At 35.2% G+C, this 72,089-nt stretch overlaps 4 protein-coding genes and 1 pseudogene across 5 annotated transcripts in view; all 5 read right to left on the bottom strand.

Annotated features, from left to right (window-relative positions):
* LOC145785723 (uncharacterized) overlaps positions 1-10,096 on the bottom strand; it is a 13,609-nt gene extending 3,513 nt beyond the window's left edge. Inside the window, exons 1-4 of one of the 2 annotated variants that reach the window (XM_082597416.1) lie at positions 9,698-10,096; positions 5,790-5,912; positions 1,135-1,283; positions 392-457 (exon numbers count right to left, since the gene is read on the bottom strand). In XM_082597416.1, the coding sequence (XP_082453542.1) occupies positions 392-457; positions 1,135-1,283; positions 5,790-5,912; positions 9,698-9,893 (534 nt within the window). In that variant the 5' untranslated portion in view covers positions 9,894-10,096. The remainder of the gene's footprint in view (positions 1-391; positions 458-1,134; positions 1,284-5,789; positions 5,913-9,697) is intronic. The other variant, XM_082597417.1, reaches the window with a different exon arrangement.
* Positions 10,097-24,380: 14,284 nt separating this feature from the next.
* LOC145785232 (protein HEG homolog 1-like) lies at positions 24,381-38,828 on the bottom strand. Its single transcript, XM_082596917.1, has 12 exons — positions 38,805-38,828; positions 38,649-38,751; positions 38,147-38,263; positions 36,385-36,525; positions 32,655-32,740; positions 31,988-32,155; positions 28,515-28,608; positions 27,949-28,089; positions 27,548-27,670; positions 27,058-27,206; positions 26,556-26,588; positions 24,381-26,026 (listed from the first exon to the last, which is right to left on the bottom strand). The coding sequence occupies exons 1-12, from the start codon at positions 38,826-38,828 to the stop codon at positions 25,973-25,975; spliced, it is 1,233 nt and encodes a 410-aa protein (XP_082453043.1). The 3' UTR covers positions 24,381-25,972.
* Positions 30,874-31,800, bottom strand: LOC145785870 (uncharacterized; annotated as a pseudogene).
* Positions 38,829-44,389: 5,561 nt separating the features above from the next.
* Positions 44,390-61,126, bottom strand: LOC145785231 (uncharacterized). Its single transcript, XM_082596916.1, has 19 exons — positions 61,107-61,126; positions 56,136-56,252; positions 54,888-54,980; positions 53,888-54,010; positions 53,013-53,141; positions 52,153-52,269; positions 51,678-51,761; positions 50,565-50,684; positions 49,788-49,904; positions 49,410-49,526; positions 48,762-48,899; positions 48,368-48,447; positions 47,698-47,862; positions 47,357-47,447; positions 46,931-47,071; positions 46,434-46,556; positions 45,641-45,786; positions 44,836-44,895; positions 44,390-44,699 (listed from the first exon to the last, which is right to left on the bottom strand). The coding sequence occupies exons 3-19, from the start codon at positions 54,907-54,909 to the stop codon at positions 44,643-44,645; spliced, it is 1,830 nt and encodes a 609-aa protein (XP_082453042.1). The 5' UTR covers positions 54,910-54,980; positions 56,136-56,252; positions 61,107-61,126; the 3' UTR covers positions 44,390-44,642.
* A 7,429-nt stretch (positions 61,127-68,555) lies between these two features.
* The window catches only part of LOC145785755 (uncharacterized), a 10,169-nt gene continuing 6,635 nt past the window's right edge, over positions 68,556-72,089 (bottom strand). The window contains exons 6-10 of the mRNA XM_082597462.1: positions 71,730-71,852; positions 71,250-71,386; positions 70,053-70,076; positions 69,668-69,724; positions 68,556-69,466 (exon numbers count right to left, since the gene is read on the bottom strand). Of these exons, the coding sequence (XP_082453588.1) occupies positions 69,428-69,466; positions 69,668-69,724; positions 70,053-70,076; positions 71,250-71,386; positions 71,730-71,852 (380 nt within the window). The 3' untranslated portion in view covers positions 68,556-69,427. The remainder of the gene's footprint in view (positions 69,467-69,667; positions 69,725-70,052; positions 70,077-71,249; positions 71,387-71,729; positions 71,853-72,089) is intronic.

Genomic DNA, 72,089 nt, shown 5'->3' with positions numbered 1-72,089 from the left:
TGGCGCCGCTACTGGTTGCTGATGATGGTTACTGCTGAAACGTGCTTGCATATTGTTGCTGAAACTTACCACTGTATAAAACTAAAAGTTAAAGACTTAGCTGCCTGATGACATTCGTAAAGTCCAATACTACAGTATGTAATGTGTTTTACTTTCGGCCGCAAAGCAAACATGCTATTTTGTTCCATCATCAGTGATCATTGGTAACTACACAAACTCAAATGATAATGGTTTGTAATTTAATTTCGAAGTATTCTAATAGTTTGGTATATTTTTTTACTACTCCGTATTTTGGTGTATTTTCTTACCAAAAAGTTTGTATTCTTATGATAGTTTTTAATAAAAGATAAAACAAAAATACTGTATACTGTATAAATATAAACTGCATTACACTCACTGGAGATCCACCTTCTGGAATTGATGCCCGGAGACCCTTCAACTTGTGCCATTCATTTTTCTGCAAAAAGTTGAAAGTTCAACAAACAATAGAAATTGGATTAAGACTAACTGTTTTCTCTAAACTACATTTTTGTAACAAAGCTTTTTGTAGTTTGAACCATCAGGTCTAACCGTCCAACTATTGGGAATCGTAATATAACAACCTGAGCAAATAAGAGGTTATACGTTAATGTTTTAAAACATTATCGTGCTTTTTGTTTTTACCAACCTGTGCCACTGTAAAGAGGTTAATATGTGTGCCAATCAACTAAAGTCAATATCAATTAGGAAATTATTCCAATCATATTCCTTTATTCATCTAAAATGCAGATAAGCAACACCTTCCAGTTGTTAACTAACAAGTAAATAAGAGAGGAGGTCACTATGCTTATGTGATGCATCAATCTTAGAATTTCTGGCAGGGAAATAAACAAGCGAATCTAGCAAGTAGGTAGCCTATAGAAGGGTAGGCAATGAAAAAAAAACACTGACATGTCTAATAGGTCTACGTTAACCAATCTGACCTTACAAATACACCGTGACAAAAGTTACTTTTTATGTTTCAGTGGAGGCAATTGCCCCCTCCCCCGGTGAATTCTCCACTGCCTGACAGGGAGACAACGAAACGACTAGATGGTTTACATATCAGTTGGCATTTTAGCATCATGTCAATGTTTTGCTATCATAAACGCTTACATTTGCTGAGTAAAGATTTTCAGGTCTTTGTCTTGCACTTGGGCGCGTTTTTGATGCTTTTGGACGTGAACGGCGCGCGATGACGAAAATAAGAATGATTATTGTCAGCACCAGAACTCCACACACGATGACAATGACTAGCAGCCACGCTGGAACAATACTGTCGTGTTATTGGAGACTGCGTTTAAAACAATGTGATATGAAAATGTTGCAAAATATATTTTTGTTTTTACCAACCAATTTTACACATGGTTTCAAATGGTTCTACAACTGACTTTTTGTAAGCTGTGCCATGGCCCACTGCAGATAAGGCCAGATTTGTCACATTTTGAAGGATTTTATTAACAGGCTGACTCAAATTGTCTTAAACATTGCAGTTTCTACAACTAAAGTTCTTTCAGAAAATATTGTAAGAGGGTAACAAACATTTCCTTTATTAGTAATAAGTATTTAAAGCTTTGTACGATATCGTGAGCTTTCTTTGAGTTGATTGATAGTTATTAATCTTCATAAATGTCAACTGTAATACGAAATGAAACCTTTATCAGAAGTAGTTTTCTCCAAACCATCAACATTAACGTAAACGGAGAAAATAAACATTTTCTACAATTCAGTAGATTGTTTCTGATCTTTACTCAATGCACATTATAAAAAAATACGTCTTGACAGGGCCATTGAGTGCATAATTGGGCCCGGTACCAAGCCAAACTCCGGGTCCCCTCAAAGTTTCAATTGGCAATGCACAAATAAATATACGTACGATCTGAATTTCTCTTTCACAAGTTTACTTTTTCTGCATAATTAGTGCAAACTATTATTTATCACATAGGTCCTCACAACAAGTACGGTGTGTGGAAAAAATAACATACATAAAATAATAACCGTTTTAAATACGTTTGCCTGCAGAAATGACAAACTTTAGAAAAGACCCTGAATACTTGGTGCAAAATAACATACGTCTTTCTTTAGCATACACACAACACGACTACAAAAATAATTGCCAATGCAGCAGCCAAAAGAAAGACCATGAAATTGTAATGATAAATGTTTATCAGGGGTGTAGTCAGGGGGCGAGCAAAGGGAGCAATTGCCTCCCCTTGAAATATTTTAAAGTAACATTTCACACTCTATTACAGGATCATTTGACAAAGTTTTACTATCGATTTTGGCTGAAAGAATGGCAATTTTAAGATATATTTTAAAAAAATTTCTGGGGGAGGACCCCAGTGAGTGCTCCACCTTCGATAAAACTCGTTGCCACTCCAGGCTCACTCACATATGAAAAAATACTTATTTGCCACCCCTGAAATTTTGTGCTGGCTGCACCCCTGATATTATATTTCATAGCCTACGTAAAATTTCAAGATTAATACTCGGTCTTGCTTCACACCATCACATACACCAAAGGGATGAGAATTATGGTATCCCTACTTTACAATCATACATTGTTTTGCATAAAAATACAAGAATTGTACAAATATCATCGGATCATTGAACAAGCTTTGAAAACTTTACTTGGTCAAATTTATTTGAACAGTCTAAACATATAGTACAGTAAATAAGTGTAGGCAATGGGTTTAGCAAAATGCAAGATAGTTAACCTATTGATTTTAAAAAATACACTTACAGAAGTTGAAGCCAAACTGATTGTCAGTCATACATAAAAAGACTCTATTTATGAAAAACAAAATCCTTAAAAATTGTTGAATGTCATGTTGGCAAATGTGTTTGGGCTATCACAATAACTACTGTTGTCTTTGTTGCTTTTCACAGCGCGTACAATTTCAGAATACATGCAATAATTAGGTGCAAGTCCATTGTCCAAGATACATTGAAGAAATGACTAGAAAAAGGTAACATACAAAAATCATAAGATGGATTAATACTCTCAGTTGTGGTACCCAGCTGATTAATTAATACCAATTTTTTAACACATTGTTTTGAACATATCTACAACGCAAAGGTAAAAAAACCAACAAAGGTATATAATCATCACGTTCCTATCTTGTAGGAGGGTTTGGATACAATGCATCATTGTTCATCACGAAGAGCACTTCTTAGTCTTACAGCATTTTTATAACAAAAGTAGAACACTCCTAATGCAGTAAGCTACATACTCACCATGGCACTGAGGTTTAACACCAAGGTCTACTGAAATCTGTACATGCCAACAATACCAGCTCCACCAGTCACTCTAACTCCATCAACGGATAACGAGAGAGGTGAACAGGTGGTAGACAAAAACTTTCTAATTACTTTTATGTTCATACTTGTCACTTAAATACTTTTGTAGTGAGTATAAATTCTTTCAACTTTGTCTTGTTTTGAAGTTGTTCTTGAACTCCTTGTGTGTTTGCTTCTTGTTTTTATATGTGGCAAAGCTTCTTTTATTAATGAAGTAAAACCTGGTCAAATGCTGAGTCATTTTCAAACCACTGATATTTTATTAAAAAATTGGAATGTCTTTCTACCACCAGAAAGTGGTCCATCAACAATCACCATGAATATGCTTAAAAGCAACTTCATTCCTTTGTTCAACATCACACAACTGAACTTTCCCTTATATTTTTCTGTTCTTTTTTTGATGAATGAACTTTCCACGAAAGGACACAATCATTTAAATACAAAATTATAACTTTCAAAAATGTTTGTAATAGCCCTGATTAACTGTAACAGCAAAAATTTTGCATCTAAATGGTGATTGCTATGAACTACGAATAAAACTAGATAAAAGTTTTCGCTAAGCACCATGTTATAACGAGGATTTTTAAAAGTACCCCACTTTTGAGACGATGTTTCAGCCTAACACTTACCAGCAAAAAATAAACTTGTTGCTTCAGGATGTTCACAAACAAGTTTAATTAAAAAAGCAATGGCATTTAAAAAAGTTTTTTCTAGTAGACTCACTTTTTAACATATCGATCATGTATTTTTGTTTTTAAAAACACAGCTCCTAAATGTCAAAAAGCTGTTTATGGTAAATATAACACAGTAGTACTTTGTTGGCTATTGTTGCCGCAAAAGTGTTTTAACTTGTAAAAACATTAATGATTTTGTTAGATTTGTTTCAATGTTAATATTATGTTAAGATTAACTTGATTGAGTAGTCTTTGACCCATTGTAGATTTAAAAGCATTTCTAACTCCTTCAATCCTATTTATTTCCAGTAGATTTAGTCTAAGTCTAAATTACCATAGTCCAAGTCTAAATTACCATGTTGCACCGGTATATCGCGATTTCGGGTATTGAACCATTTTCAGTGTCACACAACTCCATAACCAGCACATTAAAATTTACAGCAGTTCAGTTTACAAAAAGGTTAAATAAAAATGACTGTGGCTATCATTCCCATACAAGGGTTGCCAGACATGGAATTCTGCCCAATTTTGAGAAAATACCGTTAGCCTACGTTAAATTGCCCACTCCATTTTTTTTTATAAAGTGTAGCACACTGCAAAAACTTAATCCAAATACAGTCAAGTTACTACAATTTTTCATGCATATTACAAAGTATTTGACTTGCGATAACTTGAAAAGATCCAGTGTCTAAATATACCGTACTTGGAGCAAAACTAAAGTTCTTGATTTTTTGTTATTACAGTGCAGTGTTAAACACTTGTCATGCAGCCACTTTAAAAATGTGGGCATAAAAAGATCTGGGGGCTTGATTTAATTCTTTCAATTCTGATCACTTTCACAAAAGCATGGCTAATAAAACCTATTGAGAGACAAATGTCATTTTGAATAAACCATGCCATAATAGCAACCACAAAAATGACTGCAATGATGAATGATGAGTTTTTTCATGATGAAATCAGCACCTGTCAGTAAGGCAATTAGGCATACTTTAAAGCTTGGAAAAACTTAAAAGGTATAGTTTTTGCATAGTCAAAATAAAACATTCATACTTGTTTGACATATCATTGGGCTATGTTAGCTAAACCAGTAGACACTAGACAAGGCACTCTAACAGCTGCAAGGTATTACGGTATCTGTTAAACATACCCAAAGATTAAATTGGTGAATGCCTAACCTATTCTGGTATACCTATGCCTGTTGAACTGCCCAGGTACTTTTCAGTTTTAACTATCAACTAAGCAGCTTCAAAAAGAAAACAGACCCATCCCAGTGGTTTGAACTGCTGGACTTGGCTGGGTTGCATTGATCAAAAGTCTCACCAAATAGCCAGTTGAGTATGTGGGAGTGGCAAATAAATCATGTTTAGTTAACTCTAGTTAAAATAACAATAACACATAAACTTTTTATCAATCAACTGCTTTTAACTTTTCTTTAGCAATCGCTATCTTTTCGAGTATCCTGCCACATTTTGCCAGCAACTCAGACTGTTAATATTTCAAAGAAAAATGTGACAAATCAGGCCAGACACTAGAGGGGGCCATGGCTGTGCTTAGTATTACCAAGAAAGAATCGGGTAGTTAGCTTACTCGCTGAAACTACATTGAAATAACGGTGGAATAAATAATTGTCAATGAGTTACTTGATGGTTTCATTGAATCATAATGACAAATGATCAAAAGAAACCTCAGAGTTATTGTACAAATTAAACTGCAGTATATGTATGGCCTAAAACAGTTAGTTATTCATTTAGTTTACAGATCGTTGAAAATTTGCGATAAGAAATTTTAGGCACTTACGATTATAGCAATTGTGTCCTTGAAATCCAAACATGCATTTACACGTGCCTACATTTTCATTGCCATCTGGATGACACCAACCAAATGGGGCATTGCAATCCGAATTCGAAGTACATATTTTTTCTATAAAATATTAGTGATTCAATAAACTGTTCGGACATGACGACATGACATTCTCTGCATGACACGCTGTATTATCGTTTGTCTAGCAGTAGTTGCAGCATTCATCTGATGAATATGAAAGTATGCACAGTATGTAAAAACAGAAACATGCTACTGTAGTTGTTTTGTTGTGTCACTGTAACATACAAAGTTGCTATTTGCTCTGAGGATGCGCATTGCGCATTCTCATGGTGCGCGAAACGTCAGTGAAACAATAAAACAACTTTTGTGTTTCTGCTTTTACATTCGCATCCATCGGATGAATGTTGCAACTACAGCTACAGTAGAAAGGTGATGTTTTTGACGAACACCCAAACATTTTAGTACACTGTATATTACTATTAACCCTTTCAGTGCGTGTACCCGGTGTTACCAGGTATAGCAACATGTCGGTGAAATGCGTGTACCTGGTAATACCGGGTAGTCAGCTAAAACCTTGTTAAAGCTAGTTATTGACTTGCACGCGCCAGCTTGGCTTGTTTCTATGCACTAGAAGTTATTTGTAGCTGTTTAAAAACGTCAAACTTTAAAATGTCGGGGAGCAATGTGCGAGGTAGTCGATTCAGTACGGAGGAAGCGGTAGGTCAGATTTTTGCTGACACAGACAGCGAGGACAATTTTGATATTGCTGATAGTGAAGTTTCGTTTCCGCATGTTGACTATGACAGCCCGGGGAGTGATTGGGAATGTGATTTGAATGATTTTTATGATTTACATCTTGACGATAGATCCATGGATGTGTCTCCCGATTATGATGAAGAGGGTGGTCGTCGTCGTCGTGTGAGCTTCTGGGGCCGAGAGTCTATCCTTTTACCACCCCAGATTTACGATGTTCCCAGACTACACTGGAAGGCTACTAGAGAGCAGCCAGTCTATGGTTTCATCATCCATGACACGCAGACCTTCCACTCCATTAGATGGCTTGAAGACGGAACAGTCATTGATGATGTGGTCTGCGGTCTGTTCCTCGGCACCACAGTCACAGGAGGAGGAAGAGTTCATTCCCCGTTGGTGCATGGTTGAGCGGAAAAGCCCGACGCCCGTACGAAGACGGTTGAGGCGCACCCATGCCTGTCTTGGTAGCCTTAGGCCGATGGGGCGTGTGTCGGCGTCGGAGCTAAACGAATAGAGTCTGGTGGCGCTTGACTTCCATTCAGAACTCCATTTATGGTCCGCCCAAGTAGCCGCATTTATGGTCCGCCCAAGTTTGCCCTGACTGTCCAAGCCAGCCAGGCTTGCATGCAGATAAAGTTCAGTTCAGTTCAGTTCAGTTCAGTTGTTTTTTTATTTCTGACCATCATATCAAAACAATACACGTCAACATAGCAAAGGTCAAGAAAAAGGTAGAAGCGACAAAACGCGAACGTTAAAACGTGCTTGTGATAAGATTGTTTTAGGGTTTACTACATAAAATTGGATTATTCTGTAGCTGCACCCAGGGCCGGATTTAGCTGATGGGGTCCGGGGGCTTTTTTAGATCGGGGGCCCCCGTGCAAAATTTTTTTAGCTCCGTCGGCGAGAAAAAACACCTCTACGTGTACAGTAGCAGTAATCCAGCACTGGACAACATTTTGCAGAAACTTAAAAGGCCGAAAAAAAAATAATAACACAAAATTACATTTTTTCTACATCGGGGATCCCTTCAAAAGGGGGGCCCGGGGCACCTGCACCCTCTTCCCCCTCCCTAAATGCGAGCCTGGCTGCACCTTATGAAAAAAAACAGAGATTCATTAGACGTAGGCCTATAGCCTACGAGTAAATGTCCAAATTATGCTCTCACCAAACTCAACAGCCTGAAGTTTGTACTGTGAAGGAAAGCAAAGACATTTATTGAAAAGGGTAGGCACTTTAACATTACCCACTCGTCGAAAAGCGTACTCGCGATTCAGCTGATTTCAGTCATGTGTCTCGACACGTGATATTCTGATCGAAAAATTTTAATACAAAGAAATTTAACTGAATGCTTCGCTACAACCAGCGTTGCCTAATTGTTAGGGCAGAGGAGTAGTAATTTCGATTTCGTGGGTTCGATTCCCACCCTCTGCTGATACTATTTTTTCTTCTGCAACTGAACTGAGTGCAAGAAGGATCTTAATGGCTGCAATCAATGGAGTTTATAAGGAAAATTGTGACTAAAACACAAAGTAATTTCACATTGAAAAGCAGGCACTCTTCGACGAATGGGTGATGTTAAAGTGCCTACCATTGAAAAGCATTAGCCTGTGTGATAGAAGACTACAATCACTATGTAGCCTACAAACTATAACTATTTTTCAATGTATCTTTCATTTTTTACATGGTATTCTATGGTTCTTTTTGTCCGTTTTGTGTATTTTTATCCATTTTCAGTAAACAACAAGACATTCCAACAACATTTTACTAGAAAAAAACTTTTTTTACAGATTTTCTAAAAATTGAAGCATCTAAAATGGCTGCCACGAAGTCACGTGACAATCTATCTGTGTAAAATTTTAAAATTTTCCTTTTTTTTATTAGTTCAACCATTTTTTAAATCCAAAACACAAAAGAAATTTTTAAAAAGCTTTAATAGGAGCTTATTTTTTTCACATTTATTATGAAATGCATATTTTTTTCTAATTTTTTTTTTTTATTTTATTACTTTTTTTACCAGTTTCATTTTTTAAATGTTATTCAGTAATTGATTTTGTTCGTTTTGTGTATCTTTATACATATTTAGTAAGCAAAAAGACTTTCTAACTACATTTCATTACAAAAAAAATGTTTTCTTCACAAATTTCACAAAAATGAAAAAATCCAAAATGGCTGCCATAACGTCACGTGACAATCTAACTGCCCAAAACTCTAAAATTTTGCCTCTTTTTATTAGTCCAACCTTTTTTAAAATCTAATACACAAAATAAATTTTCAAAAAAGCTCTTGTAGTACTTTTTGCACATTCATTTAAAAATGCATATTTTTTCCTAAAAAAAAGCTTATCACAGGGACTAGACATACCTATAGAAGCGAAAGGGTACTGAACTGTCATGAAATATTGTATGCTGCAATCTCACTACAGAAATAAATCAATAACTGCAAAATAATCTGCATGCTAAAAAAGGGTGTCCGACGTTTTTTCGTAAACAGTTGTTCGTAAAACAATTGTTCGTAAGCAATTGTTCGTATACCAATTGTTCGTAAAATTAATTCTTCGTGAAACAATTCTTCCTAAAGAATTTTTTCGTGCATGCAGTTGAAATTTGATGCATACGAAGAGATGCTTTACGAAGAATAATTGTTTTACGGATTTCATTTTACGAACAACAGTTTACGAACAATTATTTTACGAACAACTGTTTACCAGCAATTGTTTTACGAACAATTGTTTACGAACAATTTGCCTATAACTCTTAAAAAGATGATGCTACTTTTTCAACATTTAAACCTGCATTTATTTAATTGGATGTATACTGAAAGTGATGGGCACTTGGTCACATACCCACAAAAACACTGACAATTTTTGTTTTCATAACTAAAAACGAATTTCATCTGCACTTAAATTGCATTATAGTAACATATTCCAGCAGCATTTACAATAGATCATATCAGTATCACTTTTCCGGGCCACCACAAAAAATTCAGATGTTGCAAGCAAACGAAACTTCGTCTTATTTAAACTAACCTTTTTTATTATCATTTCAATCAAGTTTGAAAGTCACCTCGCATCTTTGTACGTGTGTAATATAACAAATATGCGATGTAATTATAAGGCATCTCACAGAACTTACCTGTACAATATCTTACTTCGTCTTGTGCTGTGACATATTCTTCTAAACATTGGCAAGCAGCACGTCCATCAACACTGACACACACAGTGGTCTGATTATCGCAGTATTGATCCAATGAAGAGCACACTACATCGTCAGCAGCTGTGTGATCAAATTCTTTGGTTATCATCCGGTATCTATCAGATATTTTATACATTTTTGGAAAGCAAGAGATGTCTGAATAGTAAACACAATGTAAATTTTGAGGAAGTGATTTTTAATAAACACTTATTTTGAAAATATCTTGAACAACTTTAAAGAAAAGTATTTTGAACTACTGGGCGCAATCTTGCAGAAAGGTCTTCATTTAATGTTCAATTTAGTCACATAGTCTTTTTGATTATTTGCGTTATCCGTTGCTCCTTCAAAACTGGTGTAGAATCGTTAAAAAACTGTTTCTTTTCAATAGTCAAACAATCTATGGTTACAAGTGCGCAATTAAGTTTCATTTGTGTCAGTTTCAGAATAAATGTCTTCATTCAGCAAATAATCAATAGCCAAATATGCAGTTGTTACATCCAGCATTTTGAATTGATTGTAGAGGATTTATTGTAAATAAAGTTGTTCCATTGTCTAGTTCAATTTCACAACTTTCCTCAGCAATATTGCACTGCAAAACAAATAAAACAATCGTAAGTAAAACTTCTATTTCTACCATAATATGAAGGTTTTCAATAAAAAAGTGAGAGGTTTATCAGCCCATATGACATTGTCCTGTTAAACAATTATTTACGGTACGAATTTAGGCTATTAGCATCGTAGAAGAAAAGCTAGGCTAATTAAGCTAATATAATCATGTTTACTATACAGGAAGGTTTTGACTTGTATATGTATTCCGCATTATTTTAAATTAATCAATAAAAAAATATTACCTCCAAAGTACAGCACACTTGCACAGGCAATTTTGTAAAGAAATACAATGCACCACTTTCCAGTGACGAGATAATACAGAATTATAATTCATATAGTTGAGTGTGCGTATATTATTTTTTTAGACCTTTTTGTTTATCATGCAAGCAGAGGTTACCTTATACTGATCTTGGAGGGACTCCGCAAACCAGATAGGGATTATGTATTCAACTGTTCCAGATTTGGTGGAGTAAATTAACTCATAAGTCCAAATATTGTTTTCATGTTCGTCGCTAACATCCACTCGCACATAACCAGTTGAATCAGAATATACAGTTTCAAGCTGAAATGAATTCATACAATTTGCTATCTTGTGCAATCAATTCAATTCTACAACAAATTTAGCCTTTTTTGCTTTTAGGTTTTAACTTTACCCTACAATAAAATCAATGTTTTACACAAAAACAAGAAAATGCGAGAGACACATCAGTCGATATGAAGGTAAATGTTCGAAACCAGAGTTTGGTGATTTGAAAAACCGATTTGAAAACTCGGCATTGAGACTAGTTTTGTTCTCAAAAGCTTATTTTTATTGCACCAGGAGCCGCACAGATGCTTGGGAAACAAGTTTCAGACAAGACCGTGAAGTCCGCCCAAAACTACTGAACAAGACTTCGATTGTGCAGCCAACTTCTTGCATGGCTGATTATTCAATCACAAACTACAAATCAGCGACCTAAATTGCACCATTTTGGCTTCAAGCTTGAACCCATATGTTCGCAATATTATTCGGCTTGACTTACAAAATCTTGTACTGTTGTTTTACTGAGATCTTTTGTTCTTGTATTTTCATTTTCAGTAAGTATAAATAGCTTTCCTCCAAATATTAAGCCTGAAAATGAATAGAATGAAAGCAGAAATGATACAGTTAATGATTTAGGCTAGACTAAGCAACAGTGTAAGTTGCAAAAAAAAATTACGAATTAAAATACTTTTCGTAATGCATGTATTTAAACAGTTTTTAAATTGAATAATTTAATCAGTAGTTTTATTTTTGTGGTTTGACCTTTTCATGGAAGCATCTAAAAATACTTACACAATGTTACAAATAGAGACAATCATCATAATAGAAGCAATTTTTTCTATTACCATCGTAAGCATTCCACTTAAGTTTTAGTTCCAAACCAAAATTTTTCACTTAGGCTACAACAGTAACTAAGGTTGCAAACTCAAGCAATCATGTTTTCTTTAGATTCACAAAGCATCTGTAAAGTTATGTTTAAGTTAATCTCTTTATTATGGTGTTGCATCTTGTCAAAATTAAAGAGCTTGAGCTCGTTCAAACGTTTTTCTATTAAGACTTCAGGGATTTCGTTTTTATTTCAAGCTGGAATCCGTGCAATACATCAAGTGTTTCAAATTTGATTTTGCTGGTCTGAATGTAGTAATAAAACAAATTAAACTGGTTTACTTAGCCTACTACTTAGTAACTTAAATTGCAAGAATATTTAACAAATGTTGCATCTTATATAAAAAGAGCGTGTTCTTAAACATGTTAGATTCTATTAATGTGAGTTACATATTACAGAACGCACTAAATCATACTATAGTAGCCGACTTTATGACAAAAATGCAGTTGGTTTCAGCATTTGACATCGTTACATACAAAACACATCTTTTTTCCACTTTCTAGAAGTTGAAATGGACTTTACCTTGAAGGCAAATCGTTGGCTCTGACGTGCTGTCTGCATAGAATCCAGGTTTGCAAAGACATTCATAAGAAAGGTCTTTGTCTTTGCACCAGCTTTGAGAATCCGTACATGGATCGCTTTCACAAGTAATCTTTTCTACGATTAAAATAAAAATTGAGTTGGAAATTTTAAAACCGTTTCGTTAAAATTCTAGAAAGGTTTTCTAAGTAACAAACAAAAATAAAACATTACTACTGTATACTTATTGTGATGACATAACGGTTTCTCAAAACTTACGGTATTGCTATTAGGCTATGTCACCTATACAGTACATGTATATCAAAAAGGAGCTTTTTTTTCAAAATTAGTCCTTTGCAAAATGCAAACAACATTCTTTCAACCTTGATTAATTTAGCGTTTTATCTATTTAACACACAAAATCTCATCTGTCCATTGTACTTTTGGTTCTTGTATGCTTTATATTCATTATTCTTTTTATACGTTTGTAAACAAGCAACACAGCCTACCTTTTTACATACCGTTGAATGTGCTTCTTGTAACGTTAAACCAAACTTATCGCTTAGTTTGCTTTGAAGCACAAAAAGTTGCTATGCAAAAAATAAATAAATAAATGGATATTTAGGTAAAGGTAAAGGTCCCATACTCAGATAATGAGCTTTGGGGAATGAGAAGATAAGGTTCTCATTGTACTAAGCCTTCGGCACTAACGAGAGTAGGGTGGCCAGTTCCTTTCTCTCGGCCTCCTTTACTTTAGCAACTACGCCCACCCAATTTATTACATCCTGGGTAGAGGTGAGCGGTGTTTTTCAACAACCAGCATAAGCCGTGAGTCGAACCAGGTTTGCATAATTGGAAAGCCAACGCCTTATCCGTTGCGCCATCCCACCGCAAATGGATATTACTTATCAAATAAGATTGTGATTTTCAACAGTTTTTCTTTTTTCACGAAACAACAGTGTTCTGCTGAAAAATATTTGCAGATGTGTGCGAAGTGTCACAACTCTCAAACGATTCATTAATTTACTCACGAAATTGTCCACTTCTTTAAATGAAATTAAACAAATTTACAACCTTGCTGCTTCAAACACAACGATGGTTTAAAAATTTAATTTAATTTTTCTCTTTTGGTTCAAGTCATTTTAATATTTTTAACTAATAACTTTGCTTTTTTTCGTTTGTACACTAAAGCAATTTTTCAGTTGGAAGCTAAGAATTAAAACGACACAAATAAAATGCCAATTAAAACGACTCGGCCAATTAAAACGACACAATTAAAATGCACCAACACAAAGGAAACACTGCAAAATACAAAGAAAGTGACTTTAATTATCAGGTTTTACATGTGTCAAAAATTATTTAGAAAATTTACCTGAAAGTCAAACAAAATTTTATTTCATTTTTTATGTTGTTTTGTGCAGAAATAAAATAATCAAATCAACTTTTAAATAACTTTTTTTAGAAGAATTTGTTTCGTTTGGTACGAAATGGATTTATTTCGAACAACTGGGTAGTCGTATCAATTTCAATTTGAAGGTATTGGAGTTCTGAAGCCGTAACTTATTGACATTGTGATCTATTGTTTCTACGTTTTCCCATGTGTCCTGTCAGATGTAGCAAAATTGATATTGTAATCAAAGGACTGAAAAACTTAGTTATTACTTTGCACTGAATTACATTGCACTCTCTTTGATTAATCAACGAATATTTATTAACTAACGCTTTATTGACATTAAGTATTTGATTTTTTTCCGATTGAAGCAATGAGAGAGCTGTGTATAATGTCTTCAATGCATCTTTTTAGTAATTTCTTTAAATTGCAATACGCACTACTGTGTAATGAAAAAAATGCCAAAAATTGATACAAGAGTTTGGAATATTTTTCTTCAGGTGCCTTTTTTTTGCAATTATTAAAGTTACTGATTTATCACAAAACTCGAAAGAAAATTGGCTTCCATCTTCTCGTGTTAAAAGTTAATGGCAATACATTCTTATTTTGGAAATTGTCAACTTGACCATTTTTGACCTTGGCACTTCTAAATTAATAAAATGAGAAATGTTAGGAAACATACCAAAGCAGTCAAAGCCATCTCCTGCCCATCCTTCATTACAAACACAAACGAAACTACCTTGTGTGTTACCGCACTTCGCATTATCGTTGCAAGGTGATGATTCGCATTCGTTTATATCTGCAAAGCAAGTCTTATGTAATGTTGTGTCCGCCTTAATCATGCAAGACTGGGCAAACATTTAAAAGGATAATAGAGGCTGACGTGAAGAAAGCTTCGCTTTGCCACTTTTGCACTTTTTTTTGTACAATTATTAAAGTTACTGATTTACCACACAACTCAAAAAAAATAGGCTATTATCTTTTTTTGTTGAGTTAATGGCAATATAATCTTATTTTGGAAATTGACAACTTCACCAGTTTTGAACTTGGCACTTCTAAATTAATAAAATGAGAAATGTTAGGAAACATACCAGTGCAGTTGAAGCCATCTCCTGTCCATCCTTCATTACAAGCACATTCGAAACTGCCTTGTGTGTTATTGCACGTCGCATTATCGTTGCAAGGTGATGATTCGCATTCTCCTATATCTGCAAAGTAAGTCTTATGTAATGTTGTGTCCGCCTTAATCATGCAAGACTGGGCGAACATTTAAAAGGATAAAAGAGGTTGACGTGAAGAAAGCTTCGCTTTGCCACTTCCGCACTTTTTTTTGTACAATTATTAAAGTTACTGATTTACCACACAACTAAAAAAAAATAGGCTATTATCTTTTTTTGTTGAGTTAATGGCAATATATTCTTATTTTGGAAATTGACAACTTCACCAGTTTTGAACTTGGCACTTTTAAATTAATAAAATGAGAAATGTTAGGAAACATACCAGTGCAGTCAAAGCCATCTCCTGTCCATCCTTCATTACAAACACAAACAAAACTGCCTTGTGTGTTATTGCAATTCGCATTATCGCTGCAAGGTGATGATTCGCATTCGTTTATATCTGCAAAGCAAGTCTTATGTAATGTTGTGTCCGCCTTAATCATGCAAGAGTGGGCAAACATTTAAAAGGCTAAAAGAGGCTGACGTGAAGAAAGCTTCGCTTTGCCACTTTTGCACTTTTTTTTGTACAATTATTAAAGTTACTGATTTACCACACAACTCAAAAAAAAATAGGCTATTGTCTTTTTTTGTTGAGTTAATGGCAATATAATCTTATTTTGGAAATTGACAACTTCACCAGTTTTGAACTTGGCAAATCTAAATTAATAAAATGAGAAATGTTAGGAAACATACCAGTGCAGTTGAAGCCATCTCCTGTCCATCCTTCATTACAAGCACATTCGAAACTGCCTTGTGTGTTATTGCACGTCGCATTATCGTTGCAAGGTGATGAACCGCATTCGCCTATATCTGCAAAGTAAGTCTTATGTAATGTTGTGTCCGCCTTAATCATGCAAGCCTGGGCGAACATTTAAAAGGATAAAAGAGGCTGACGTGAAGAAAGCTTCGCTTTGCCACTTCTGCACTTTTTTTTGTACAATTATTAAAGTTACTGATTTATCACAAAACTCAAAAAAATAGGCTATTATCTTTTTTTGTTGAGTTAATGGCAATATATTCTTATTTTGGAAATGGACAACTTCACCAGTTTTGAACTTGGCACTTCTAAATTAATAAAATGAGAAATGTTAGGAAACATACCAGTGCAGTTGAAGCCATCTCCTGTCCATCCTTCATTACAAACACATTCGAAACTAGCTTGTGTGTTATTGCACGTCGCATTATCGTTGCAAGGTGATGATTCGCATTCGTTTATATCTGCAAAGCAAGTCTTATGTAATGTTGTGTCCGTCTTAATCATGCAAGACTGGGCGAACATTTAAAAGGATAAAAGAGGCTGACGTGAAGAAAGCTTCGCTTTGCCACTTCTGCACTTTTTTTTGTACAATTATTAAAGTTACTGATTTATCACAAAACTCAAAAAAAGGCTATTATCTTTCTTTGTTGAGTCAATAGCAATATATTCTTATTTTGGAAATTGACAACTTCACCAGTTTTGAATTTGGCACTTCTAAATTATTAAAATGAGAAATGTTAGGAAACATACCAGTGCAGTTGAAGCCATCTCCTGTCCACCCTTCATTACAAGCACATTCGAAACTGCCTTGTGTGTTATTGCACGTCGCATTATCGTTGCAAGGTGATGATTCGCATTCGTTTATATCTGCAAAGTAAGTCTGATGTTAGGCTATGTCCGCCTGATTAATGCAAGACTGAGCAAGGATTTAAACGGATAGGAGAGGCTAAAGAGAAGAAAGCTTCGCTTTGCAACACTTGGGAGCATTGATAATACTCAAACTATTTTTAAAGTTTAAATTTTGTTTCATTTTCATCTTTACAGTATTATTTATACTTAAAGTTACAAAACGATTGTTTATACGCAAAACTGCATGAAGCGTGTAGGGTAGGTGTGCCATTATTCTCTTATTGTTTAAAGCATTTGATATCAACTAGAGTTACATTTTTAGAACGTGTGTTAGAGAATTCATAATGAAGTGAATAATTTAAAAGTATAGGCTACTGATCACTAATATAGCTTAAGTTTACGCACTTACCAGAACAATTTGAGCTTTCTCCAGTCCAACCTACGTCACAAATGCAACCTTCATTTTCGTCAGACCCAGCATTTGAATGGCATCCACCAGAACTTGAACTTTCGAAATCTATAAAGCCTTGATGATTATAATAGGCTGTTATCAATAATGTTCGAGTCTACCAATAACAGTGGGCCCAATTTTATTTCAAGAATCTGTAGGGCTTTGTTTGTAGAGTTGGCCTAATAGTATGCAAAGTAAATAAAATAGTCGAATGGTCTGGCTAAGGGAAAAAAGCAATAGTTTATGTTTTGTATATTATAGAATTTCCAGCATCGAAGCAAAACAAAATAGCAAGAAATATTTAAACTTAATATTTAAATTTCTTGAAGTCAATTGATAAAACAGAGCGGAACTCAAAGCTATAACTAACCTTGTGTGGAAAAGCTTATGTACATCGATGAATCTATGGTCTTACAGTGATGAAGAGACATTCCAAGTACCACAAAAATTAAATAAATTTGAAACTTATATTTCATGATGATTTGCTAAGTTCTTAGTAAATTAAATTAAATTTTTATCAAATAAATTAGGCTTACAAAGCAATTACATTATTACAAAGAAATTAAATTATCATCTACATTACTAACTATCACGAGGATAGCCAGGTCAAATTAATATTTTCCGATTGGTTGCATCTGCTACTTTTTGTTTTTCGACATTCGAGTGTAATAGCAAGAAATGACAGCAATAGACACTTGTTTCGCCCATGAGGTAATCAATTAAATTTTTTGGTTTATGAATATTTCTCGGAAAAGTTTAAGATAACATTAAATAAAAGAAGAAGAATAAAATGAAGATCCAAATTTATTGTGTTTTTACATTTCAAGAGAATGTTTTAGTGAATAACTTTACAGCCAATTTTAAAATAACTTACAGATTAAAAAATTTACTGAGGCTGTTCACCAGGCATTTAGAGGAATAACATGACACGTTCTACTGGTGCAAACTAAGCTGAACTATCACAGATGTATAAGGTAATAATCTGCTTTTATTCCCACGTTTCGTCAGTTAGACTGAGTTCTTTAGGTGGCTAGATCAGGTAGTGACTACCTGTCTTTGTTCTACACTGACATCGTATGTAGCCTGAAGTATTTTGTCAAATGAGGCACTGAAATGAAATAAACTGTACTTTGATCTACTTTACTTTTACACTGTTATTAGGTTAAGTGCTCATATTTTAGTGGTTAATTTGAAGTAAAATTATTGCTAGTGCTTTCCCATAAATCCTAATCAAAACAATAAGCAGATATTTTGTCCACTTTCGTATTACTCTTATCCACAATATTTTTTGCTTGATTTTATGCACACCACGTTACACCTGAAATGCTTAAAGAACGTTAAGGTATTTTTGGACACTTAAACTATTTGCAGTCGCTGCACAGAATTAGCTTTTATGAGTTTATTGATATAAAAGCATGGCGTGTCAGCAATAAAAGTGAACATCGTAAACTCTGTTAATTATTGTTTGGGTTAGTCGTAAAAAGCTTGTCGTGTTTGTGGCAGCCTATTAACTGTAAGGTTAGGTTGATTTTGTTTTTGAAATTCAAGTAGGCTACATGTACAATTACATTTTAAAGCGTCAAAGCGGTTCTCGTAAAGCATGTGTTACCCATAAATTTGTAACCTATTACATGATTTCATTATGACGTTGGCGAGCTAAATGGATCCTAGCAGAAACTGCGTGATAATTTTGCAGTTTGGTTCCTGTACTTTCAGTTGGCATGTCTGGTGCTTCTGTCACAAAAATAGAAAAAAACAAAAAAAAAAACGAAATCTCATGACGAATATATCTAAAACAAAATGTGGGCCAACATGAATTTGTCAAATAATTTTATAGCAATGTTTAAAACATCAAATTAGAAATCCATTTACATTTTGCGCCATTTTTTTATCGAAATGCTGTTTTCTTTTTCTTCTCCAGACTGGTTCCTGGTCAAACGATGGCGAAATTTACAGTTCTTTGGTTACTTCAGTGGCTATGACTAACATTTGTTGAAAGGCTTCATCCGATCTGCACCACTCAAAAAAACAACATTTGATAGCCTGTAACTGCATTGTACGTGCGTTTAAATCAATCTACCATTCTACGGTTTTGAAACAATTTGCTTGTGGGATTCACCAAATTATCAAGCACAGCACAAACTATGAAGTTGCAGAATGCAGGTGCAAGTCGCTTTAAATTTTAACACGTGAGTCATATCTAGATGAACTCATCAATGCTGTATCTTCGAAAGTTTTAACCTAGAGGTTAAAACAATGCTTATAATCAAGTGGGACAACAAAAGAAGAAGACTGTCATGGTTTAGTGACTAGTCTTTAGTCAATGGGATACAAACAGGGCCATTGAGAGGATAATTTGAACCCGGTACCAATTTGATTCACGACCCCTGAATCAAAACACTTCTGAGAAATATTGACTATATCATAAAGATACGCGGTTGCTTCTATAAGTTTCCAGGCCCCTTGGAAAATTTACGGGCCTTTAATAACAAGAGTAGCATCTCTTAATGGCCACAGAATGGAGAAAATCAAAGATACTTTACAGTTACATGCTCATGATTTTTGATCAGAAGTGCAATAAGTTTTATTCCTTTAGAAAACTGAACAATATAGATTAACATTGCAAGAGTGTGTGTGTAAGCTATCCAAGATTAGAAAATCAATGTACTAAACAGAGTGACCAACCTCGTTTGTGTTCAGTAGGCGATAACGGCTAGTTCTATAGACAAAAGCTTAGACCGGTTCACTGCACTGATAAACATGACTTTTCTCGCATAAACTTTTTAAACTGATTTGTGGCAATTTTGAAGTGATGAATGAGAATCTGACTTCAAATTTCTTCTATCACACCCTATTTTGGAAATTCGATAACAATAAATCGTTACCAGATGTAGTTTAGCTTAATATGCACCAGTAAAACACCTCATATTATTTAATTGAATGCCTGGTGAACAGCTTCATTCAATTTTTAATAAATCGTTTCTTTTGCCAAAAGTGGCAATAATGCATTTTTGTTATCATATTTTAAAAATCTCATGTGATAGAAAAACCCGATCTCACATTTTGCTGTCAAATTTTATTTCTAGATTACTTTGCAAACCTAACTGTAAAACTTTTGTTTCCATAATTTAAAGAAAGCAACAGCTTATACCTTGACTGGGTAAATTTGATCTCGGGAACATTTTCTTGCTTTCCGAAGAAAAAAGAGAAGTTTCAAAGACAATCAAATTAAAAAAAAACCATACTTGTATTTTTCATACCGCCTGGGCGACCGGTCGTGTGGGATGGCTGATACTAGTGTGATAGCCGGGCAGCGCTCATGTCGCCATCACATGACGTAACTCAGATAAACTTTGGGGCCTCCCACGAAGAAGAGGAGCTGAGCTATTCAAGAAAAATTTAAATTCTTGTGGGAGACGATGAAACTTTGGAGGTTGCATCGATTTGATCGGGAAATCATGTTTATCGATGTGTTAAAAGCAACGCGAGGTTAATCCGAGCGAGCAAGAGCAGAACATCAGGAGAAGGTAGTATGTGATATGCCAAAATATTGAAAGATGAGAATACAAAACCAGGGTTGTTAATGATATTACGTAATTGATTGATGATATATGAGTCCATTCACAATATGCAATAAATACTTAATTCATTTCTCTATTATTTATGTTGTTGTTGATGATTGTATTCTTCATAGTGTTGCAGCTTGATGATGAAATGATAATTGTTCATAAATAAATTGATAATGGAACGATGGATTTAACATACTATGACGTCACACAATTACTGGCAAGCTGTAAAGATTGTTGTCTTGCGCATTCGGATACTTACTGCAAAGTTTCTGATCGCTGGAGTCTTCTTTTCTATGACGCAACTCCTCCACGAGTGAGCCGGCATTCCAACTTTTCAAAACACGGAAGGAACTTTCGATTGAAAGGGAGGACATTTTTCCAACCACCTGGTGGACGAAGCTGGACCAACCCAAGCTTAAAATGTAACACCTCACTTAAATGAATGACCACATAAAACAGAACTTCCTTTCTTAAACTCAGAAAAATCCTTTCTCCTCTTTAGGAAAAAATTTATCCTCGGTGGGATGCACTGGTTTAGAAAGACAACTTCCTTGCTTCACTATTTCCTTATTTAAACTGTCAACTGTTTGTTAAAACGTGAATACAAAAGTCTGTGTTGGTAGTCTACTTGGTAGAGTTTTAATTTATTAATACACCTTGGTTGATAAACATTTGTTTATTTGTTGATCAAACGTATTGTTCATTCAAGACAAATTGTGAAACCATGTTTATTTAATGGAGTTAATTATTATTTATGAAAATTTTATGGCGGTTTTGATTACTTTGCATTTTATAGTTTATGAGTTGTATCGTTCGGATGCAGGTTATTAATGAGTAGGCCTAGTTTGCACTCTTGTAAAGAGATAGTTGACTTTCTGTTTTACTATCATATGTTGAAAATCTTTACACGACATACTGTGCTTTGGTGTGGGGTATTTAGGGCTTTGACAATTAAGAAAACAAGCGGAGTAGTTTTAATTTATATTGCTCTTGGCAGTGAGGCTAAAATAGAAAAATAATTTAAAAAAGCTTTTTATGATCTGCACACGTTAGTACAACGTCCAGTTAGTTTCAATAAGCTTGACATTAAATGTCTATTTCGCTAATGTCTATTTTGACAAAGTAGTCATAAAAATCAGTAGAATAGTGGAGAAAGTTTTATACAAATTTTCACAAAAGTGTAAATAAAAGTTACAAAATTGAGAATAAAGCCAAAAAACATTATTCTTTCCATGTTTCAATGATATTGAACTGGCACAGTTTTCAACTGAATGTACCTTACTTGTTTTGTGCTACGAAAAAGACAGAAATCGGATTAAGCTTTTTTACATGATACCAATTTAATAAAGAGCTTAAATTCCATCATGCTGAAAGTCGAACTTAAACATAACGTTGAACAATTTCAAAAGCATCAAATAATTTGTAGAAACAACGTATTTTATTATTTGTATTCACAAATCTTCGATCTAACTCCGAAAAATTGTTTTATTTGTTAAAGAGAACATCAGTTGAAGTGGTGATGAATTGTTTTATTTGGATCAACAACGCATGTTCTCAAAATAATGAACAGGCGAGAAGAACACATTAAACATAGCCAAGTCAGCGACTACAATGAACCGGCCTGCCACACCCCGCGGCGGCGGGTAGAAGCGTGATTTTGGGGTGGCTATGCACCCGATAGGAAGGTCTACCAGCTTAGATCGAGGGGGCCCGGCTGGGGAGTCTAGGTACTTGTGGAAGAAAAGTGAGAATCAAAAATTCTATGCAACTTGTTCGCAAAATTTAAAATGACGGAGCGGGCTCGGAAAACAGGGTTAGCTTTGCGCATAACGCAAAAAGATCGGCCCACGACAGGCTGGGCGGCCGGTCGTGTGGGGTGGCTGATACTAGTGTGATAGCCGGGCAGCGCTCATGTCTCCATGACATAACCGTAACTCAGACAAACTTTGGGGTCTCCCACGAAAAAGATAAACTGAGCTATTCAAGAAAATTTAAATTCTTGTGGAAAACGAAAGTTAAATAAAATTTAGATCTAAGTCTCAAATAATTGGTGTAAACAAAGTGTAGGTGGAAATATATTGTAAACTTTACCTACTGGAGAAGTGTAGACGTTGAACCCAGCTGCTTTATTTTTGTAAACGAAATTCACCATCATAAAACTCGTCAGAACCAAAAGAATGATTTAGATTTGCCTTCTGCAACGTCAAACTCTGGTAAGAAGATGTTATGTTTTAATGGAATGAAACTATGGAATCAATTACCAAAAGAAATGCAAGAAAAGTCTTATAATGTTTTTAAATTTAAATATAAATGTTTATTAAAGAATTTGTACAATGATCACTCCTGAAACATATCCTCTGCTTATTTCTCTGCAGAGTTTTCTTTATGTTGCCCTGTGTTATTCCACTGTTAATGTATTATGTAGGCTAAAGTGCTGGTATTGTTCTATATGTGTTAATGTTCTTAATTTTGGGTCTTTTGTTTAAATGTTTGGGTGGCAGCTGACTTTGGTGACCTTTTGGTCTTTCGCTGCCATCCTTGTTGTGCGAATTATTTGTCTTTATTGTTTTTTTTGTATATTTTTGTTTTATACTTTCTTTTTCGCCAACACAACAAAAATAAACTGAACTGAACCACGAGCAGGGGTGTGCAGTGCACTGGCCAGGCGTTGAAGCAGATTCGCCCAGCAGGCTCTGGCGACTACCGATCGAAGGGCAGACATGACTAGGTCACGTTGCCATGAAAAATGTAGAATAGTGGGATCAAACTTTAGAGGTTGCATCGAGTTGATAGAGTATCGTGTTTATTGATGTGTTAAAAGCAACACGAGGTTGATCCGAGCGGGCAAGAGCAGCATATCAAGAAAAGGCTGTGTGTGACATTTCAAAATATGGAAAGATGACAATATAGAACCAGTGTTGTTAATGATGTTGCGTAATTGATAGATGATATGAGTCCATTCACAATATGCAATAAATATTTAATTAATTTCTTTATCATTTTCTTTTGTTGCTGATGATTGTATTCTTCATAGTGTTGCAGCTTGATAATGAAATGATAATTGTTCATAAATAAATTGATAATGGAACGATGGATTTAACATACTATGACGTCACACAATTACTGGCAAGTTGTAAAGTTTATTGCTTTGCGCGCTCGGATACTTACGGCAAAGCTTCTGATCGCTGGAGTCGTTTTTTCTATGACGTAACCCCTCCACGAGTGAGCCGGCGTTCCAACTTTTCAAGACATGGAGGGAACTTTCGATTGAAAGGGAGGCCACTTTTCCAACCACCTGGTGGGCTAAGCTGGACCAAGCCAAGCTTAAAATGTAGCACCTCACTTAAATGAATGACCATATAAAACAGAATTCCTTTCCTAAACTCAGACAAATCCTCTCTCCTCTTTTGGAAGGAATTTATCCTCGGTGGGAAGTACTGGTTTAGAAAGACAACTTCTTTGCTTCTTTGCTTGCTTAATTTAAGCTGTCAACCGTTAGTTAAAATTTGGATACAAGAATCTGTGTGGGTAGTCTACTTAGTAGACTTTTAATTTATTGATACACCTTGGTTGATAAGCATTTGTTTATTTGTTGATAAAACGTATCTCTGGATTGATTGGTATATTTTGTTGTGCAATACAGCAACAACATAGACTATTGAAACTTCGAGCAGAAAATTTTTACTTTGACAAAAAATTATTATAACAATGGTAAGTTGTACCTTATAAATGAAATCAAAAAGCTGCAAAGTTGCATTTCTCTAACGTTAAATCTTTCGTAATAAACCGATGACATCAGATTATACTTCTGGATTCATAAGCAGTAGCTGACCTTGAAAACAGTTGAAGGGCATCAAAGTTCTAACAAAGCAAAAGGTTTAAATAGAGAAAAGACAACGCAAACATTAAGGTTCAATATGATGATAGTGGCAAGGGTACTGGGAGGCTTGTCCGCAAAAATTTGTTTACCCGCCTGATTGATTACTCTCCTACTCTTCCTGAACTCTCCTGGCTTCTCTCCTGATTTTAAAAACCTGTTATTTTTACACTTTACATACTAATGTTTCCAAATATAGATATATTTTTAATTTAAACTGATTCACTTTGATTGCATGATTGACAAGTCAATATATAATGGAAAACCTCTGAAACATAACCTATTATAATCGATTCCAACCTTCTCATATGACCCAAATGGGAACCATTCGTTCACATGTTAACTGTACAATCTACTGTACATCAACGACACAAAACGTCATAAAGAAATAAGATCTTGCCGTTCTTTTGCTTTCTGGTCACCTTCTTTCCAAATCAATCAAAAAAAATGTGAATTGAACTATTCTGCTCGACCTTCAGAGGAACAAATTATGTTTTATGCAATATTTGTGAAGAACGTTTTTTTGATTACATGAAATGGTTGAAATTGTTATACAATTGCTTTAATATTTTTCTGCAGTTTCTTCTTAACAATATCAACACAACATGCAGTTGAAAGTCAAACACAGATTTAAGGATAACATTCTACTGTATAACAATTGCATAGAATAATAATTTACTATGTCATGCAACCTATTTAAAATAGTGACAAATTCCAATAGTAATAATTCTAGTATGCAATAATTGAAATCATTCACGGTTTAACTGCGCAAAACAGAACTATTGTAAACACATTTTTATCTCACTAAATTAACGAAGTAGACAGAGCAGTCAAATGCGCAATAAAGTGCAATCAAAAATTCATTTAAACACATTACAAATAAAAATGAAGTTATTTTCACATGACAATGACGATAAAACATGCCTTTTGTTCGTATATTTCAACATAATTTATATTAATTGACATGATTCATTCATGTAATATATTGCAAAGTTTTGAAACGTGGTTTACTTTAGTTTCACTTTGTTTTACAACGCGTCAGATTATTAACAAAGAAATATTTTTACTATATATTCAATCTCGCCTATATCTAGAATAATATTTTTAAACTGACAATAAAGTTGCTTTGACAAATTCTGCATTATTCCATAAACATAACACACAATACGCAAGTTAGTTAAAATCATACACCTATTGGAGAATAAAACACATTCTACTACAACAATTACCTAGAACAACAATATAATTTATCATGTCATAGAGTCTACTTTGAATTTCACTGTATCTATGAGTAATTTGCATCGTATGTGACAGGTAAAACAATCACGATATGATTACGCAATTGATTGCCTCAACTATAGTTGATGTGATACGGTTTTACATAACTAATTTGCAATAAAAATATTAATGGAATGTATAAAGTGAAACAAGTTTTAATATGACAATGACAGAATGGTATAACAGTTTCTTCAGATCATTTGCATATGCGACTTACTATATTTTAAAACAACATTCAACAGCTTAAATGCATCGTACAGTTTTCAAAATTGGTTTATTTTTTTCCGCATTTATTCATCAAAGGTTGAAACAGCATATGACTTATTGTTCCCCATATTGGTGTCCTGCAAAATTTTGAAGTTCAATTGTTTAGCTTCTACTAAAGAACTAAGATATATGAATATGACTTCAATGATTACGACTTTGCATCTATGTCAATCCAATGCATCTGCCTACTAATAGAAGAAGCAGAGTAGTTTACAAATCTTTAAAGCGCTGATGTTTGTCGGTGGCTGGTGATGGTTGCTGCTGAAATGTGCTTGCTGATTGATGCTGAAACTTAATACTGTATAAAACTAAAAGTTAAAGACTTAGCTGCAAGATGACATTGGTAAAATCCAATACTACAGTATGTAATGTGTTTTACTTTCGGCCGCGAAGCAAATCTGTTCCATCAGCAGTGATCATTGGTAAATACACAAACTCAAAAGATTATGGTTTGTAATTTAATTTCGAAGTATTCTAATAGTTTGGTATATTTTCTTACTATTCCGTATTTTGGTGTATTTTCTTACTAAAAAGTATGTAATCTTTTGATAGTTTTTAATAAAAGATAAAACAAAAATACTGTATATTGTATGTAAATTGCATTACACTCACTGGAGATCCACCTTCTGGAATTGATGCCTGGAATAGAGGTTATATGTGTGCCAATCAACTAAAGTCAATATCAATTAAGAAATTATTTCAATCATATTCCTTTATTCATCTAAAATGCAGATAAGCAACACCCTCGAGTTGTTAACTAACAAGTATGTAAGCGAGAAGGCTACCGCGCTTATGTGATGCATCAATCTTAGAATTCCTGGCAGGGAGATAATGAAGCGACCATGCGCAGGAGCGAATCCGGCAAGTAGGTATACAGGGGTAGGCAATGACAAAAAAACACTGCCATGTCTAATAGGTCTACGTTAATCAATCTGACCTTACAAATACTCCGTGAATAAAGTTACTTTTCATGTTTCAGTGGAGGCAATTGCCCCCTCCTCCGTGAATCCGCCAATGCCTGGCAGGGAGACAACGAGACGATTCCATGGTCTACATATTAGTTGGCATTCTGACGTCATGTCAATGTTTTGCTATCATACACGCTTACATTTTCTGCGTAAAGATTATCAGGTCTTGGTCTTGCGCTTGGGCGTATTTTTGCTGCTTTTGAACGCGAACGGCATACGATCACGACAATAAGAATGATTATTGCCAGCACCAGAACTCCACACACGATGACAATGACTAACCGCCACGCTGGAATAATAGTGTTGTGTTATTGGAAACTGCGTTTAAAACAATGTGATCTGAAAATGGTGCAAAATATATTTTATTTTTTTCCAAACCAACTAATTATAGGCATGATTTGCAAGAAAGATACTTGTTCGCTTAAACTACATTGAAATGATGATGGAATGAATAATTGCCAATGAGTTACTTGATGGTTTCTTTTAATCAGAATGGCAAATGATTGAAAGAAACCTCAGAGTTATTGTGTAAATTAAACTGCAATATATGTACATGAACTAAAAAATCTAGTCATTCATTTAGTTTCCACTTCGTTGAGAAATTTGCGATAAGAAATTTTAGCCACTTACGAATATAGCAATGGTCTCCTTGAAATCCAAACGTGCATTTGCACGTGCCTAAGTTTTCATTGCCATCTGGATGACACCAACCAAATGGGGAATTGCAATCCGAATTCGAAGTACATATTTTTTCTATAAAGTATCAGTGATTCAATAAACTGTTCTTCAGTCGTGACGACATGAAATTCTGAGCATGACACGCTGTATTACAATGTTGGGCTTTGCCGGCACACTTTTACAATGAACCACGAAAAACCCAGATGGTAAAAGCAAAATAAATCTCGTCTTATTAAACTAACCTACTTTAATATCCATTCAACCAAGGTTAAAAGTCAACTTTTATCTTCGTACTTTGGTAACACAACAAATATCCGATGTAATTATAAGGTATCCTATCTCACAGAACTTACCTGTACAATATCTTACTTCGACTTGTGTTTTAAAGTATCCTTCTAAACATTGGCAAGCAGCACGTCCACCAACACTGACACACACAGTGGTATTATTATCGCAGTATTGATCCAATGAAGAGCACACTACCTCATCAGCAGCTGTGTGATCAAATTCTTTGGTTATCATTCGGTAACTATCAGATATTTTATACATTTTTGGAAAGCAAGAGATGTCTGAATAGTAAACACAAATTTAAATTTTGAAAATGTGCTTTTTGATAAACACTCTTTTGGAAAAAAATCTTGAACAACTTTGAAGAAAAGTCTTATGAACTACTGGGCATAATCTTACAGGAAGATCTTCATTCAATGTTTAATTTAGTCACATAAGCTTTTTGTTTATTTGCGTTATCCGTTGCTTTTTCAAAACTGCTCTAGAATCGTTAAATAACTGCTTCTTTTCAATAGTCAAACAATCTATGGTTACAAGTGCGCAATTAAGTTTCATTTGTCTTAGTTTCAGAACAAATGTCTGCACTCTTTAGTCAGCAAATATAGTCAATAGCCAAATACGCAGGTGTTACTTCCAGCATTTTGAATTGACTGTTGAGTATCTATGGTAAATGAAGCTGTTTCACCGTCTAGATCAATTTCACAACTTTCCTCAGTAATATTGCACTGCAAAACAAATAAAGCAATCGTAAGTAAGACTTCTATTTCTAACAAAATACGAAGGTTTTTAATAAAAAGGGGAGAGGTTTATCAGCCCATATGACTTTGTCCTGCTGAACAATTACACTGGTCAACACACATTTTGGTGCCAAGAAAATTTTAACGGTTTTGGGATATTTTGATGCCGCTGCATCCAAAAATGATCTTGGTTTTTACGAATTGGCTCTAATTTTTTAGATGTAGCCTACCATGGTTGTGCTTCAAAAAAGTGCTAAAAATATGCAAATTTTGACATTAGTATTTTCTTTGTGCTATAACTTTGATGAAACTTTGTCTGTCTTTTACAAGCATGTCCATACCTTAGTTTTATATTTTTGATGCGATTCTGTGAAATATGACAATTGTTATTGCAGAGAGCCTTCTACAATAGGCAAATCATGTTTTATGTGAAAATCAAGCAAAAATTCAAAAAATTAAACAATATTAGCAGTAAACAACAGATTTTCGTTTGCAAAAACAGGTGGCGTCAAAGCGCAAACACTACTTTTAGTAACAATCGAAGTAGCCTACATTTTGTAAATTGTTAAAGCAGATTAGTCAATCATATGATGCGAAAAGGTTTGTCGATGTTTTCAAATTTTCTTTAGTAAGACTTTCTGAATGTGATGTGGCCAAACAGTCACGTTGGAGACTCCAACAGTAGCCAGTCATCATGTGGGCATCCCACCTGCTTTGATACCACTTTTCTATGACCTTAATGTCCTGGTGGAACCTTTCTCCGTGCTTTTTACTTTGGTCACCAAGGTTTGCAGGAAAACGATCTAAGTGACTGAAGAGATAGTGAACCTTGGTACTCATCTTCACACCTAAATCTTTGAACTTGGAAAGCATATTTTCCACCAATTCTTGATAATTTTCAGCTTTTTTGTTTCCCAGGAATTTCTGTTTGTCTAAAACAAACGATTGCCATGCAGCAGACTCCTAGTCTGTCATAAGACTGCATAAAACGTGCACCTTTTATGAGTTTGCGAATCTGAAGGCTATCAAAAAAGCCTACTTTCAGCTTTTCGATGGTCAAAGGAAATGCTCTGCAAATATAATTGAAGCAGTCGCCAGTCGTAAGAAGGCTTTCATAAACTGCTCCATCAAACCAAGTTAGATGTGTAGTGGTAGAATAATGATTTTCTCTCTGGCAACTAATGGTTCATTGATGATGTTAGCTTCACCAACTCTCATGAAATCTGTAGGTGGCCACTAGGGTGGCTCGTTTTTGAACTTTTTTTTTTAATTCTCTCAGGGTAGTGGGGAAATGGTGCCAATGAGTGAGAAAACAATCATGACAAAATTTGAGATTCGTAACAAATTGTCTTCAGCCTCCTCATGGGGCCCAAAAATCGAAAAATGGGGTCAAAAACGAAATTTTTTCAAAGATATTTTTAGTTTGGGTAGATATAATATTGTTTAGATATATCTAATTAACCTAAAAAAAAAAATTGAAGTCATTTGAACTATTCCTTCAGCTTCCTCACAGCTTCTGAAAATTTCAATTTTGCTGAAAATTTCGCATTTTTGTTTGTGGTTACATAACTACAAACTTCGTCATTGACGTAAATTCAAATAAAAGACGTAACTTTTTCCTACCAAATTAACCTAATTTCATTAAAAAATGACGCAACAGCTCAGGGCAGGTATATAAAGAGAAATACATTGACGTTTTATCGTTGGCAAAATGTCTAACGCAATTATGTATTACGTAACCACCCACAAAAATGCAAAATTTTCAGCTAAATGGAAATTTTCAGAAGCTGTGAGGAAGCTGAAGGAATAGTTCAAATGATTCCAATTTTTTTTCTTAGGTTAATTAGATATATCTAAACAATATTGTATCTACCCAAACTAAAAATATTTTTGGAAAAAATTTTGTTTTTGACCCCATTTTTCGATTTTTGGGCCCCATGAGGAGGCTGAAGACAATTTGTTACGAATCTCAAATTTTGTCATGATTGTTTTCTCACTCATTGGCACCATTTCCCCACTACCCTAAGAGAATTTAAAAAAAAGTTCAAAAACGAGCCACCCTAGTGGCCACCCTTTTTTGACCCAGTGATAATTACGAGCTTGGCTGTCCCACAAGCAGATGAAACATTGATATTTTGTATAACCGCTTTGCTGGCCAAGCAAAAAATTTACCATTTTTAAGTTTACACAAATTAACCATTGGTGAGAGTCGTAATCCAGTTTCTGTAATACCGTTTTAATGTTCTTTTAGTTTTACCGAATGGCCAATTGGGAGAGATACATATCTGTTACCGTTATGTAACAATACACACTTGCAGACAGCAGCAGAAGCTCTGCGATGTCTTTGCAGTAAACAAATTCATCTTGCTGGCAAAAATATGGAAGCAATTCTTTTTCTCTCGCACAGTAAAATATTATGGAAGCTCCGCTTCCAAGACAGTTTTTGTCTTTCAGTCGGGATGCCAAAATTTCTGCTGCTTATTTGGATAGGTTGAGATCTTTGACGAGATCAGTCAGCTCCTCCTGTTTGATTGACTCTGGAATATCTGAGATACTTTCAAGCACATTTCAACTGCTGTAGGCCTACACTTTTCTACCTTTTCATGAAACTCATCATATCCTATGGCTATGTCAAGTAAATCACTAAATTGAGGCGCAGGCACTTGCATACAGTGAGGCACAGGTCGTGGAACAGATTCTAAATCTGGGTAATTCCACGTGCTTTTCTTGTGACGATTGAACCCTTGTAGGTCTACCAAATAGAAGTAGCAGTCATTGAAATGGCTTTTTGGTTCTCTCCAAACCATTGGTACACCAACATTAAGATTTTTAAGTGTACCTTTAATCCACTTTCTCAGGCTTTCTACACATGCTTTGCAGACAGTAGGCCTATGAGGTGCGCATGGCTTATCTTGGTCATCTAGCCAAAATTTGAAAATATCGATACCTCGAAAACTGGAGCCAATTCAAAGAAACGGATGTTATTTTCGGATTCAGTGGCCCAAAATTGCCCAGAAACCATTAAAATATCTTTGTCACTCAGAAAAAGATTTTTTTTGTTGGCCTGCGTTATTTATGGTACAAAACTAGGCTATTTGCATCGTAGAAGAAAGACTAGGCTAAGCTAGTAAAATCATATTTACCATACAGGAAGATTTGACTTATTAATGTATTGCGCATTATTTTAAATTATTCAATAAAAAAATGTCACCTCAAAGTACAGTACACTTGCACAGGCAATTTTGTAAAGACTTACCACCTTCCAGTGATGAGATATTACAGAACTATAATTCACACAGATGAGTGCCCGTATATTAAAACAATTTTTTCTCAGACATGTTTAGTTTATCATGCAAGCAGAAGTTACCTTATACTGATTTTGGAGGGACTCCGCAAACCAGATAAGGACTATGTATTCAGCTGCTCTAAAGTCGATAGAGTAAATTAACTCATAAGTCCAAATATCGTTTTCATGTTCGTCGTTAACATCCACTCGCACATAACCGGTTGAATCAGAACAATATACAGTCTCAAGCTGAAAAAAAATTCATACCATTTGTTATCTTGTGCAAGCAATCAAGTTCTACAACAAACTAAGACTTTCCTACTTTTAGGTTTTAGCATTAACCTACAATAAAATCAATGCTTTACACACATAAAAGAATGCGAGAGACACATCAGTAAAGAGTTGATTGCATAAATTTTAATTTTATATCAAAGAAACTATTCGAAACCAGCGTTAGGTGATTTGAAAAACCGATTTGAAAACTCCTCATCGGAACTAGTTTTGAGTTTAAAAGCTCGTTTTTAATGCAGCAAGAGCCGCACAGATGCTCGAGAAACAAGTTTTAGGGCCATCGTGAAGTCAGCCCAAAACTATTGAACAAGACTTCGATTGTGCAGTATTATAAAATCCAACTTCTGGCATGGTTTATCTTTCAACAACAAACTACAAATCAGCTACATTAATTGCACCATTTTAGCTTCAAGCTTGAACTCATATTATGTTTGCAATATCATTTGGCTTGACTTACAAATCTTTTTACTGTTGCTTTAGTGACATCTTTTGTTCTTGTATTTTCATTCTCAAGTACAAATAGCTTCCCCCCGAATATTAAGCCTGAAAATGCAAAGAATGAAAGTAGAAATAACACAGTTAATGATTTAGACCAGGGGTGTGCAACGTGCGGCCCGCGGGTCAAATGCGGCCCGCGAACAAAAATTATGTGGCCGCGAAGATGTGCCAATTTTGAATTGTGTGCAGCCACAAAACACGTTTATATGGTAATTTAGTTTAGTCTGGTACGTTTGAACAATTCATCGTGGAGTGGATTATTATAGATTTCGCACCTTCTGTTAACCATTTTAGAAGTCTCCCACCGGCCACCGCTAATCCATTGTATTTAATTATTTGGGACGTAAAAATGTATGGTCACATAAAAGGCATTATGAACAAAGTACGACTTTGGAAAGCTCACGTACAGTCAGGAAATCTTTTCCACTTTCCAACTTGAGAGACTATAGAATGCATCTTGAGTAGAAAACTGAATTTGCAGACCAACTTGAAAAATTGTTGTATGAATTTTTAGCTCGTTTCAAGGACTTCAAATCTCATGAACATTTGTTTGATATATTCGCTTCGCCTTTCAACACAGACATTAATAAAGCACCAGAAGATATAACTTGAACTGATTGATCTTCAAGAGAAAGCGGATTTGAAAGCAAAGTATTTAAAAATGAATCTTGGAGGTTTTTACCGAAAATATTTCAACTAAGATCACTTTCCACATTTGAAAAATCCATGGCTTCAAAAATGGCACTTTTTGGCTAAACGTATTTGTGCGAACATTTTTTTCTAAAACGGGCGTCATGAAATCTCCCTATTGATCGGTTCTGACAGGCGAACACTTGGAAAATGGACTTCGAATTGCGATCACTTCCATTAAAGTAAATTAGGAAAAAGCCGTCGGGAAAAGAAGCCAGCTGCAAATTTATCACTGAGCTTGTTTAAAGACAGTGTGACAACAAATTTGAATAGCAGTTTTCTTCAGAAATTTATGCGTCCTAACTTATTATTTCTGGAAAGAGATAACCCTAATTTAAGAATAACATGAATAACAAAAAACTACTTTTTTGTGCCTGCAACTACTAGAAATCATATGCTAAATAAACGAGCGGCCGGCGGTTTCACCCAGTTGTGTATATCTGGCCCTCCTGTAATAAATGTTGCACACCACTGATTTAAACTATAGATCAAGCAACAGTGAAAGTTGCAAAAAAAAAAATTACGAATTAAAATACTTTTTGTAATGCATATATTTAAGCACTTTTTAAAATTAATAATTTAATCAGTTGTTTTATTTTTGTAGTTTGACCTTTTAATGGAAGCACCTAGAAATGTTTAGGGGAGAGTGTCCAACAGTGCCCCGCTTTTTGGAAAATTGAGATTTAGACATCAAAAAAAAAATTTTTTTCAATTTTTTTTTTCTATTATGAAAATTCCTCCTTTTCTTTAGTATTTCCACACAAAAAAATTTAAAAGTTTTACACAAACTTCATAATCAGGCGTTAAAAATCACCTGTCAAAGTGGGGCACTGTTGGATATGGTATCCAACAGTGCCCCGGGTAGGATCCAACAGTGCCCCTATCAAAGTAATTGGTGTCTTTAGTTGCAATGTTGAGCCACTCTTTTTGCAATGATAACCCTAGGTATGAAACTTGTGTTAGTACCGGTATTGTTTTACATGATGGATGTCACTGAGCTGGTCAGGTCAAGACAAAACCTTTTAAAAGTGGTAACTTACATATGCTACACAATTATCACAGACACAAAATATAACAGCAACAATTATCATAACATGCAGGACACGCTATCTGCCGTCGTGGTGACTGTGCTTGAACGAAATAATGCGAATAGGTTCCAAGGAACCATGCGAACACACTGAGCTGTAGTTTATAGAACAGCCCAAGTTGCTGTAATTACTTTTTTAAAAGCTTTGGTGTTATGACCTTACCCTAACTACCAATTGCAATAAGGAAGGTGTTTATTCAACAGTCAATCAGTGAAAGAACATGCAATAATAGCCCGATAGCTCAAATGGTTAGCGCGTCACTTCTGGAACGAAGAAGCTTCAAGATCAAGCGGCGCTGGTTCGACTCTCGAGGTGTGCGCTTGAGCAACGCACGGGACTGCTCTCCATTCAGCGGCATCTAATAGATGGAATAGTTCACCGACAACAAGACTTCAACAATCGGAAACTTCACTCTGTCAATCTCGGTGACCGGGCCTGCGTCAGTGATTCAAAGCATCTACAAGTATGCGAAACTGCCAGGATTAAGCTCTACAAGAAGCTTTCCCAGTCCGAGGATAAAAATTCAATCAATCAATCAATGCAGGAGATTAAAGACGTCATTGATTTGACCACATGGAAGGTATGATTAACACAAGATACAGACACAACACACTTTGGTAGGCCTACATTGGCATGTGGTTCACAAGAAATGGCTTGGTTTATGGAGCAAAATAACCATATTTGACAGACAAAATTACTAAACAATAGGCCTACATATAGTTCAGGCACGAAGCTTCTTCCACAGCCGAAACTTAGAAACACAGGCTACCAAAAACTCCCCAACACCTATAATATTGTTGATATAACATAAAATGTTGATAATCATTTTGGCACTGCATATTGATTAATAAAATCTCATGGCTTCCAACAGTGCTCCACCGGGGCACTGTAGGAGACCTCAGAATGGGGCACTGTTGGAACCACGGGCCTACAAGATAAGATGGCGTCAGTTTTTTTTACCGAGGCCTACGATCTGAAACGTTATTACTGAAACCTAGTCTAGTGACTGACCAAGCATGAAAAACTTGTGAAGCATCCCTGAAGCCACCGTAAAAACTGCAACAAAAAAAGTTATAAAGTTCTGAAAATTTACTTTTTACCCCCTAAAACAAACTTTCATTTCTGCCAACAACAAGCAATGACTTATTTCTGCCTAACTTAGTTTCAGCAGCTTCTACGGACCACGTGACCATGGTAATGTACAGTTGAGTGAATAATTTGTCACGGATTGCGAAAAACGATGGGAGGGGCACTGTAGGCACCCGGGGCACTGTTGGGCACTCTCCCCTACACAACCTTACAAATAGAGACAATCATCATAACAGAAGCAATGCTTTTTGTTACCAGCATAGTCAAGGTCAAATATTCCACTTAGGTTTTAGTTCCAAACCAAAATTTTTCACTTAGGCTTCAACAGTAACCAAAGTTACAAACTCAATCAATCATTCTTTCTTTGGATTCACAAAGCATTTGTAAGGTTAAGTTCAAGTTAAGCTCTTCATTATGATGTTGCATCTGGTCAAAATTAAAGAGCTTGAACTCGTTTAAACTTTTTTCTATTAAGACTTCAGGGATTTTATTTTTATTTCAAGCTGGAGTCCTGTACAAAACAGCAAGTGTTTCAAATTTGATTTTGCTGGTCTGAATGTAGTAACAAAACAAATTAAACCGGTTTACTTACTACTTAGTAACTTGTATTGCAAGAATATTTAACAAATGTTGCTTCTTGTAAAAAAGAAGAGCGCTGCTTAAAAATGTTAGATTCTTTTGATGTGAGTTAGAGATATTATAGAACACCATCAATCATACTATATTACTTTATGGCAAAAAAACAGTTGGTTTCAGCATGTGACATTGCCACATACGAAACACATGTTTCTTCTACTTTCTAGAACTTGAAACAGACTTTACCTTGAAGGCAAATCGTTGGCTCTGACGTGCTGTCTGCATAGAATCCAGGTTTGCAAAGACATTCATAAGAAAAGTCGTTGTTTTTGCACCAGCTTTGAGGATCCGTGCATGGATCGCTATCACAAGTAATCGTTTCTATGACTACAATAGAAATTAAGTTTAAAAACGTTTCTATGACTACAATAGAAATTAAGTTTTAAAACGTTCAAATTCTAGAAAAGTATTCTAAGTAACAAAGAAAAATAAAACATTATTATACTTACTATAATGACATAACGGTTTCTCAAAACCTACGGCATTGCTGCATGTAATCTATCTATCCAAAAGGAGCTTTTCTTTCAAAATTAGTTCTTTGCGAAATGCAAACAACATTCGTTCAATCTTGATTAATTTAGCGTTTAACTTAACCGATTTAACACACAAAATCTCATCTGGACATTGTACTTTCCGTTATTGTATGCTTCATATTCATTACTCTTTTTATACGTTTGTAAACAAGCAATACTGCCTACCTATTCATGTACTGGTGAATGTGTTTCTTGCAACGTTAAACCAAACTTATAGCTTATTTTGCATTGAAGCACAAAAAGTTTTTATGCAAATAACAAATAAATGGATATTACTTATTTGATAAGATTGTGATTTTCAACCGTTTTTTTTCAAGAAGCAACAGTGATCTGCTGAAAAATATTTCCACATGTGTGCCGAAGAGTCCCAACTCTCAAACGATCCATTATTTTACTCAAGAAACTGTCCACTTCTTTTAAATAAAATTGAACCAATTTACAATCTTGCTGCTTCAAATACAATGATAGTTTAAAAATTTAATTTAATTTTTCTCTTTTTGTTCAAGTCATTTTAGTATTTTTAACTAATAACTTTGCTTTTTTTCATTTGTACACTAAAGCAATTTTTCAGTGGGAAGCCAAGAATGAAAACGACACAAATAAAATGCACCAACACACAGGAAACACTGGGAAGTAGCCTACAAAGAAAGTGACTTTAATTATTTGGTTTTACACGTGTCAAAAATATTTAGAAAATTTACCTGAAAGTCAAACAAAGTTTTATTTCATTTTTTATGTTGTTTTGTGCATAAAGAAAATAATCAAATCAACTTTTAAATAACTTTTTTTGGAAGAATTTTGTTTCGTTTGGTACGAAATGGATTTATTTCGAACATCTGGGTAGTCGTATCAATTTTAATTTCAAGGTATTGGAGTTCTGTAGCCTTCGACATTGTGATCTACATGTCTCTGCGTCTTTACATGTGCCCTATCAGAAGGGCAAGATTGATATTGTAGGCCTACTCAAAGGACTGAAAAAATTTAGTTATTACTTTGCACTGAAATGCATTGTACTGTCTTTGATTAATCAACGAATATGATTTAACAAATGCTTTATCGACATTTACTATTTAATGTTTTTCCAATTGAAGCAATGAGAGAGCTGTCTATATTGTCTTCAATGCATCCTTTTAATAGTTTCTTTAAATTGCAATAGGTACTAGCCTACTGTGTAAGTGTGTAATAAAAGAATGACAAAAATTGACACAAGAGTTTGGAGTTTTTTTCTTCCGATGTTTTTTTGACAATTATTAAAGTCACTGGTTTAAAACAAAATTTCGAAAAAAATTACCATTGGGTTGTATTTAGAGTTAGTCAATATGCTGTATGTGTGGTTATTTTATAAAATGATAACTTAAACAGTTTTGATCTTGGCAATTCTACGTTAATAAACTGAGGAATGTTAGGAAACATACCAAAGCAGTCAAAGCCATCTCCTGTCCAACCTTCATTACAAACACATTCGAAACTACCTTGTGTGTTATTGCACTTCGCATTATCGCTGCAAGGTGATGATTCGCATTCGTTTATATCTGCAAAGTAAGTCTTATGTGATATTGTGTCCGCCTTAATCATGCAAGATTGAGAAAGCATTTAAACTGATAAGAGAGGCTGACGTGAAGAGAGCTTCGCTTTGACACACTTGATAGCATTGGTAAAACTCAAACTATTTTTACAGTTTAAATTTTATTTCATTTTCATATTTACAGTATATTTTTATTTAAAGCAAAAAAACGATTGTTCATAGACAAGACTGCATGAAACGTGTAGGGTAGGTGTGCCATTATTCTCTTAATGTTTAGAGCATTTGATATAAACTAGAGTCACATTTTTAGAACATGTGTTAAAGAATTCACAGTGAAGTGAATAATTTAAAAGTATACTGATCACTAATATAGCTTAAGTTTATGCAATTACCAGTACAACTTGAGCTTTCTCCAGTCCAACCTACGTCACAAATGCAGTCTTCATTTTCGTCAGACACAGCATTTGAAGGGCATCCACCTTGAACCTTCCAAATCTATAAAACTTTGATGATTATAATAGGCTGTAATCAATAACATTCAAACCTACCAATAAAAGTGGGTCCAATTTCATTTCAGACCTGATGGACCTATAAGGCTTTGTTTATAGAGTAGGCCTAATAGTATGCAAGTTTGTAAAATAGTGGAATGGTCGGGCTAAGAGCAAAAAGCAATAGTTAATGTTTCGTATAGTAGAATTTCCAGCATCGAAGCGAAAAAAATAGCAAGAAATATTTAAACTTAATATTTATATTTCTTGAAGTCAATTGATAAACAGAGCGCAACTCAAAGCTATAACTGACCTTGTGAAGAAAGGCTTGTGTACATCGATGAATCTATGGTTTTACAGTAATGAAGAAACATTCCAAGTACCACAAAAATTAAATAAACTTGAAATTTATTCCCCATGATGATATGCTAAGTTCTTTGTAAAAGAAATTTAATTCTTTATCAAATAAATTGCACTATCATCTACATTACTAACTATCATGAGGATAGCCAGGTCAAATTAATGTTTTTCGATTGGTTGCATTTGCTACTTTTTGTTTTTCGCATTCGAGTGTAATAGCAAGAATTGACTGCTATAGACACGTGTTTTGCCCATGAGGATATCAATTAAATTGTTTCTCGGCAGCCGATTTGTAGCAAGAATTGACAGCGATAGACACGTGTTTCGCCCATGAGGCTGGGCTCATCAGTATCGCACCGTATTCTGCCACAAATTTATTAATAAAGCCCCTTTCTTCACAATCAATTAAATTGTTTGGTTTATGATTATTTCTCGGAAAAGTTTCAGATAAAATTGCATAAAAGAAGAAATATAAAATAAACACCCAATTTTTTTGTATTTTTACATTTCAAGCAAAGGTTTTAGTGAATAACTTTCCAGCCAATTTTAAAATAACTTACAGATTTAAAAATTTACCGAGGCTGTTCACCAGGCATTTAGTTGAATAACATGACACGTTCTACTGGTGAAAACTAAGCTGAACTATCACAAGATGCGTAAGGTAATAATCTGCTTTTATTCTTACGTTTCGTCAGTTAAACACGACTGAGTTCTGTAGGTGGCTAGATCAGGTAGTGACTTAGCTGTCTTTGTTCTACACTAACATCGTACGTAGCTTGCAGTATTTAGTCAAATAAGGCACTAAAATGAAATAAACTGTACTTTGATCTATTTTACTTTTACACTATCATTAGGTTTAGTGCTCAATTTTTAGTGGGGAAAATTGCAGTAAAATTGTTGCTATAGTGCTTTCTTATAGATTCTAATCAAAACAATAAGCAGATATTTTGTACGCTTTCGTATCATTCTTATAAAAAATAATTTGTTCTAGATTTATGGACACCATGTTACACCAGAAATGCTTAAAGTACATTAAGGTAATTTTGAAAACTTGAAATATTTGTAGTCGCTACACAGAATTAGCTTTTATGAGTTTATTGATATAAAGATATGACGTGTCAGCAATAAAAGTTAACATTTCATCGTAAACTCTGTTAATTATTGTATTGGTTAGTCGTAAATAGCATGTTGTTTTGTGGCAGCTTATTAACTTTCAGTTTAGGTTGATGTTGTTTTTGGAATTCAAGTACATGTACAATTACATTTTGAAGCGTCAAAGTGGTTCTCGTAAAGCATGTGTTAGGCTACCCATCAATTTGTAACCTAGTACATGATTTCATTTTAATGTTGGCGAGCTGAATGGATCCTAGCAGAAACTGCGTGATAATCTTACAGTTTGATTCCTGTACTTTCAGTTGGCGTGCTATTGCTTCTTTTACAAAAACAGAAGAAAAAAAAACAAAAAAAACATGACGAACATGTCTAAAACAAATTGTAGGTCAACATGAATTTGTCAACTCATTTTATAGCGATGTCTAAAACATTAAAATAGAAATCCATTTTGCATTTTGCGCCATTTTTTCTTTTATTGAAATGCTGTTTCCTTCTTCTCCAGACTGGTTCCTAGTCAAACGATGGCGAAATTTCCACTTGTTTGGCTACTGCAGTGGCTATAAGTAAAATTTGTTGAAAGGGTTTTATCCGATCTGCATCACTAAAAAACAAACATTTGCTCGCCTGTAACTGCATTGTATGTGCGTTTAAACCAATCTACGGTTTTGGAACATTTTGCTTATGGAGTTCACCAAATTACCAAGCACATCACAAGTTGCAGAGTGCAGATGCAAGTCGCTATAAATTTTAGTACGAGAGTAATCTCTAAATAAACTTATCAATGTTGTGCCTTCGAAGGTTTTAACCCAGGGGTGTCCAAACTTTTTTCAGGTCAACCAGATTTGACAATGCGAAAGAGCCCAAGGGCCAACAGCTTCTGACAATCTTGTTTAGCATAAAAAAAAGGTGCATTTAGACTAATATTGTGTTATTTAATGTAATTTTCGTACAACAAACAAATATGCGGGTTTAAAGGGAACCTGAAATGAAAAATGAAAATTTTTTTGTGGATTCTTTGGTGTTTAAGTATTATCTTTTTCGAAAAAATTTTTTGATTAACTTTTTTGTTTGGCAAATATAACGAAAAGAAAATCAGCCACCGGATGGCGCTATGCGCCTTATGACGTAGTTGGTTGTTCACTCCAGTAGATTTTTGAAAGGGGGGGGTTTTGATCACCCAGCGGCGGAAGGTCTGGGGGGCCTACCCTAGAAAATTTTGAAAAATTACTTTGAATTTGATGCATTCTGAGAGCATTTTCAACAAAAATGTGGTTACGAATATTCCTGTAAAATGGTGCTGTCCGGTAGCATAGCAAAAGGATAAGATCATGTTTTCTTCGGCATTTTTCGGAAATAAAGCTAAGTCTCTGTGTTTTCTTGTTGCTAATTCCTGGCTGAGAGGTTTGAATGTTTGGTATTGGCAAAACTCGCTCTTTTAATGCAATTTTGTTTGAAATTAGGCCATTTTTTTTAGACTGAAAGCATCATTCTCAATATCGTGACGTCACACGCGTGCCAAAGGGGGGTTGCAACCCCCAAAATCCCCCCCTTGGCTACGCCACTGGTTCACTCAGTTGGTAGTTTCATACAATATACACTGGATGCGTTGCACAAGTCGTAATCTTTAAAGATGTCTGAAATCAGAAAATGGTTTTGTTTGAACCAAAAAGACAGCGCCTTGATAGGGATGACTGTGATTCGGATTCGAGCTCCGACAGTGCCAGCTCCGACAGCAGTCGGATGGAGAATTTGAAATGGTGAAGGTGTGGAAATTGTGCCATCATGCCATGCCAATAATGATGGAAAATGAATGTTGCCAGGAGCCAGATAAAAATTTTAATTTTATAAATTTAAAAAAAGAGAAAAAGGGCTAGTGAGTTTTTTTCTTTAAAAAAATTCTAAATTTATAAAAATTTATTAAGGTGTTGCAACCGTGCCATATTTTAAACTGATTGTCCTGCTTTGGTATCTATCATGCACGCTATGACGTCCGCGTTTTGTCGCTTCTATCTTTTTCTAGACCTCTGCTATGTTTGTTATATACTGTTTTGTCGTTGTGATGGTGAGAAATAAAAGCAAACTAAACACGGCCACAAAAATGCGCAGTCTAACGATTGAGTCACTTCGGGTTAGATTTACTTTAAAAGAAAAACATCTCCTGGTGGTGTTGAACTCATGCGCTTGGTAGTATGAGCCAGGAAAAGATCGCACGCGCCACTGATTCACTTAGCAAAAACAGTTGAATTTAGAAGTTATATATGCACTTTTTTTCATTTGTTCGTCTTTCGCTTTGAAGAAAAGATGGAAGAAAAATGCGCAGCAACAGCGCGCACGCGCAGTGAAAGCGACGTAAAAATTAAAAAAAGGCATGGAATGGCTATATCTACGGCGCCGTAAGCATAGCCACTTCCGGCCAGAAAATGGTCGCTGCACAGTGCACACACGGCAGTGCTTGTTGACCAGTGGGTTTTTAAGTTTCATCGCAGAGATCCATTTCTTAAGCTTGTCTTGATTATTCAGAGGTAAACGATGAAAGTGTACCCCTTTCACGTTTCTTCCGCTACAACAATCGGGAGCCATACAAAAAAACATCTCAACGCGTAAAACTCAAGTATAAAATTGTTGTTTGTATAAGTAGCCCACTTGTTTATAGTTTATTTGTATGCAAACTATTGGTTCTGAATTCTGCCTGAACAACCAACTACGTCATCAAAGATTTTGACGAATCAGAATCCTTTAAATCAATATCCCTCTTATTAGATTTTTGAAACTTTTATTGTTACAAATCGCTTTTTCTCATAAAGTTCTATGAATACAAAAGCTATATATTTTCGTTGCAGTGCACCTTTCAGTATTTTGTTGTTTCCATATCATGGGATATGAAAAGGTTGGCTACAGAAGTGATCTGCTTTTCCATCAGAAATTAACAGCTCCAGTAACTTTGTAAAGCACAGCTGTGTTAATGTGAAGGATGAAATTGACAGTTTTGATCTCAAGCGGTGCTTGCATGTTTGCAACGGAGAACGTCTGATCACGCAAATACGTTGAACCGAACAAGTCCTCATTGTTTTTGCAAACTTTCGCATGTTTGGAATTCTTTTTATCCAGCTGTATGTAAAAAGGCACGAGAGAAATATGTCACTGAGTCGTGGCATCTTTCAGTCAGTTCACCACGCTTTATTTGCAGTTAAGGTACCAGTTCAGCTGTGGTGCCAGTTTAATTTACAGTATGTTACGAGTCATGATTTGATTCAGTTCTCCAAGTTCTGTTAGTTAGACATTTTTCGGTTGCAACCTTTCGAGTTAATGCGTTCTGATGGTTAACTCATACTTGTAGAAATCAACACATCATTCTCGGATCATCCCCACCACTGATGTGTCCGGGATGTTGCTGCAATAATTTAAAGCTAGGTGTCGATGGATGCTTTGAACTACTCGACGACCGCTACAATTCCATCACCACCAAACCACCAATTTATTGCTTTCTTATTAAAAGTATTGACTAAACTTTATGCTTTGATGATATTTCGTTTTGTGTTTTTACGACAATCTTATCAAACAACCAACATAGTATGACATTTATGTTAGCTTCATGATACTGACTAAATTCATTCATTGCATCTTACAATTTTTATTCTGAAATAATAACAATGCTATATTGCAAACAAATCTGCTCATCTAGAACGTAAACTGTTTTCTAAACAAAATACTACGATTCGTAACATATTACAGTAGTTCAATCCTCATACAACCGGCGCAATATGTTTTGCAGACACTCGTAAATGTTGGACAAAATCTCACAAAAAGAACATGAGGTGTAATCTTGATTTGTTTTATTTTGTCTAAGGAAAACAAGTCAAGTTATTTTGTTTCAATAACGCCACATGTAAACAAACAAGCAGAGTAAATGAAAAGTAAAAAAATGCATTACAAGTTACAGCTGTTGTTTAGATTATACTGCCGTCCCAAGGTAAAGCGACGTAACTACAGATTTATAGAGGTCATCCAGTAGCAACTAAAACAAAGACTGGATGTAGTAGCATCAATAATTACACAGCAATTGCGATACAAATGAAATATACCTGCGATACTTTGAATTAAAGCTCCATGATCATGAGCACAACCTTTCAACACTGTATATTTTAAATAGCAAATGAAGAAATTAGCCTCTTTAGAAATTATGCAAAAATGACTAAAATAACATTTTACACTTTTAGAAGAATCTTGTTTAAATAAAAAGTAAGTAATTAATTTGAACAAGAAAATTGTTTTGAATTTTCTACCAAAAGTAGAATAAGTTGAGAATTTTTTTAAAATAGTGGCAACTATATTTGCTTTTATACATGCATATATACTGTACTGTGCATGTACTTTCACTTTGTCATTGCTGTTCTTGCACCTAATTTATCCATCCATATGACTGAATTACGACCTTCCAAATTCAGAATCAGTATATGCTTTATTCTCTTTACCGTTGGTGTTCTGGAACAAAGAGGAAACTTCAAAGTACAATTGAAATAAAATAATCAAGCTTAATTTATCATTTCAAACTATAAGTAGCCTACAGCAGATAAATGTGTTGGAAAATTTTAAAAACTTGATATAAACCAGCACGTACCGAAGACACACTTTCTGGCAACGATGCTCTGAGACCTTTCATGTAATTCCAGCGTTTTTCCTTGGAAATTATATAATACTCGTATTAAATCAAAACTGATATACTGTAACTATAGAGATGTTGTAGCATTGGTTGTTGTTGTGGTTAATTTATACCTATAAAGCAGGCCCGTAATTACACATTTTAGCTTGGGGGGGCTCAAAAGCTGTTGCGAAGTAAATAGCTATATGCACATAACATTTGTAGTTACAATGAGTCTAATTTGCGGTTTTTCGGGCAAAGGCACGGCATATGTTATAAAGTCACAAGGTGCTAGATAACAGTAATTTCGAATGATTGGGATAATTCCAGCCAAAATGATTGCTGAATAGAATAAATGCAATATTTTACTTTGAGCCTCCCCGGCAATTACGGGCCTGCTATAAAGCGATTATTGCAAAGCATTACAGAATATCGTTCTTTCGAAATTTTCATTAATGAGAATGTAAAAACGAAATTTTTAAGCAGTTGAATTTTAGTAATGACTGTAATTCTAGGCTGCAAGTAAGGAACATATTGAAGCAGTGTGACAGTTCACCTTGTGATATTTTGCAAAACGATCTATGATGCAGAGGATTTTATGAAATAACCAAAAAAGAGGCGATCTTATTAACTTGGGAATATCACTCAAATATCTTTATCTCATCCCTTGGTGCACTCATATCGGAAGCAAGCAGCGTATCAGATGTAAAAAAATCAGCAACGATTGTTGCATTATTGCAATGACAGCACAAATTGTACGTATTCCTTAGAAAATGCTGCTTACCTGTTCTGGGTATGGACTAACAGGTTGATTTGTACTAGGCTGTATTTTTGTTGCTTTCGAGCTTGATCGGCAGACAAGCAAAAAAGCAAAAATATTCGTTGTTAAGAGCAATACTCCTCCGACAATGATGAGCACAAATAGCCAAGCTGAAACAATGTTTTTTTATTAAAGTAAAGTTAACCACTCCTGTTACAGTTTCGTTCATCAGGCCATAACCCTAAAAAGAGCAGTAGGCGTTTCTATCAAAGAGCAGTGTATTGTTTATAACAATAACAAAAATCAAGAGCTGTAGTTTTCATCACTCGGTTGTGAACCCTTTTACACAATCCATTATTCGAAATTAGAAGATTGGTTACTTGAACAGGTGTATGGCCGAAAACGTTTGCAATTTTTAGTTTATTTTCATGTTATTGTGTTAAATGCCGTCTGGTTGTTAGGTTTTATATTTCTAGGACTAGAAGATAGGCACCATTATTTTAAAATCAGTGAATTAACAGAACTACTACACTGTAGTGTTCAAACTTGTGCAACATCCATAAAAGTCTTTGTACAGTGAAACACAAAAAAAGAATAATGCTCTTTTTCTTCAGTGAAACAAATTATTTTGATAAACAACACGATTAGAGCGAAATGAAAGTATAAGCGGCATATAAAAAAAGATAATGACTTCAATTTTATTAAGCCAACAAACGATTAATGCTTTTCAGCCTTTAACAAAAACATGATTAAACATTGGTACTCATCAGCATGCAGCGTAAGATTTAATAGGGTAATCAACTAAATAACAACTTACGACTATAACAATTGCTTCCTTCAAATCCAAACATGCAGATGCATCTTCCTGCACCATCATAGTAGTCCGGATCACACCATCCAAAGGGAGAGTTGCAATCCAAATTCGAGCTACAGATTCTTTCTGCCCAAAAGAGATTGATGCAAAATATCATATTGATAAAGAAAAAAAGATTGATAGGTTGATGGGTAATGAAAATCTATTATAGTTTAATCTGTTGTGCTTTAAGTTTGATTGAGCTTGCATTTTTTTGTGAGAAAAATTTGGTAGGACTACTGCACATTGATACTATACATCAGCACAATGTTAAATCGTAAACTAAGGAATATCATTTAGCCTATTTAAAAGAATAATAAATGACAATGGTATACTACAAAAGTTGACATGATGTAGCCCAGCAGCAATGCGACATAATGATTGAAAGTTGGTATCATGAAGATATATATTCTACAGAGATCAAGCAATGTGAATTAATTGAGCTATCATACAAAACTTACTTGTACAAAACCTGTCTGCGTCTTTTATTCTTACATATCCTTCTAAACATTGGCAAGTTGCATATCCATCAATGCTATTGCAAGAAGTGGTCTCTCTATCGCAATATTGTACCAATGAAGAGCAGACTACATCATCGGAGGCTGTATAAACAAAGCTGGGATGAGTTATTGCACACAAAAAAATTAGCATCAATTGAAAACTCGATTGAAAGAAAAAAAAATCATAATTAAAAATACCGTTCTCAGATAGGCAAAATTGAATTAGCCTATTTGAATCAAAAATCAACTTTTTGTCGTAGGATAAGATAGAGCTAGATCTAGCAACAGCTCTAGAGCCCTAACTTCTAGAGCCGTTGCTAGATCTAGGTTACACTTTTTAGTACGCAAATGCTTTGTACACAAAGCAACAAAATGCAACAATATTACATCCGGCATGTTCAATCGATTGTTCTGGGTTTACTTCAAATGAAGTTCCATCAGCCAGATTGATAAGACAAGAAAAAGAGGAAACATCGCACTGAAAAGCAGTTTCAAAGTTGTATAATTAAAATGACAGTAGAAGGTTTTGTGGAGTATGTTTCAATTACCAGAGATAGCCTAGTATTACATTAGATTGAACATTAAATCAAAAAATTACTTTAGTTTTCTGAACTATTTTTTATTAACAATTTTCACAAAAATCTTGCTAGAAAATGAAATACTTTCCTCAGTTTGACAAATCATTGCCTCTTAAAATATTTAACTTAAATACCCTCAGAGAAACTTACCGAATATATACTTGTAAGAGAGTTTGCAAACCATAGACTTATCAAAACTTCACTAGCTGGAGACTGCCTTTCGTAAACCAGTTCATAGTCCCAAATACCGTTACTGAGTTCCTCGATTGCTTCAATACCCACAAATCCAGGTGTTGTTAAATATGCTCTCCTCAGCTAAAAACATTCGGATATTGAGTAAACTTGAGCGCAAGTATTATGACAAGTTTAATTGTTTACTTTGATAGATTTATATCAACAACAATATTAAAAAAAAAAAAATTATGATCCTTGAGCTTCAACACTGTATTGTTGATTTTACTCAATCTTTGTTTGTAAAATGACTCAGTGTATCAAGAAAAAATCAAAGACTATTTATCTGTTTCTAGTCTTAATCTTGCAGCTTCTGTATAATTTTATTTCAGTTTTAACTGCATGCGCATTGCCTATGCATAATCTGTGAGCTTCCCAGTCCGAATCTTTCGTTTATTTAAAGGGTGGCCGGTCTCCACAAATTCTCCTCCTTAACACTAAATGGGTTTACTTCCACTGAGAGTTAAGCCAAACTCTAATTTACAGTAGATAAAATGTATAGGTTTTAAAGAGTTTTAAGAGTTTAAAGAGATTAAAGTTTTAAAGATGTAAATTTGCACATTGTGTATCAATAAAATGTTTCTCTTACAAAATTTTTGACATTACTTGCATCAGGACCAGTTGCTCGTGCATTGCTGATTAGAAATAACTTGCCTCCGAACTTTAAACCTACAAAAATTTAAAAATACATAACTTTAAAAATGCGGAAGATTGATACTTTACACTTACATGCAGAGAGTAATCAATCTTTTTCAAAATTAGAATATTTTTTCGAACAAAATTGGAATATTTATAATAAGGACAGTCCAAAAGCTACCCTTTATTTTGCGTAGCCTACATGCATGAAGTGGACACATGACTTCAGCTACTTACGGTATTTGTTTTATCATTTAAATTTTAAAGTCTAAAATTTAAAGAATTATTTAAAAAATATACTTTGGATATGACGACTTTGTAGGATTCTTATAAATTGAAAACTTTACCTTGTACACAAGATGATGAATCAATTTTCGGCAAATAAAATCCAGGTTTGCACGAGCATTTGTATGATTTGTCAACATCTTTGCACCAGCTTTGTGGGTCCATACATGGGTCGTCTTCACAAGTAATTACTTCTGTTTCTGTGGAAGAATTGTCTTTTTATCTCAACTGTTTGTAAAGCTTTCAAAGTTGTGCAGTAAATTTTGCATTTATTTTTTAGTCAATTTTTTTAATGCCAGAGGTGTAAGAATATAGAATTTTTCAATTTCAAATCCAAGTCATGAGTTGATAATTTTTATCGTAAAGATTCTAAATAAAGTCTCTAAGATTACTTTTCAAATCCTTTTACAAAAAACTGTAAAATCTCATGCATGAAACACAAAATTCTAAAAGATATAATCCTGTGCGTGCAGGCTGTCAGTATCTTCATTCAAACGAAAGTGAAATGTTTAACTGAAAAAGTCAAACTGAGTGATTTTCAGTTGGTTGTGTTTTTGTAGGACTGTCATAAGACCTTCTTCCGCGTATACAATCTTGTTGTCCTTGACTGACAGCTTATTCACATTCTCACAATGTTATTTTCTGCGCACTAAGTTGAAAAGTGCATTAGAAAAGAATATGATAGTTTTTGAAATAATACAGACACTTACCAACACAAACTGTGCCATTCCCAGACCAGCCGATGTTACAAGTGCAACTGTAGTTGCCCGGCAAATTTGTACACGCAGCATGAGGATGGCACACGTCAGCAAAGCATTCGTTTATGTCTATAGAAAAGTAATATATCGAGTTGCCATTTAAAATTTTCTCTTAACGACAATAATATATACTACGAGAACAGGGATTAATAAAAGTGCGTGATGTGAGCCACAAGCTTGAATAAAAATGTTTAATAAAAGTTGAACAAAACTGTTAATTAGTTATGCTACTTAAAGTGTTTTCTAAGGTGACATTAAAAGCATGAAACTTGGTCAAAAAAACTATATTCTTTTAAATAAAATCCAGCAGATTGGAACGAGACTACATACCACTGCAAACCAATCCGGTCCCAGTCCAACCTTCATTGCATGTGCAATTATAGCTGCCTGGTTTATTCTCGCACTTAGCATTTGGGTCACAAAACTCATAAGAGCATTCATTTACATCTGAGAGAAAACATGGTGATTAAAGCGAATCTTTCGTTGTTTAGGCCTTCAGTGATGCCGAACATCAAAGAACAAACATATGAAACTTTATGAAATGTATGCTACAGTAACACAAAAATAAGACAATACTTTCTCCGTTTTTTCATAGCCTACAAACACTTCGATGTTGAACCAGAACTTTTGCTTTTCAGCCCACACAAGAAGGATCAATTCTCAATTTGATAATAATTTCTTATCTCTCACGTAAGCTTGCTGTCAACATGAAAATTTCAATGGATTCAAAACTAACTATACTATTCCTGTAAAACCTAGAATACGGATGCCACTTTAACATGAAGAAAATCTGCTATACCCCAATGACAACGCCATCCAATCAGAACATGCTATCCTGTAAGAAGCTACCGTCCAATTGTGACCCTTCCCGCTCTCAGCCAGAGAGTTAACCCTTGTTTTGAGCTTTATTTGGTAGTTTCAGAAGAAAAAAAGAGTAGCCTAGGGGACAGGGGTGGTAATCAAACCCTTGTCATGAAATGATTACTTTCTTATGATCCTTTTGGTGTTGCCGATAAATTAAAAGCGAATGTAGTTTCGTACAATTTCGCTCTAAAAAATGCCAAACCATTTGCCTACTAATTGTAAACCAAAGTTACTAATGCTTACCTACACAAAAAGTGCCATTTCCTGCCCAACCTTTGTTACAAGTGCAGGTAAATTCTCCTTGTTCATTCTTTATACATTCAGCGTGGACATTGCAAACAGAGCTGACACATTTATCTCCAGCTGCAGAAATGGTTATAATGTGTATTTTCTATTACACCGTATACAAAAATACAACACAAAATGAGTTTAACAAGTCTGTTAGCTCAGCTAGTGCAATGTTAGTTGAAGATTAAGGAATTGTGATAGTGAAATGTCTTAGAATCAATTTGATAGCAAACAAACTTGTCCTGAGTGTTTAAAGTTTAACTACAGCAAGGCAAATGAAACGCAATTGGAGCTCAGAGCTTTAGTAAATACAACTTTTGAAAAGCTTATCTTTTTTAATGATTGTATTTTGCGTTCGTTGTGACCTTTGTTTTCGGGATGCTCATCTGAGGCAAGCGCTTAGGTTTTGTTGGTAGTGTCTTAATTTTTATAAACCACAGTTGTATGATGGTAGCTGACGTTTTGGATTTGAAATTTTTGATCCTCGGACTGACAAAGCTTTGATAGGTTATTCTTGGTTGTTTCGCCTACCGGTACTTGTAGAGATTTTGACGCAAACCCGGTTACCGAGATTGGCAAAGTAAAGCTTCCAATGATTGTTGAAATGTTGTTGCCGGGAAATTATTCCATCCATTAGGTGCCGCTGAATGGAGAGCAGTCTTGAAAGTCTCGGGTGTGCGTTGATAAAGCGCACACCCCGAGAGCCGAACCACCGCCGCGTGATCTTGAGCCAAGCGCGGAACCAGAGATAACTGGGCGTACGATTGTTTTTGATGTTTAGAATTTTAAAGCAATTTGTGTTCATTGTCATATTGATTAACTTGTTTGCTTTAAATATGTTTAACTTTTTTTAAGTTTATTAAACTCAAGGCTGTTGTAATGTCGTTTTATGTCATACCTTCTTATTTTTTTTTATTTGAGTGCTGCTCATTATGTTTGGCGACAGTACCCAACACTAACTTCAGTGTGCAATTTTGGTTTCGCTACTTAATGATTAGCATAGCTGATATGATAACGGTAATTTAAACATAGTTTCACTTCGCATACATTGTTATAACTTTCACATACTTTGTTGAGTAGTAGTTGAAATCGATGTGGCTGATTTTGTAGAACTTTCTGCTTCATGGCTTCTAGTTGTGCTGATGGAATTATCTAGATGGAATTAGGTTAAAAATTATTGTAGTCCAACGCAAATAGAGAGCTCCATATTGTAGCCATTTATACACATGAACATGAGATTTGTAATCTTCCTTTTTTTACATTGTTATATACGATGCTTAAGCAATGTGTTGTAGATTACGATACAAAAATTTATAATTTGGTGTTCAAGGGAAATGGAAAAGCTGAGTATTTTTGTTTGTTAATTCAAGGATAAAAGCTTCACAATATAAAGTCAAACAGAAAATAATGTGAAAACTAAGATGCGAAATAATAACAAACTTACACATATCTTAGCAAACTGAGAATATTTTATAAAGGAATTTCCTTTTAAATTAATTTCGTTGCTTGCACAAATTATGTATACTGCATGTAAATAGCTTACCTTGTCCGTGTGTAGTTAAAATATTGTCATTTTGCTCTGTAGTGGTGGTTGGTTCCAATTCCGCATTTTCTGTCGTTTGCTCTCTACTCAATATCGGAGTTGTCCATAAATCTACAACTACAAACACAACTCAACTTGTCATTTTTACAGTATAACTAATGATGACTTAAGAATTACTAAGCAAATCGTCTTACTCGACTCAAATCATAAAAATGAAAAAAACGACACTATGAAAAGTTGTACTTAAGATTTTGATAAAATGAATGATGTTTGATGAATGATAATTTGATAATTAATAATGAAAATTTAATGATAAAAATGATGTTTGATAAACGTTTAGAGTCGCAAATACTGTACGTTCTGTGTGCAATTACTGTATGTGCTTAGAATCATTGAGATTTCAGAGCAAGTGATGGAAAGCCAGGTGCGTATAGCTTCGTCGAGTAGCCTACTGCTGTAGGCCTCCCATGCATTCTATTTGGTGCCTTGTAAACGAGACATTCAAATGCGACGTAACACATAGTACAGTTTTACCTAAACATAGTTTGAGTTTACATAGGCTGCACTGTTATAACGTTTACATAATTTGTTGTGTAGTGGTTGAAATCAATCTGGTTCATTTAGCAGCATAAAGGCTACTGCTATACAAAATACATCATACATGATAGTAATACACTGTATTTGTAAACGTTAATATGATAAATTCAAAATTATTTACCCGTGGCTTAAAATGAAACTGATGTGAAAACTACAATATTGAGCCTTACTTTATGCAGACTTTAGTCAACTGACCATTTTTTAAAAACTATTTTTTAATTTGTTTTATTGCTTACACACATGCGTTCATTCAAATGGCCTACCTTTTTTAGGTGTCGTTAACATTTCCGTATTGGCAATATCATTGTGTTTTGTGAAGGCGGTTGGTTCCAATGACGAATATTTTGTCGTTTGCTCTTCGTTTAACATTGGAGTTGTCTGTTCATTTGCATCTTCAAAAGAATTTCAATTTGTTATTTATACAACTGACGATGAATTACTAAGCAAATCGTTTTACGCCATGACATGGCCACCTAAAAATACGGCCTGATTTGTCACATTTTGCAGAAATTTCCAGGTTTTCCTAACTTTGGGTGAACGTTTAAATAAATTTTTCTAAAATTTAGATTTTTAAGCTTTCTTTAATCTTTTCCCCAGATGACACAATAGGTTTCACATGTTGAAAAACAAAGAAAATTTGATTTCGAAGATTTTAGTCAGACTGTTAATTTTCAATAACAGTCTGATTTTGCGTTTTTCAACTTACTTTTTCTCATTTGCTATTGCTTCCCCAAGGCAACAAAAAAGTTTTATGTCATTATGAAACCGCAAAAAGTAAAAACATCTCAAAAAATGTCAGTCAAGCACTAGCAGTAGCTGTAATCAAAATTTGCAAAATGTGACAAATCAGGCCGCATCTCCAGGTGGCCATGGCCATGAGAATGGAGCTCGACATTATGGAAATTTGAACTGTAAGATTTTGTCAAGTTCACAGGCTTAAGGGGTGATTTGAAAATTACTGGCGAACTGAGAATTGTTTAAAAATCACATCAAGTCAATGTAACTTGTTAATTACACAATACAGCTACCAGGTTACTAAATCTTGCAATGACCGGCAAATTTTGAGTAGTCGCCAGAAAAGATGATGGTGGGCTACATGTTTGTTTAGTTTAATGAATAATCATGGTTATCCAGGAACCTTTCAAAGTTGTAGAAGATATCCATGTGGTAGATTCTTTTGCAGTTTCTGTCTTAGGAATTTCGCTTGTTCTGCTCTTTTTTGCTGTTGTGTCTTCACTTGCTATTGGAGTCGTTACTACAACTATTTTAATAAAAAAAAATTGTGTAGTTAGGGTTAAAAATTGGTAGGCGCTTTAGCATAAAAAGTTTTGTAAAACTAATGAAAGATTAAACCAATCAAAAGTTACAGGAATAGCGTTTCAACCAATCAGAAGTTGCAGGGAAAAATGTAAAAAAACGCAAACATTTCTGATGTAATGTAAATTAAGTCAACGTTTCGTCGTCCACAGCTTGGTGTAGAGGGTTTGGGCAGTGGTAGTTATTTCGATGACGTGTGTTCGATTCTTATTCCAACCATAATTCTTTAATTACCAAACAAAGTTCAAAGCAGGAGCAACTCTCTGGCTGAATGCTAGAAAGGTCACAATTGGACGGTAGTCACTTGAACATGTTCTGATTGGTTGGTGGTGTTATTGGGTCTTACTGGGAATTGTCCTGTTCAAGTTTAACCCTAACTCTAACCTAAAAATTCAAGGTCTGAATTTCAGCCAAGTTGAAAAATGGTGTTTAAAGTATATAACAAATAAGTCATATTAGTACCAGAACACAACGCTCCCGCAATCGTTCGAATATTTATGCAACAACTTTTTATAGAGAAATTCTGCTGCAATTAACAGTAGCCTACGGTAGTAGTCTAACACAATTTGAGTACTAACACATAGGTTTTATCATCGAATTTTCTGCCATTGGTCGAAGTTTGAAATTTAGATTAAGTTAAAAAAAATGCAAGAAAATCTATCATCTTATCCATCTTCAAGCATTCTGTCTTCCCAAAACACAAGTGGGTGTTTTCGATAAGTGTTGCATAAAATATTCTTTGAGAATCACATATCCACTCACATTACTTAGCCCACACGTATAGAATATAGAAATCACAAAAAACAGGCTAATAAACAAACCAGAAGTAGTGCTAGAAAGCATTGTTGTTGATTCTTCTTGAGTTGTACCAATTACTTCTCTTGTTGTCTGTGGAATCACTTCTGTAGTCACCACTGCTGAAAAGAATTCTGAGTGAAATCGAAGAACGTATTTGAAATGTTTCCTCAATACAAAATAAAGGAGAACTAGTTGCTCTACAGAAAAAGGTAAACCAGAGTTAGGTCAGACGTATACAGGTCTGAGTCGTGAGCTGAGTCGTGAGTCAAAATTGTGGAGTGGGGTAGCGAAGATTTCGGAATGTTCCGAGGCAATCAAAATACAAATCTCCGGCTTAGTACGATATAAAATCAGTAAGAACACGATGATATTTGTCATGTTTTCACTGTAGTCGAGCGTTGTTGACATTTCCAAAAAAGTTAACGATTTCAAATTCTTTTTCCAATGTTTTTGTTTTTACTCGTTAACCATCATGGCCTGGCCATAAAGAACCTGTTTAAATATACATGTTTCTCTTATACCATAACGTAAAACTTTCAAAGAATGGTTTGTTTTAGATAACAGCAATTTAAGTGGAATACATTGCGGTATATTTTAGAATATTGAAATATCATTTAGCTTAGCTATTAGTGAGTAAGTATAGTATTTGCTGAGTTTAGACTTTGCTACATTGATTATACTTAACGTTAACGTATGTTAAGAAGCACTGCATGTTGTAATTATAAGGTAGTTATCATTTTGTTGTAAGCGAGCTGTATTCAAATAATGGTGTTTGAAAGACTTTTAACTTTTTAAGTGGCCTACAAAGGTTTACAGCTAAAACCACAAAAGAGCGACGGAATAACGTGAAAGACACGATTGTGAAAACATACAAATAAACATCCAAGTTATGAAACATGAAAAATTTATGTTTGTTTCTAAAGCATTATGCCCTGCTGTCTATGACAAAAGTTGCTTTCCCTGATAAATGACTGTGTATGATTTGAGTCTACAAACATTAGTGTGCTAACACGGACAACTTGCAAAAGTCACAAAATTTTGATATGTGGAATGAAATTTCAAACTGAAGCTTACGTTAAGAAAAGTGGCTTACTAACAATTACCTACGCGTTGTAAAATAAACTATGTGAAAAAAATTGTAATTGGTTATGCTTGGAAAGAAAACTCTACAAATTGAAATTAAAACAATTAAGTCAACTTGGGTTGTGTTACAGTACCATTTTGTTTTAAATAAAACTAACAAAAATCATTATTTGTGATAAACACTTCACCTTGGCAGTCAAATGGATTTCCAAAAAACCCGTCATCACAAGTGCACTGTTCTTTTCCCCCTGATGGATGGATGCAGTGGGCGTTGATTTCACAGGAAAGACTACATTCATTTGCATCTAAAAATAATTTAACTTGCAATAGGTCGTTTTATGCTTCAGTTTATGCTTTTTGGTTATGTAGGCCAGTGGTTTTCAACCTTTTTCCCGTTTAGTAGCCTACCCACAAGGCTATAACAAACTTCCCGTAACCCCAGCGAGGTGCCACAAAATAAAGTGATATTACAGTACATTGATTAACTTGATAGTAAAGCAAAGTTTATTATAATTTTTTTAATCCAAGAGTTGTATGAGGCAGGCACACGAGAGTCCTTTGGAAATTTTCTCGTGAACCTCTGTAGATTCACAAACACCAGGTTGACAACCTCTGTATGGACAAAAACGTTTTAGCATTTAAAAAGATTAAGCATTCTTACAACAATACTACTGTAGACTAAAATATGATTTTATGCAATATGTAACTTGATTATAACACGTTTAAGTAAGCCTATATTTCCAACTGAAAACGAGCACTCCAGTTATTTACTTTGATATTTTTCATGAAACGAAGGTGATGTACACGTAGCGTCGTAGCCCAATACGAATTTTGCAACCAGGCACTGGTGGACTTAGACTAGAGAGCTTAAATCTTACAAACAAAGACGCAACTCCAAATCCTATAACTTCACCATGCTTGCACAGCGTGCCGTATTAATGGGTGCAACACTTGTCCACAGCTGTCGATTCTTATACTGTACAATCTCCTGCCGAGAAACATACACAGCTAGTTGACTGAATATAGGCTTATAATAATGGCTAACGTGGAGGATACTCACAATTGCTCGCTGTTCTAATGAGTAGGCCTACTCACTACTCAGCCTTGTGCTGACCGGCAGGCGGAACTCTCCTTCCTACATATCAATGTTTTGATTTAGCCAATTCATTTATTTTTTGTATTTGACGAACTTTGATCTAGAGATCAAATTATGCCCGAAGGTAGGTATGCGTTTAAAAAAAAAAATATTCTAGATTGTAATGCAAAAGTTGAGAAAGGGATCATGTTGAGAGCCTTCACGTGGCGATCCCCGTTAATCCTTTACAGGAAACTAATCTCAACACTACACTTCAGTTACTGCCGGAGAGAGCATATTTAGGGTGGTAAAAGGATAGACCCTCGGCCCAACGATGAAAATAATTAGCTTCAATATGGAAGGTTTGTCAGCCACGAAAGCAGTTCTTATAGCTAACTTACAACCAGACATCCTGTGCTTGCAAGAAACACACAGAGACAAAATCCCTCCTAGCATCCCAGAAATGTACTTAGCCATTCAATCTCCCAACCGAACCCATGGTAGTGCCATATTCTGCAGGGAGAAGTCAGCGATTCTCGGATCGGCCAACCTAACAACGGGTGCTTTAGAAATTTTGCACATAAAAACTAATTCATTGGAAATCTTCTCAATATATAAACCCCTCACAGAATCTTTTTCCTGGCCAAATAACACCTGGATCGACAACAGCAAACCGTGCCTCATAATAGGGGACTTTAACAGCCACAACATTGCCTGGGGATACAGCAGCAGCAATAAAGATGGAGAACTGGTCGAACTGTGGGCCTCCAACAATAATCTCTCATTGCTCTACTCGCCGAAAGACAAACCAACTTTCCACAGTGCCCGATGGAAGAAAGGCTATAATCCGGACCTTGCTTTTGTTAGCTCAAAATACATCAACTTCTTTAAAAGAACAATCCTTGAACCCATACCCAAGTCCCAACACCTCCCAATATGCATCAACATAAACCCAGTAATTCAGCCCCGAATCTCCAAACCACTGCCACGGTTTAATTTCCGCAAAGCTAACTGGGACAACTTTACACAAGTACTAGACGCAGAAATCGACAATATACCCCCCACACCCCAATCATACGCTTTTTTTCAAAAACTGGTTTGGAAGGTCTCAAAACAGACCATACCAAGAGGAAGCCGCAAAAAATACATACCTGGTCTCACAACTGAAAGCAAAGAAGTGTATGAAGAATACCTGAACCAATACAACCAGGATCCTTTCAGCCAAGAAGCTCAGAACCTTGGCGAAACAGTCCTCAACAAACTCAATAAAGAAAGAAAAACGCGCTGGAGAAAAATGATAGAGTCAACTGACCTTCGCCACAATAGCAAGAAAGCATGGGCTACCATAAAAAAAATTAAATTCTGATAACCAACTTCAAAATAACCTCGCAGCAGTCACACCAAACCAAGTCGCCCACCAACTGCTCCTTAATGGAAAGACCAAAGCCAAGCACCGATACCACAAACCCACCAGGTACAAAAACGATACTTTACTAGTAAAGGAAACCAACAATCAATTTTTCACACCAGCAGACCTTCAGGTAGCCTTCAAACACTTGAAAAGTGGTAAAGCAACAGGCCTAGATGGAATCACTACTGAACAGATCCTCCATTTTGGTACGAAAGCTAAATCCTGGCTCTTAAAATTCTTCAACAATTGTCTGGCCGGTGCAACAATCCCAAAGATTTGGAGAAAAGCAAAGGTAGTAGCTCTTTTGAAACCCCAAAAAGATCCCTCTTCCCCAAAGAACTATAGACCAATATCACTTTTATGCATCCTCATGAAAGTATACGAACGCCTCATACTAAATAGGATTTCAACGCAAGTAGATGACCAACTTACACATGACCAGGCAGGTTTTCGACCAGGGCGCTCTTGTTGCGGTCAAGTATTAAACCTAACTCAATATATAGAGGATGGATTCGAACAGAAACTCGCCACTGGAACCGTCTTCGTAGACCTATCTGCCGCTTATGATCCCATCAACCATAGGGCCTTGCTTCTTAAACTGGATCAAGCCATCAAGAACCCCACAATCAACCAAGCTATTCAATCACTTCTTACAAATAGACGGTTTTTTGTTGAGATGAATGGTCGAAAAAGCCGCTGAAGAACCCAACGTAATGGCCTGCCGCAAGGCTCTGTCCTTGCACCTATCTTATTTAACATATACACCAATGATCAACCAAAACCCCCCAACGTACGTCGTTTCATTTATGCCGACGACCTCTGCCTAGCTACCCAATCAAAAAACTTCTCGGTGATAGAAAAGACCTTAAGAGGAGCACTCTCCGAGTATTCCACATATTACAAGTACTGGAGCCTAAATGCAAACCCTTCCAAAACCCAAGTAACATGCTTTCACTTGAACAATCATAAGGCTAGCCAAAAACTTATCATCAATTGGGAAAACACTGCTTTACAATATACTCCCTTTCCTGTATACCTTGGCATAACACTGGACAAGACCCTATCCTATAAGACACACCTACTGAAGCTTAAGAAAAAATTATCTGCTCGCAATAACCTTTTGCAAAAGCTGGGAAACTCAAACTGGGGAGCAGATGAGCACACACTGAAGCAAACAGCACTGGCTCTCTGTTATTCGACCGCTGAATACTGCGCTCCAGTATGGGCTAGGTCAAGCCACACCAAAGTAATTGACTCCGAATTAAACCAAGCATGTAGAATCATAACTGGCACACTCCGTCCAACACCAATCTCCGACCTCTATAACTTAGCAACTATAGCTCCACCTCATATCCGAAGAGAAGTTGCTACAAAAAAGGAAAGAGTAAAACAAATAAACGACCAACGCCACCCTCTCTATGAACACAAACTTATTCCAGCAAGACTCAAGTCACGCAAAAGCTTCATCAAAGTCGGCCCATTGGAACACACAAGCGCGACAGCTGCACGACTAGAAATGTGGACCTCTGAGCCCGATAGGACACAACATCCTGCCATCCCAAGTCCTTCCGAAAGTCTACAACAAACTCCCACCCTTGAGAGAAGCGAGTGGTGCTGCCTAAACAGAGCCCGCTGCGGAGTCGGGAGAAATAAAAGCAATCTTTTCCGATGGAAGATGACTCCTGACCCAACGTGTGATTGCGGCCTAGACAATCAGACGATGAAGCACATCCTCACCAACTGCCCCCTTAGCCCTTCATGTGATGACAACGATCTCAAAAACATCACAAACAATGCTCTTACCTTGCTCCGACACTGGCGTGACAAGCTATGAATGAATGGTGCAAAAGTAATAATAACTTGTTACGCAGGCAATGATATGCTTGAGGGCCGTTCATTTTGTTGTGGTCTTGTAATCAAGTTGTTTGCAATTTTCTGCTTTGTTGCCACACTTCGTGCGATCCGTTTCTCGTTACTTTAGGTTGCTTCAACCAACTATTCTTTCATGATCTTGAATTGCGTTCTATTGAAATCCATAACTCTTTTCTGTACTTTTAAAATAACAAGATGTAGTTTATATTTTGTTTTTTGTTTTTTTAGATTTAGTTGAATTATTTTTTTCTGGCACAATGTTGCCCCAAAATTATTCAATTTTTTTCCATTAATAGCAAGTTGTATGTTTCTGTCTTTAATTTCCTCAATCATTAAACAAAATATTGCAATTCCTGCAAGAAAAGATAATAATTCTAATAAACATTAAACCCTTTCAGTATTCTACAACTAAAACTAAGACTAATTATTAAGACGGAAGTCATAAGACCGTGGGCAAAATAATTATCACATTTTGATTTCATACAAATTTTTTCAAAATTTTGTATAATTTTAATATGACAAAAAATGAAAAGCTTTAAGGCTAATAATCAATTTTTAAAGCAAAAATTTTGGTTCTGTATTTTTGGGGAAAAAATAATTTGCTTGTTCTCAAAAGATACTTTTTGTCTTTTGTGTCTGCTACTGTCTAATGATGTAATTTCACAGAAATACAAGGCTTATATTGTGTAAACAACACATAGAATATTGTTCGAACAGTAATCGTGTGATCCTTTCAAGAGTTTTAAATTTGATTGAATTCATTGATGTCTTTATACAACTATTTCACTGGTAAAATTTTACCTTGTCGAGTAAAAAGTGATCTTTCCAACTTCCTGCCTTCATGTCTTTGTAGATCTATTGTGCAGATCAGCAGAATAAAATAAATTTTAATCACAGCCATTATTAATACACTATTTACGTAGTTCCACTAAATTATACGACAATAAAGTATTTTGCTTTTCCAAGCTTTAGCAATAGGAAATCGCCAATGTACATGCAATCGCTCCACAACTATTGAAGTAATAGCGGAGTGATAAGTATAATGCGCAGACTAGTTATCTTCGTGTGTGAAGAAGAACATCTGTTAAACTTTAACAATATGTGGGTCTAATTAATCACTAACTTGACTCACTTTTGATGAATTAACGGTGATTAATAGTTTGAAGCATTTTACAGATTCTTAACAAGGTTAACGTAAAAAAGTAGCCTAAAAGTAAGCTGCCACAAAATGACTAATTTAATATTTGCATGGAAACGCAGGCTTGGTCATTTTCTGATTTCTAAAGTGGCTGGTAGGAGAAGTGAAGCAGTACACTAATTGTTTGATTGCAAGAGTATTTTCCCTTTGACTTTGAAATATGGAATTTAGTTTTTTATACCTGTGGACTTTGACGCTTTCACCACTGAGGCAGGCGTTGTCACCGAAATGGACCCTGTGAGATAGCTTATACTTGTTGTTCAAACATTGTTGGTTTTAAAATATACCAATGCACTGCTGTCCAAGTAGCAAATTGCAAAAGATAAACCTCGATAGTTCAACTGACGATGTCTTTGTTTTTAGCTTCACATGTTTATCCACTGAGTTTTTGGACCAGATTTTCATTTGCCGTTTTTGATTTAAAAATTTCTTTAGTATACACTACAGTATTGCGAATTTGAAATGTTGGTTTTGTGTGTAATGTTTCTTATGTTAAGTGCTTAGTGCTCATACTTTCTAGTTTGATAATAATAAAATGCAGTTATTGCAATTATTAACACCATATTTTGTGATATGAAAAATTAAAAATATAAATTTATTTTTAAACAAATAAAAATTTATGATTTTGTTTTCAGACCATTATATTTGTGATAATCTCCGTATTTAAAAACTCAAAAGTAAGTGTTTAAATGTACTTGGAGCACTAATCCATTAAAACAGAAAACGAAACTTTATTTATTTCTCTTGAAACTTCTTTGATTTGTTTCATCATCAACATCATCATCATCCGACGTCACTAGTTGGGGTGACCGTTTCTTTCCTTGTGGCAATTGCCTTCACTCCTATTTTCCATCTCATTTTGTCCATCGCATCTTCTTTTTTCAGTCCGATTTTGTTTGTCTCATTCTTCACCCGTTCTTTCCATGTTCTTTTTAGACGTTTCCGTTTCTTCTTCTCATCTACATTTAAATTCAGTGTGGAAACTTCTTTTTTCGGACCGAGAAAACCTGTTTTAGAAGTTTTATCTTGGCAGTTTTAAATTGCAGAGTTTTTACCACTCACTCAACAACTACCAAAGTCACTCGATAGTTGAATTTTTGTTGTTTGTTAACTATTTCACCCACTAGGCAACGCTTAATAGAGAGTAGCCTTTTAAAATGCCTTGCTCAAGCACACACCCCGTTTGTTGAACAAGCTTCCCTTGATCTTGCCATTTCACAACGTCGACAACTTCATTAACTGAGCTATCACAACGAACTGAAATCTTTGTTGTGAAAGAGCAAGCGATATCAGACTACAAACGTATTAAAAACGTTGCTTTCAATGCTGTGTGAAAATCAATATGAGAAATTCCCATTGCCTTCTATATTCAAAAGTTATTATTAAATTTGAATTTCTGCAGGGGCTGTTTGAACTGCATGCACAAAGTAAGCTAACCAGGGTTCAATCTTCACATTTTAAAGTAAAAATCTAAAGTCATGTCTCATGGCCTAAAACAGGGGTCACCAACTTTTTTGTATGCGGGCCACTTTGGCACTTAGGAGAGCTGTGGCGGGCCGCACTCATAAAATTTTAGGTAGGTTGACTCTTATGCTAGAAATGAACGCATTTCGTACCCAGTATTCAGCGTTACATGTTGTTACTATTTTTCTTAGAATACCGCAGCAACAAAATTAGTCGAACAACGCTACTGCCAGACCAAGCTCCTTTAACAACACTTTTGACTTCTTTAACAATGTCTAATAAACGAGGCCACTTGTTTTGCGCACTTGTAGCGAGGCGTACGGTTTCATTAGAATATTCATCGCCAAGCAAGAGTGATGTTGTCACTTCGCTTCACAAAAGATACCTTGCAATTAACAGTTTCAGTAACCAAAGAAATGTTTGACACATCGCAATACAGGCAACAACAGTGACCTGCTATGCTGCTAACATATCAGCGAAAAATAGGCTTCAATAACAGGGAGAAAGAAACTAGGCACCATGAAACAAACGCTTGTAGAAATCACCGAAAAAACGTTTCTATCATAACTCATGAACGGTGTTCCCTCTAAAAAAGCAATGAGTTGGTTTTTCATCTTTTTGTGAGAGTCTATAAAACCGTATTTCTTGATTATTAGACAACTGTCACTTGAGGTGCTTATCAGCATGACAAGAATTGTTGATTAACAACATTTTGCAGTACCAAACTAAATATTTTCATAATACAACCAGGAGTTGTCTTATGAAAATACAACCATAATACAACCAGAAGTAATACAATCAACACCTGTCAGAAGATATTGCATTTTCTTGATACAACCAGAAAATGTGTTTAAATTTATATAAAATATTTTGCCAATTTATTATAAATTGAGTTGGCATACCGGCCTATTTTGCTAACAAAAACTTGCTTAACGGGAACACTGCTCGTGAAACACAATAACGGTAAAACGCACACTAGTGTTTACATGACACTTACAAACTTAAAATAAGCAACCCTATGCTCACAGACAATTTCGGAATTCGAAAACAGACGTTTTAATCAACCACTAGGACAGTGTGGCTGGACATCGCATTGGAATAACTTTAAGTGACCCCTGCCTAGAACTACAATCTGAATGGTCGGTCGGTGGAATCGTATGCAAAGCGAAAATATGCTTCCCGGAAAGTATTTTTCACCTTCATGTTCATTGACTCCTCAAGAAAAGTATTTTTGGTTATACTTGTACGCTGATACCTTCCGCAGGCCGCAGCGATACAGCGTGGCGGGCCGCCATTTGGTGACCCCTGGCCTAAAACAAAAACTACGCAAATTATAATTTGGAATTTCTTCAATATTCATAACAACGTCGTTTTTTTGACTGTTTTCGGTTTGGCAACTTTTTGCGTCACCAAAAATATTTTAATGGCTTTTATTGTAGCTACTGGCTCTATAGCAGCCTACTGTGATTAACTAATGAAAACATTAGAGCAGTACGTATTTGGTTACAAAAATTTTATAATAAATAATATTCAGCTACCGCAAATACTCGATTCAAGCATCCATAGAAAAATGCTTGATCAAATTTTTGGCATGATAAAATGATTGCTAGGTCTATTTGGTTTTACATGAGCAATAGGCCTATTCTTGTTTTCTTTGATTAGTCAATGGAACGTCGGTCGCACTACTTTGTAAGAGCAACACTGAGTAAGATCAGAGTAAATTAGTGTAAAACATGACTGATTTCCTGTCTGGGTTAAGCATGTACTGGTACTAGTTTTTCACTTTAAGTTTGTTTTATAATGATTGGTTTGTTTTAGTGAAAATTTAACGTAGTTTCACTTTTGGATGACAAGGCGTGCCAATGCAAACATACATGTGGTTTTGTTTTATCTCTTGTGGTTGTGACATCACCACGCTACGTGTTTGTGCTTTCGCGTGGACTTAGTGCTCTTTTTCGGTACACACGTCACACCAAACTCAAAAACAGTCAAAGTTGACTCACGCTGTTCAAAAACTATTAAACAGAACAGCAGCCTACTCATAAAGGCAAACATTTCGTTAAACTTTAGCAAAGCACTTGACGGATACGCCCATGCCCTTCAGTTCAACTTAAGTTTTTTTCAAATTTGCTAAAGAAGGAATTTCTGTAGTGGCAGAGAAATGTTTGCTTGAAAGCTCAAGAATACAATGTAGTTACTTTCTCTCTCAAACTGTGGAAAACAAAAAAAGCAACTATTTAAATAAATTGCCTACAGTTTTTACCAGAAACTAAAGAATAGTCCAAAAAGTATAAAACAAATTTTGGAGACTTGAAAGGAAATTGCTTTGGATATCTTTAAAAGAGGTATTTTTAGTATTTTTCAGACACCCAATACTTTCAAACCCGAAAGCAGCAAGCGGCAGAAATGAGAAGCGTTTGTGTAACGTGTTTATAGTAAATATGTTTCTGTTTATATGGTTTATTTTTTCTACGTTCTTTTGCAATGTGGGTATTGCTTTTTTTTGCTTGAAAACTGGGGCTTGAATTGCATTGGTTGGTTTGGTTTTTGGTTGTTCAATCTTTATCCTTGGACTAACAAAGCCTTGATTCGTTATTCCTAGTAGTTTCGTATACTTGTAGAAGCTCTTGACGCAGGGCCGGTTACCGAGATTGGCAAAGTGGAGTTTTCCGCTGTTGAAGTGTTGTTGCTGGGGAATTATTCCATTCATTAGGCGCCACTGAATGGAGAGCTGTCCTGAAATGCGTTGCTCAAGCGCACACCCCGAGAGCCGAACCAGCGCCGCGTGATCTTGAGCCGGGCACGTAACCACTGAGCTAACGGGGTGGACTCCAAATATGACAACGAAAACCACTTCAAATTTCAACGTTTAATGTGCAACAAACTTGTAGTATTAAAAGCATTTACAAAAAACGCGATTACACCACTTACAATGAAGAAACAACTTGGTTCAGGTTTCTGCAAGCTTTAAGATGTGATGAATGCATGCAAAATGATAAAGAGCCTCATTTTCATCTACCGGTGATGCCATTAGGAACGTTGCCCTTCCAAAATGAAATTTTGCCTATCAAAGAACAACGAAGCTATTTAGATCAGTTTTAACTTTTAAAATGTTTGAATAAATTTAGCCAATCTGACAGCTAACCAGGAAGCGGAGCATTGGAAGGTAAACTTTCTCAAATAAGCATAATAGGCTACTGGGGCAAGGCATCAAATTTGCCAATGAGCATGACACCAACATTTTCAATGTTAGAGGCATGAGCAGACGGATCCAGATTGGTTTCCGAATGGCCAACGAATTTGAATCAGGCTTGAAGCTTGCAAAAATTATCAGGCCTGTTTGAGCGGTAAAGCTTCTGCTGCAGGATGGACACAGTCATGCAGGAAATCGTCGTCGTCGTCGGGAGACGATCATCATAGATCCGCCGCCAATGTGTGAGACCGGGCTGGAGGCTTCCAACTCTACCAAGCCTGCCCCCGTTACCCGTAATATCATCGCCATTGAGCTTTGTTTCGGTCCTGGTCCAAATTGAGACAAAGGCCATTCGCTTGTGTGGTTGTTTAAGGTGGTCGTGACTACGCGAGGGCTACGCACACACTCTTGGCCAGCTCCATGTCCACTGCGGTCCAATAAGATCGGAACGTGCAGATTCAGGGGAACCGGTTGCAACGGGCTGCCGGGTGCTCTGTTCATTGAGGCCCGCCTTACAGGATGCCTGCCCGTCAAACACTGCCCTCTTCCGCCAAAAAGAGATTGCCGTTGGGGACTTTTAACGTGTGTCTATTAGCCCCAGGAGTTGCTAGGGATTAGCCTAGTTTTCAGCCTGGGTTCACCTCTACACCACGTTGAGGCATCTCCAGAGGGTGGGGGCTGAACAAAGTCAGCTCCCTAGACACTCCGATTTTATAGAGGACTAGGCTAGAGTTTTTGCTCAATGCTGACCTTGCGCGGTTCTCATTTTTGATAGCATATATCGTACGGTGTATGTTGCTGATGTTGCACATACAACAATACGACTGCGTCATTTTGGTCATTTTGCGGCTAATTTTTTCCAAAAATCAACATCGATTGAGATTTATTTCCCCATGGAGGCTTTCAAAGTGTCATTGATGCGTTTTCTTATACCTTCCACTTGGCGTTTGCCGTTAGCGATTAGTTCTCCGTACAACAGTTACAGACTTAAATTCTTCAAGTGGGGTCGCCGGTACAGACTGCAGTCTTCCACATCACTCTGTCAGCAGTATCTTCTTCTTTCAATCTTAACAATCTTAATTAAGACTTTCAATTTATTTTTACCTTAAAAACACTTTTTCCTAAATAATTTTAGTTTTCCTCTACAATTTTATTCCGGCTTCGTCAGTGAATGCCACTACCTGCAAATGGTTCCCACATATGTTCAGACACAGTTTTGTCTTTTCCTGTTTTCTTTTTTTTTTTTTTTCAGGGACTCCAGTATTTCATCTGTTATCATCGTGCCATCTTCTTATTTATTATTGCTATAACTTTTTCTATGTTTTAATGATTCTACTTCTCATGTACTGAGATTGAAAGTTAACTGAATGTATAAAGGCAGTAAAATACCGAGTTAATTTCATTGACTGAGTACAATTAAGTTGTAACTTTAATCATGCAGTTGCCTTTTTCCTAATGTAATTTGTTTTCCGTCTGTCTGTATGTTTTCCACACTATTGCTTTTAATCGTTGCGTGTTTCTTGATGCTTATAGTTAGTTGTTTAGTTAGTTAGTTAGTTAGTTACGGTAGTTACTTTCAAGAAACTGAAATTTATTGTATTTTATAAATATTTGCAGATTCCTGATGAGGGCTTAAGTTAAGCCGAAAACGTTTGACTGTTAAACTATTTGTAAATATGTAAAAAAAATATACTGTTGTAATGCTCAACCCTGTGATATTGTTGTGTCTTGCCTGTCTTTGGTATAAAAAAGCAAACTCTCTCTCGAAACTATATAAAAATAAAGCCAGCATACTTGCAAGCGAAAAATCAAACACGAACCATTCATGCAAATGTCTTGCAATCGATATCTACTTTTTATGTGGTCCAGACTACAACTGTTTCCATGCATTGGTAAATACACTTACTTCACATGACTGCTTTCTACTTAGCCTGACTGAAGCGATGGTTCAGTTTGGAGCTTCATGCTAATAGCCTACGTATTTTTCTATTCCAATTCATAGAATATATGGTAATCAGGGTTTATTTTTATTAAAACCTTGTTGTGCCATAGTCATAAAATGAAGCGCCTAAAATATAATTACTTAACTAATGTTTAGCAAACGTTTCCGAAACTAAACTTTTATCTTCAGTGTTATAAAACGTTTTCGATCGTTTTCTGAACATGAGTTTAGTATCTACATTTTGGGTTAGTTAATTTTTGGTAATATTAACCATGCGTTCCAACCATTTTGCTCTTATGTTTTTGTGCCTTGTTTTACAGTTGCATGCTCCTTGCAACACCAATTGAAATAGTTAAAATTTTTGAACCGCATTTTTATTCTTTTATTTTGTAGATAACTTCAACATTTTAGGACAGATGCTTCAGTTAAAAAAAAAACGAGACATGTTTGACAAATTAATATTGTGACGCAAGTCATATGAAGATTATGGATGTTTTGAAAAGAAAACATTAAGCGTATGAAATATCTTGTTTTTTGTTTTCTTCTTTCGCAAGATGCAGCATCAAGTTTTTTTTCCATTGTTGAAAATGCAACTTGAATTGCTTTTATATTTGTCAAATTTGAATAATACAAAAATTAGCCATTACACGCAATGCAGTTTTACAAGAATAAGACAATTGATTTCTTTTTGCTTAAACTATAAAAAAATAAATCAACGTTTTACTATTTTTAGATTTTACAGATCAGATTTCAAATATTATTCACAGTAACAAATAGCCAGTATAATACAATAAACATGTTGGCGGTATTGTATAACATATTAGAACTTCCGTTGATAGTTTCATAGAGACATTACGAACAGTACAAAGGCTTACACGTCATACTGTTTACAGTGTTTAGGTCTACTGAACACATTTTAATAACATCAGTTCTAGCTGACAACAATATTATAGATGTAAAAACGAATTATTAATTGAGACATCAAAAAGTGTATGGCTTTGAAAATAAGCTCGTATATGGTATCATCATTTTCATCATCATCAGCCAGTCATGCCACTGCAGGCAGATGGCCTCCGCATATGTTTTCACACTATTATCGCATCACAAACGAAAAACAGAAACAAAAATGAAGAAAAATGCATTGGAAAAGCGCTGAGGTTCACTTTTATTTCTATATATTTATTCAAAATTTATGACTTTTGTTCAGTTTTTTTTTATGACATAATCTTTTTGTTAAATTGTCAAATTATATTTGCTTGTCTGCCGCACAGGTGAATAAAAATGACAACTTTATAAATTGATAAAACAGAAACGTAAAAAAGTATCTAAATTGACGGTGAAGTTTCATAACGATCGTCAAAATTCTGAAAAATAAAACACATTTTTCAAAATTAGACGTTTTTTTTTTGGTTAATTTTAGGCTACTGAAATATCCTTTAGTTGCAGTAGTGACATTTCGCTCACTTTTAAGGGAATAAACAACCAACTTTAACAGCACAGTAACAAACTTCTGAGTTGTACTGTATTTACAAATTTAATCAAATTTAATTTAAGAAAATCTTTACCAGTTCTTTGGGCACGGACGCTCTCATTTTTCCGTTCATTGTTGTTCCATTTAGATTCTATGAAGGAAGAAGTGTGATAATTTTGAAAGATAAAAAGAATATCAACAAGCATAAAAATCTAAAAGATTTAAAGATCCATTGAATCGCCCTTAACTGGCCAAAATTAAGTCTAATTTCCAACGTTTTCAGTTTTCTCTTTCACCATCCATTTTAACACACTGACTGACATATTTAGTCAATAATGATATACTAACGGCCTTTTTCCTTACAACGATATAACACAAATTGCAGTAGATATAGAAAAAAGTGATGTCTAGTCTGTACTGCATACACTGATCAAGTATACAAGATACACTGATTAGGTTTACTGTAATCATGCACTCACCATATCTATCTGAGTATAAGGATTCTGAAAAACAAAACGTGTAAGTGTATGATTAGAGCTGGTCAGAAAAAAAAAGAATCTCTCAAACGATCACCCTATAATGGGGTCGTTTTGGTAGTTTATTTTCAAAGCATCGAAATACATTAAGAAATCAACAACAATACAAATCAATGGTGGACTGATTCTTGAGAGCTTATTTGAGTATCGCTATTCAACAGCAAATCACTTCAAGCGTTTGCGAAACAGCTTTCTGTTAGCCCTAAAAACGGATGAAAAGGTGATGACAGTTCAGCTACCAGCGAGAGTTCTACCAACCAGGTTTTATAAGGTCATTTTATAAACCGGGTCGGTGTCAATGGTCCAAATCATGAACAAGTGTTTGTAACTTTTAGAATAATATACGAGGAGGTCTTGTCACCTCGAGGAAGGAAAAATGTTTTTTGTCAATCAAGCACTGGCATTGTCGAAATAAATGTAGGAAAGTAGGCTATTGTGTGAAGTAAAAAAAGTAAAGTTGAACTGTGTAACAGAACACTGTTTGGTAAATTCAAACATTGACTTGATCAAGTATTGCCCTTTGAATGAAATACATTGCAGTTCAATAAAACAGTATTCCAACACTTGCATTGCCTGTGACGACATTACGTAAATAGAAGTTAGATGTAGAACAGAGAAAAAAACGTAAACAGTTCTGATAGAAAGCAAATTAAGTGAACGCTCCGCCGTAGCCAGAGTGTCCTAGAGGGTTAGGGCTAGGGAATACATTTTGATGACGTGGGTTCGATTCCCACCCTTGTCATAACTCGTTTTTTTTCTGTAATTACCAAGCAAGGTTAAAAGCACTGATCAGTGATCAACTCTTTAGCTGAGTGCTAGAAGGGTCACAATTGGACGGTAGCCACTTAAACCATGTTTAAACCAGTCAGACGACAACCTTATATTCTCATCTCTCGATGCTTGGATCAAGTATGGAACTCATCTTTTTTTATTACAACACCCACTTACATCGTTTTATTCAAAGTGATTCTAGTTTTTTTTTTATCGGTTTCTTAATGCAAACTTTTTCACACAACAGCTGATCCAACCATTTTGCTCCTAATATGAAATATATTGTATTGCTCTGTTGTATATAAATTAAACAATATCAGGTCATGCCACAAACTACAGTAAGTTACTGTATGTTAATATTGAACTTACCTCCATCGTGCGGTCTTCAGAATAAGCATTGAATTTTTTCGACGATTTCTTGTTGCTTGTGACACACATACAAATTGTGAACGACAACAAGACAAGAGCCAAGAATCCAGCCACGATAATAAACACAAATAGCCATGCTGCAATAAATTAAAAAAGTTAAAACAAAATTAAGGTGTGTAAAGTTAAATTACTGCCACAACAACTATATGTTTTAATAGAAGTCTTGGTTTTCTCAATTGGTGTTCGTTGCTTAAACCTATAAGTATGAGCAGTTAGGCTACTAAAAATTCAATTGGGAGTTCTGTAAAAGAAAATTGGTTTGCAAGGTTGGTATCGTATTCTAAGCGTTAGATAGTATACACACTTTTTATGCAAAATATTAGGTAAAATGTAAAAAGGTGTAACCGCTGATGGTGACTGCAGCGGTTCTCAGTCACTTGGTCATTAATGTTCAATAATAAAAAATAAAAAAAAACTTACGGCTTTTGCAATGGTCCCCTTCAAAGCCAAACATGCAAGTACATTTTCCGACATCGTCATCTGCTTTAGGGTCACACCAACCAAAAGGTGAATTGCAATTCGCGTTAGAGTTGCAAAGTTCAACTGAAATATTCAAAACTAAGTGAAAACAGACTTATAATATTAACTGAGACTTGTATTAATTGTAGTCGTAGAGTTTTTACTAGTAAAGTCAATCAATGTAAAACTGGTGCAGCAACATCGTGTAAATAAACAAGCAAAGTTTTGTGTGTTACATTAATTGTTTTGGTAAGAGTTTTTTTTACACAAACTGCAATACAGTAGTGTCCTGCATGAGTGTACTGGTATATCAAGTTTGGA

The sequence above is a fragment of the Aplidium turbinatum genome, chromosome 16 (genome assembly GCF_918807975.1).
Source record: "Aplidium turbinatum chromosome 16, kaAplTurb1.1, whole genome shotgun sequence".
In the NCBI taxonomy this organism is placed as follows: Eukaryota; Metazoa; Chordata; class Ascidiacea; order Aplousobranchia; family Polyclinidae; genus Aplidium; species Aplidium turbinatum.
Note: the sequence above shows the minus strand (reverse complement) of the source record. Positions and strands in the feature narration are given on the sequence as shown.

Bases quoted from the DNA above. Each gene is read 5' to 3' on its own strand.
- LOC145785231 (XM_082596916.1), bottom strand. From the start codon at position 54,909: ATGCTTTCTAGCACTACTTCTG. The intron at 52,270-53,012 runs GTAGGCCATTTG...TTGTGTTTGTAG, and splicing joins GTTAACGACACCTAAAAAAG to TTGTAGATTTATGGACAACT. The intron at 44,700-44,835 runs GTACGTGCTGGT...TCTTTGTTCCAG, and splicing joins TGCCAGAAAGTGTGTCTTCG to AACACCAACGGTAAAGAGAA.
- LOC145785232 (XM_082596917.1), bottom strand. From the start codon at position 38,828: ATGAAATTGGACCCACTTTTATTG. The intron at 27,671-27,948 runs GTAAGTTCTGTG...GATACTTTATAG, and splicing joins CGAAGTAAGATATTGTACAG to AAAAAATATGTACTTCGAAT. The intron at 26,589-27,057 runs GTAAGCGTGTAT...CCTCTATTCCAG, and splicing joins ATAATCTTTACGCAGAAAAT to GCATCAATTCCAGAAGGTGG.